This window comes from Raphanus sativus, chromosome 6 (assembly GCF_000801105.2).
Source record: "Raphanus sativus cultivar WK10039 chromosome 6, ASM80110v3, whole genome shotgun sequence".
Classification (NCBI taxonomy): domain Eukaryota; kingdom Viridiplantae; phylum Streptophyta; class Magnoliopsida; order Brassicales; family Brassicaceae; genus Raphanus; species Raphanus sativus.
The window spans coordinates 31,624,443-31,696,531 of NC_079516.1; the positions used below are offsets into that span (position 1 = coordinate 31,624,443).

General features: G+C 45.9%; 1 protein-coding gene and 2 non-coding genes across 3 annotated transcripts; 2 read left to right on the top strand and 1 right to left on the bottom strand.

Annotated features, from left to right (window-relative positions):
• Positions 1 to 22,301: 22,301 nt before the first annotated feature.
• Positions 22,302 to 25,141, top strand: LOC130495758 (uncharacterized). The gene is made up of 3 exons (XM_056987256.1): positions 22,302 to 22,432; positions 23,587 to 23,861; positions 23,973 to 25,141. Exons 1-3 carry the CDS (start codon positions 22,302 to 22,304, stop codon positions 25,139 to 25,141), a joined length of 1,575 nt encoding a protein of 524 aa, XP_056843236.1.
• LOC130497185 (small nucleolar RNA R71) lies at positions 24,188 to 24,294 on the bottom strand. The gene has a single exon (XR_008936196.1). It is a non-coding gene; the product is annotated as a small nucleolar RNA R71 (small nucleolar RNA).
• A 42,737-nt stretch (positions 25,142 to 67,878) lies between the features above and the next one.
• LOC130497231 (small nucleolar RNA R71) lies at positions 67,879 to 67,985 on the top strand. The gene has a single exon (XR_008936240.1). It is a non-coding gene; the product is annotated as a small nucleolar RNA R71 (small nucleolar RNA).
• The last annotated feature ends 4,104 nt before the right edge of the window (positions 67,986 to 72,089 follow it).

The window sequence follows — 72,089 nt, forward strand, 5'->3', positions numbered from 1 at the left end:
ATGAGGGGAGAAAGGGATCAGAGAAGACTACCTGTGTGTTCAGATACTTGTTTGAGTTGAATCCATGTGTCCTTTGATCGATACTCCCAAGGTAAAGCCTGCACTTTATTTTATGTTAAGAAATGAGGTTAGTAGAGGGGAATGTCAGATGAGATTTGCTAAGTTGTTGACTAGATGAGTTTGGTTGCTAAGCTAGGATAAGGCATAATGAACTTCTGTGATTAGGATGTCTAGACATGAATTGCAACCCATAGAGTGATGACTTCATTATTTTGAATCTTTGAGTTCATGCGGTTTTTCAAACCTTTTCCAAAGACTACTGTTTTTGCTTGAGGACAAGCAAAGGAGTAAGTCTGGGGGAGTTGATATACATGAATTTTACCCGTTTTTAACCATGGTATACTAGTATTTTATTATATATTTAATCTGTCTTCTAGCCTATTAGGTATGTTTTCAGGTTCAGGAGCATTCTGTGAGAAAGTGATGTTTTTGGAGCATTTTGGAGTGCAAGGGATGATACACCCGAGTTGACCATTCAAGACTAAGTCGGAAGTCAACATTGCGATTATAATCGATCGATACTAATCATGAGTTGTCGATCGATATAGCTGAGAAGATCGCGTACTAGAAGATTATAATCGATCGATACACATCCAGTGTTGTCGATCGATATCGATGACGAAATGGTTTAGCCGACTACTTCACCAAGACTTCACCAAATTACGGGATTGCCCCTGACGAGTTTTTAACCTAATGGAAATGCTTAAATATTCCTGCTAAGTTTTTTTTGACGGCAACCTTCGAAAGAAGCAAGCTTTGACAACCCTCAAGAGAAAAGCAGAGAGTGTGAGAGAGAGACTAGAGTTTTATTTGTTTTGAGAGATTGGAGAGATTTCTCATCTCCTTTTGTATTTCTACTTTATTCTATCTATGCAATTCTTTCATCTATCTATTGTTATGAATTGATTAGCTATGTCTGAGTAGTCTACTTGTTAGGTCTAGGGTTCAAATAGGTTTGTGGGATTAGCCCAAACTATAAATTGCTAAGTTGTGGTACTCATCAAATGGATTGCACCCTATGCTTGTTTTAGATTAGCTAACTAGAACATAGATCACTAGGATCCTTGATTATCTTGAATTATCCATTTGAGCTTGCTTGTCTCCCGTTGAGAAGAGCGACAGCTCCTCCTTGAGACCTTGTGTTCATATTCAGCTCGCGCCTAGGCAGATCTAGAAGCCGTCGATCGATATCCCAACAGGGTGCATCCATCAGTGCTGCGAAATGTGTATCGCTCGATATCTCAAAAGGATATCGACCGACTCTTTTTCTGCGCCAATATTACGACAGTTGAGGCCAGAGATCTAGATTATTTAACCAGTGATACTTCACTTGAGTTAAGCGGCTGAGATCTATAGTATCATGCAAGCAACTTGTTAAAGCATTTATAGAGATTATAATCTCCTTTCCTGAATAGAAACCCTATGTCTAGCACTCTTTATCACATGGAGAGGAGACTCAACGGGACCTGTGATAACCATTGACTACACTGTTAACGAACGAGTTAACAGGCCTATGTAGAACTACTCGCCATATGAAGGGCAATATACGTGCTCTGCAGTACCAAGGACAGTGCTCACAGTCGATCGACACAGTAGATTCTGAGTCGACCGACAGACCCCTCAGCGAAATGACCGACGCGCATCTCGTCGCATCGATCGACACCGAGTCTTAAGGATATCGAGATCAGTTTATTCTTGACAGGATCGATGCATTACAGAGTGAGCTGAAGGAATTGTCCGTACATACCTACCAGACCATCGACAGGAATGTTGGCAACATCGTAATCAGCCAGCTGAACGTGCCGGCTTTTGGAAAGCTGGCTTGGCGTTGTGATTTTGAGTTACGAGTTAGGGATGGACCTTAGCCCTGCTGACTTCGAAGGGTTGTGGAACTCCAAGACGACGAGCATCAATGGAGTATACTCCATGAAGGCGAGGACCAATTTTTCGGTAATCAATGGAGTCACCTCGCACGCCAAGGATTACGTTGACCGTTTCTTTTTCGTGAGGATAGATGGAGAGTCTGTTGAGGAAGGCTTTCTCCACCTATTCCCGACGGACTGGTTGTACCAACGAGGTAAGATTGTCGCATCCCCTTTCTTAGAATCCGAAAAGCGAGTACTGAACGTGTTGTGTTTTTTTTTTTTTTTTTTGTTCAGAGAACAGGTGTCTCGCGCATGTTCCTTCCGATCTTTCGACCAAGAGAGACATTTTTAGGACAATGCCTTGTTCCTGGAATTCCTTTACTCTTGACCGGATTCGAGGGGCGGTCGCGCTTCACCGATCGCGAGGCGGTACGCGGCCCTGTGTCAATGATGGATCCTACGTTTTTGCCCCTGCAAGGCGGAGACGGAGATCTCGGAAGGATAAAGGGATTGCTTTCGAGGCCTCGTCGGGAGATGATGAGCTGCCGAGATACGATCCTGACTTCACTACAAGAGAATCAGGGTGTTCCTCCCCCGGTGATTTCTTTGATGAACTCCCTCCGGCGTTTTCCCCGTGACGAGTCTTTGGACAACGAGGAGAGGGACAAGGTGACTGCGGAGGGTGCTCGCTTGGTCAACGAGGTTGTTTTCGAAACTTGAATAAATCCCTTTTCTTTTTATTTGACCTCGACTTTTTTGCAGGCCGTGAGAGTGTGGAATGCATCGATCGATGGAAGTTTCCGTACTGCCCGGCTGGCCCGTTTCAAAGCGGAGGAAACGGAAAGGAATTCGCCAAGTATCGGTTGAGGTGGAGGAGCAAAAACGCCGGCAAGCCTAGGTCCAGGCTCGAGCCCTCGTTCGTGCGGAAACGAGCGGGCGGAGAAGAGCTGCCGCCGAGCTGAACCGAAGGGCCGAAAATTTCTCTACCGAATTCGAAGCGTACAAAGAGGCTCAGGACTTTGTAGGCGATTTTCGCGAGTGTCGTGGTTCGGTCGGTACTCTACACAAGATGCAGCGTAAGGGGTTCTCTCTTTCGGCGAACTTGCCACGATGGACGGCTCGATGAGAATATGCGCTAACGCCGAATCCTTTGTTCCTCCGATCGAAGGGAGAATTCGAGAGTTGTGGAATCCTATCCAAGTCTCGGAAGATACGAAGATGTAAGCGCGGGTTTGAACGCAGGCGACGAGGGTGAGAGGTCGACCAGCCCGACTCCTCGTTTGGAATATCTCTAACCGATTGTTATGCATTTGATTATAATTTGTGATAGGCCAAGTGTGGCTGTTTGTATGTATGTGTTGCGACCCTTAGGGGTCGCGTGACTTTGTGTTTTCTCGGGATTGGCCGTTGGTGGCTTTTGAATCCCTGCTATGAATGCTTTTATGAATTCTGCGTTTTGGTTTATACTTTCGTCAAGTGTAGAGGGTTTGTAGCGAACGTTAGGTTTGTAAGCGATAAGAGGCAAATTTTTGGAATCTCGTATTCTGGATACTTATGCCTATGAGATGTCTTAGATACCAGCAAGGCCGGGTTTAGGGCAAGACCTAGGTCTACTTTCGGACTGAAGCTGTGCGATGACAAATCGGCTTTCGTTTTGCTGTTTGCGATTTCGACCTGACTCGTACCGTTTTAGAATCTGCGAAGTGCTTATCGGCTTATATGATTCGTTTGGATACGAGTCGAGCTACTTCCTTTACGAAGAGCTAACCAAAATTTGGATTTTTTGTATAGCGCGCTATGGTATCCTTGTCGGATGCAAGAGGACTTCGTTAGAAGCCAGACTACGAATTTGATTGAGTGAAACGTTTCTATGTTTTTCCGTCGGGGCCAATCGACGGAAATGAACTTTAGAGTCGCGGACAGACTGTTTGACAGAGTTTTTAGAGTCGCGGATGGACTGTTTGGAGGAGAATGGAGAATCAGACTTTTCGGGAACTAACGACGTCTCGCGTTCCCAAAGATATGATTTTCGTTTTCCGTAATGTTTATGCGTTGAGTAAAGCATTTGAATTAAAGACTTTATAATGTAGAGTACATGTGAAAAGTATTTTTGCGGGAGTACAAGGATGTTTGTCCCTATCTTCCCCCCCCCCCCCTTTTTTGGTGAGGGGGATAGCTGAACTCGTCGGGTTGCGACGAGCTGCCTACGTACCTCTTGCGAGGATCAAGCCATCTCGTAGTTCTGTTTCTATCGCGGTTGCTATTACTCCACGATTTCCGGCGCCTTGACTGTTTCAGCTAAGTCGGCGGTCGCGTTGGGAGTTAGGTCATCCGTTTTTTCGGCGATGGACTCGAGGATTTTCCCGTTATCCTGAGTTGTGGCCTGTTCGGACAAATCCGAGTTGTTCTTTGCTGAGTTCTCGGAGATACTCAGATTCTTCTTAGTTCGCTTCGGGTTAGCTACTGGGCGTTCCGATTGCTGCGCAATTTATGTTCGGCCAGGAAGCAGAGTCGCGACTGTTTTTGGCTTCCCCAGATTACCGATGTTCCAGTCGGTGTTGGAAACTTGACGCTGAGATGGTAAGTGGACGGGACTGCCTTCATGGCGTTTATCCAAGGAGTTCCCATTATGGAGTTATAGATAGCCGGGTTATCCACTACCGCGAATTCGACGATCTTCGTGACTTCTTTAGCCATGACCGGGAGTCTGATTTTTCCGAGGGTCATGGACGTGACGCCCGAGAATCCAGTCAATGGTCTTGGTTCTGGGATGACTTCTCCGAGGGGTATGTTCATCCTCTGCAGAGTGTCGCGGAACATGATGTTGACCGTGCTTCCTGTGTCGATGAGGATGCGGCCGACTTCGAGATCCTGAATCACCAATCGATGACCAGAGGATCGTAGTGGGGTTTATCGAGTCCGGCCATATCCTGTTCCTCGCAGATGATTGCGTGATTGGGAACGTCGTCCTCTGGACACCATCCGGGGCTTGTTCGGCCCTCCGTCCGTAGGCTTTGATCGACGAAACGGAGTCCTGGTAAAAATGCGATCCTCCGATGATCATGTTGACCCTTTGGCGGTTGTTGTTGTTTCCTTCGCCGTCTTGTCTCCGTCCGCGTTTTTCGCCCGGCTGAATTCCAGGAGCGTTATTCTCGGGGTTGGCTCCGACGGTCTTCGGCGGACGGTCAGAATCTAGGAGCAGGTCTTTCACGTTCCTGACCGTTGCTAGTTCGCCGCAAGCAGCTTCGTAATGAGTCTAGCGCCGAGGACTTTGCAGTTGGCGGTGGAGTGACCTCTCGTCTGATGGAACTCGCAGCTGGAATTGTCCTTGTACGAGTTCCGCGTCCAAGTGTTTCCGGCGGTCCTTCCTTGTTCGGAATTGACGGCGTAGTTATGTTCGCCTTGGACGTCTTCCCCTTCGTGATGGACGTACTTGTCTTTACGAGAGGTTTTTTCTTGCCGGACGCTTTCTGCGGTCTATGCTTTTGCGCTAGGACTTTCATCTCTTCTCCCATGATGATGAAATCCGTCGCCTTGTGGAGAGTGTCCTGGATGGTGCGTGGCCTCTCCAAAGAAATCCACTTTCGGAATTTCGATTTGTACCAGAGGTTTTTTCTCAGGGCGTCGATGGCGACTCTGTCGCTGAGGCCTGTTATCCTGGACATCACGAGTTTGAACCTCCTTATGTAGTCGCGGAGCGGTTCATCTTCCTTTTGAATTAGACTCCAAAGGTCTACGTCGGAAGTTTCCCTGTCCATGAACATGGAGAATTGCTTCAGAAAAGCGGAAGCAAGCTGGTGGAAACTTCCGATGGAGTTTCTTTCAAGTGTGAGAACCACTCGAGCGCAGCACCTCTGAGTTTCTCGACGAATAGGAGACAGCAGCCGACGTCCTTTTCCCGCTCCGGAAGTTTAGACCTTGCCATCGCAATCTGGAAGGACTGCAGATGTGCCTTTGGATCTGTGGTTCCGTCGTAGGTGGGAAGCTTTATTTTCCCGGGATCTGAGACTCGTGCGTCCGTGATTCGAGAGGTGAACGGAGTCTTTCTTGATTCTTCGAGGAGCAGGTCGATCTCGGGGGCAGTGCTGGTTGCGTGGTGAATCTGCGATTTTACCGCTTTCACCTCGGCTGCAGTTTTGGGATGTACTCGCGCAAATCATGGATCTCGTTGGCGCCGTTCGCGCTCCTTTGTCTACGTTGGCTGCGATAGGCCCGAGTCTGGTCTTCAGCCAACCTTTCTTGCTCTGACCAGTAGAGGTCTTCTTCCTCTTCTGTCATGGGTTTTCGAAGGCTGCCGCCAGTCGAGCTGACTGACTTCGGGTCCTTCTGTGGTGGATGTCGGCGTCTTCGTCGGACGGATCCGATTGATCGCTGATATCCAGATTGATTCTTTCGACGTCGTCTCCTTCGTTGTCCTTGCGGGAGGTGGGAGGTTATCCGTCGTTTTCTTCTGCTGCCCGTCGGAGTGGTATCGTCAGGGATGAGTTCCGGGGATTTTCTCGGGCATCTTTTTCTTGGTCTCCGGCAGTTCCGAAGTCGAGCCTCCTGACACGCCTCACCTTGGTGGATCCGCGCGGGAGTTTGCTTTTCGCTGTTAAGGTGTTGACCTGTTTAGCGAGTGAAGTCATTAGCTTTCTCTTGTTCTTCCGACAATTTCTGGGCGGTGGCGAACAGTTCCTTCACCTGGTCCAGCATCGCGGTGTTTGCCTCGCAGTGACCGTCGATATTTCGGCAGGAGTCTTCTCAGCGTTGGCATCGGCGGTTGGTCCGTCGTGCGTTTGCTTGTCTTTTCCGCGTTAAGACATGCTTAACTGGGCGTGCGTAGTTGTGAGAAAGATAAATCCGTGTATCCCCCTCCTTCTAGCGCCAAACTGTGGGAACCGAAATTCGCACTGTCGATTTTAGTTAAGTTTAAACGTAGGAAAACTAAGTTGACCTAGTTTTCCCCGAGGATCCCGGCTATCTGCTGGGCCACGCACGACGAAGTTAATACGAGTTTAGTTTGGGAAAAATGCGTAAAATAAAGAGAGCAAAAGAAAGAATCTTATTTTCCGAATTCGCGGAGAGCGTTTTGAACAACAGGTCGAGATCTCGGCAAGAGCTGTCGTCGATCGTAGTTAAACCTAGATCTAACCTAGTTGAGTCGCAGCTCGCTAAAAAGGAAATAAAAGCCTAAGTTCTAAGTTGCTCTAGAGTGGTTTCTTTCTTCTGATTTCGGATCCCCCTTCCTCTGCTCCTAGCCTTGCTTATATACTCCCATATGACAATCTATTCCTGATGGGCTGAGTCTGCCGCGAGCTGGGCTTTTCCATTTTCGTCGGCCTTCGTGTTTATCGGGAAAGTTGACATTTATCCTTTCGGAAATTTGACAATTATCCTTTCGGAAGTTTAACATTTATCTTGTTATGTGAAGATAATTGTAAACTGTCGTATCTATCTTTTAGAAAATCGTAAATGGGGCCGTATCGGGTTTTGGTCCCTTTCGGGCCGTCTTCCGGACTCCGTTGTTTTCTACGATTTCTTTGAAAGAATGCTCCTACTTGGATGTCGAGTCTTTCGGAAGATCTTCGATCCATTGCTGAGGCGAATGGTGTTTTAAGATAACCATCACCGTTTTATACGAAGTCTCCCTGTCCGTTGACGTCTTACAGGTTCTTCGAAATCTTGGAGCAGGAAAAGGAGTTTTGTTTTGCGGGATCTCGGAAATTCGCAAAACACGGATTTCTGGCGATCCGGGGGCCTAGAACTTACGCACGAAGACTAGCCGCCCGGCGACACGGCCAGCACGGGCTAGCCGCCGGGCGGCCACGGCCAGCACAGGGGGCTAGCCGCCCGGCGCCACGGCCAGCACGGTCGCTAGCCGCCCGGCGGCCACGGCCAGCACGGGCGCTAGCCGCGGCGCCACGGGCCAGCACGGCGCTAGCCGCCCGGCGGCCACGGCCAGCACGGGCGCTAGCCGCCCGGCGGCCACGGCCAGCACGGCGCTGCCGCCCGGCGACCACGGCCAGCACGGGCGCTAGCCGCCGGCGGCCACGGCCAGCCACAGGGGCTAGCCGCCCGCGGCCACGGCCGCGACCGGAGTCGGCTGCTCGGTTCCTTCGGCTTGTGCGTGTTTTTGGCGTTCTTTTTAGTTTTCCGTAGGTTTTTCCTTGTGTAGAAAATGTTTTATAGCCGTTGATTTCGAGATGATTAATCTCGAACTTAATATTTTTCCAGGTTTCTCGATTAACAATTAGTCTCTCGAGGTTGCTCTAAATATCTTTCATGTTTTTCCGAGACTTTCGGACATCGATTTCGTCTTGACCGATTTTGACCCCAACAGTTAGCCCCCAGCTAGCTAGGAGCCGTAGGGTTTGTAGGTCTAGCTATAAAGACTGTGAATTCTTTACCATTCTTATTTCACCCAAGAATCTTAAGTTAATCTCTCTCTTGCAAATTCTCTCTCTACCTTTAAGAAAAGAATGACTTCAAGATCAAAATCCTCGAGGAGGCAGTCTCACTCATCTTCGGATAGTTTCCATGCCGAGGAGGAAGTTCCGAAAACCGAGTTCCAGAGGTTGACAGGAGCGCGTATTGCGAAGCCATCTTCGGTTCTGATGCTCCCCTTCCCGTGATCCCGATTCCCCGGCGACCCTTGAGGACGCGTAAGGAAACTGACTCGCCGAGCGAAGTATCCCCTGAATATCTCGGAACTCTTCGAGAGTTTTATGAGGTTCCGAAGGGAGTCATGTTTCGCATTCCTCGTGGGAATGAGAGTTCGGAGCATCCTCCGAAGGGTTACTTTACTTGCTATGAGGAGTTCCTGACGCAATGCCGACTGTGGTTCCCAATCCCTGGGGTCATTGTTCAGGCTCTTGACCGTTTCGGAATCGTAATCAGCCAGCTGAACATGCCGGCTTTGGAAAGCTGGCTTGGCGTTGTGATTTTGAGTTACGAGTTAGGGATGGACCTTAGCCTGCTGACTTCGAAGTGTTGTGGAACTCCAAGACGACGAGCATCAAAGGAGTATACTCCATGAAGGCGAGGACCAATTTTTCGGTAATCAATGGAGTCACCTCGCACGCCAAGGATTACGTTTGACCGTTTCTTTTCGTGAGGATAGATGGAGAGTCTGTTGAGGAAGGCTTTCTCCACCTATTCCCGACGGACTGGTTGTACCAACGAGGTAAGATTGTCGCATCCCTTTCTTAGAATCCGAAAAGCGAGTACTGAACGTGTGTGTTTCTTTTTTTTTTTTTTTTTTTTGTTCAGAGAACAGGTGTCTCGCGCATGTTCCTTCCGATCTTTCGACCAAGAGAGACATTTTTAGGACAATGCCTTGTTCCTGGAATTCCTTTACTCTTGACCGGATTCGAGGGCGGTCGCGCTTCACCGATCGCGAGGCGGTACGCGGCCCTGTGTCAATGATGGATCCTACGTTTTTGCCCCTGCAAGGCGGAGACGGAGATCTCGGAAGGCCACGGCCAGCACGGGGGCTAGCCGCCCGGCGGCCACGGCCAGCACGGGCGCTAGCCGCCCGGCGGCCACGGCCAGCACAGGGGCTAGCCGCCCGGCGGCCACGGCCGCGACCGGAGTCGGCTGCTCGGTTCTTCGGCTGTGCGTGTTTTTTGCGTTCTTTTTAGTTTTCCGTAGGTTTTTCCTTGTGTAGAAAATGTTTCTAGCCGTTGATTTCGAGATGATTAATCTCGAACTTAATATTTTTCCAAGGTTTCTCGATTAACAATTAGTCTCTCGAGGTTGCTCTAATATCTTTCATGTTTTTCCGAGACTTTCGGACATCGATTTCGTCTTGACCGATTTTGACCCCAACACCAACCTTGCCTAGGATTGATTAGTAGGTTTTATTTAATTGGTTCCCTAGCTCCTCGTGATTCGATCCCTAAGTACTACAGCTGTACCTCTTATTTGAGAGAGTAAGCTCTACTGGGTAATTTGAGCACTATCAAATACTGGGGTCGCAGGAATCACTCCTACCCCTCTGCCTCTCAAGAAATCATTTCAATCTTTTATAACATAAACTTAGATCTCGAGACGCTGAAGAGAGAGAAGGAAGGGAACCAGAAACACACAGGCTTTTTACCTTCCAGACTTGTAGGAGGATTCTGATCCAGTGATTTCCAAGCCCCAAGACAAGCAAATAAGTCAGTATTAGTGTTGGAGGTCAGCTTTGGTTCCTTCAAACAATCTTAGCTAGTGAATATATGTGACAGGTTGATCCACTTTAGCATCTTTAGTACTATCTGCAATCAGTAATCTAGAATGGTGCTAAAGAGTGGTCAGACAATCAAATATAAATCTATATCAATGTTCCTATTTAATACTTATACGAAAAATAATTTTGAAAAACAATTTGAATAAAACCCATAATAAAAAACACATATTAGTAAACTCCCCCCCAGACTTAAATTACACTGTCCTAGTGTAACACAGCCGGTAGTGAGGTAAGTAAAATAAATCATAATTAATAAATATAACAAGTTAGAATGAATAAACCTGATCAACAAGGTGTCGATCGATTCGTAGTGGTGTACGTCGATCGTTAGTAATGGTCGTATGGTGTCGAGCGATATGAATGGTGAATGTCGGTCGATGGAATCATCATTCTACTTGGATCTAATAAAAACTGCAAAATAAATCCGAAAAAAATAAAAGCAAAAATGAAAAATAAAATAAAGTAAAGAAAAATAAAAGAAAACCTAATAGTGGGTTTCCTCCCACTCAGCGCTTTGTTATAGTCATTTAGCTTGACTGTGGTAGGTGAGTGACTCATGGGGTGCAGAAATTGCTGATTGCCAGACAGCAATCATCAATCTTGTGTCTCATACTATTGAACCATGTGGCGACGAAGCTTCTTGTGGCATCATCCGCTCGTAGTTGTTTCGTATATATCGTGAGGATTGTATCTTGGAGTTTCCTCACAGAATTCTCAATGTATTCGATGTTGCCAACCTTCCTGTCGATGGCCTGGTAGGTATGTACGGACAATTCCTTCAGCTCACTCTGTAATGCATCGATCCTGTCAAGAATAAACTGATCTCGATATGCTTAAGACTCGGTGTCGATCGATGCGACGAGATGCGCGTCGGTCATTTCGCTGAGGGGTCTGTCGGTCGACTTAGAATCTACTGTGTCGATCGACTGTGAGCACTGTCCTTGGTACTGCAGAGCACGTATATTGCCCTTCATATGGCGTGTAGTTCTGCATAGGCTGTTAACTCGTTCGTTAACAGTGTAGTCAATGGTATCACAGGTCCCGTTGAGTCTCCTCTCCATAGCATCCATAGCCTCGTACAGCTCATGTTTAAGTTCATCAACTTCTGCTGTAGTGCATGCTCTTCTCGCTGGTGGTGGTTCGATGTCGATCGATATTGGTCTAGGCCTGTCGATCGATGTTGCGTTTCTGTCACGAAGACCAAGATGATCTTGAATGATGCTCATGTCTTGTTGTAGCTCGTTCAGCTGCTGTGACAGTGTGTTCTGGAATCGCAGGATATGTGAACTGAGATTTTCATGCTTCTTCACGTATGCTTTCATCCTATCTTCCAGTTCTGCGAACCTTGTGTCGATCGACGGTGAAGATTGTGCGTCGATCGATGAAAAAGTAGCATTCTTAGCTTGTTCTTTCTTGCGAATTGATGCTAGCTCTTTCTGTAGAAGATCGATTCTCTTGCTTAACCATTCGACATTGTTGTTGAGAGGGCTGTAGACGTCTCCAATCCGTGTATTGATGTAAGCAACCTCCCATGCATCTTTCTTAGGTGATGAACATTCTGGTCGGTCCATGGATGTAGTCTAGCCAATGTCGATCGATGGTACTCGTACTCTGTCGGTCGATACTGGTGGCGTAACCTCTTTCTCAAGCATGGTCAATATGTTTCCAAGCTCCACTCTTATCTCAGCCATATCATTCTGGAAGTCCTTGTAACTGACATCCAAAGGCTGGAAAGTGTCTTCCACCAATGTGTGCATGTTTGCCTCAAGGTGTGCCTGAGCTCTCCATACATCAGTCACCATATCATCTATCTCCTCTCTACTGTAGGGTACTGGTGGTGGTATGTATGCATGGTAAGGGCGTGTGTGTACTGGAAGGCGTAAGCAACATCTGTGAAAAAGGGATGCTCTATCCAGAATTCTCTTTACTTGCTCCGTGGTAACATGGATGATCTCACCATCAACTCCTCTAGCATAGCCAAACTCATCTCTGTAGACACCATAATCATCCTTAGCTTCCCATTTGAATCTCCTGGATCCATCAGTATTGAAGGCACATCGTCCAAACTCCAATCGTCTGTCGGGCGATCTGACTCTTGGTCTGTCGATCGATCCGGGATATCCGCCGTCGATCGATGGTGTTGAAACGATGTCGATCGATGGTGAATTCCTAGGTTGACCGAAGTGTTGAGGAACTGTATCCTCCCTTGTGTTGGTGTTGTGGTTGTCCTGGACGTGAGCTAGGATGTCTGGATGGCTACGTTGCTGTGTGAACAGGTTTTCTGGTCCATTAGCAACTTGGAGGATGTCTGCTATGTCTTCTCTGGTTATGTGCAGAACTCTTCCATCCATTGCTCTTGCATAGCCATCTGTGTCCCTGAAAATTCCAAATTCATCAGGTGTTAGTGAAACGTTCCTGATATCGTAAGGTTCACGAGATCGAGGTTGAGCTCTATTGAAGGCGTCGATCGACGGTGGTGTGGTGGTGGCGACCGATGGTGCACGTCTAGCTGCACGGTTGGATCGATTGTACATGGTGTTGCAGTCCTCCATTGATAGGTTTCTGAATGCTGGAAGCTGCTGGGTAGAAGGTGAAAAGTTTTGAATTTTCGTGGCTTGAGTTGTCAAACTTTTATACCCATGTGTTGTCTTAATCGGTGAAATTCCGCTTTTGTCCTTCAAGTCGTCCGGGTTAATATCGATCGATATGATACTGGCGATGTCGATCGATGGACGATGTCATTTTGCTGGATGAAGTAGATAATCGATCGATGGTGGGCGTTTGATGTCGATCGATTGTGGGAATCGAATTGAAAATATGTCATTCTCCAAGTAATTTTCCCAAGCTCTCTCTTCCCAATAGTCTGCATCATGTTCTTCACTATGGTCTCCACTGTGGGAAGAGGTGGCTATGTCTACTGCAAAACTCTCATGAAATCCGCTATCTGCCCAACTCCTTACTGAGTAATCATCTTCCATTCGGCTGGGTGGGATGGCGAAATTCGGGTAGCAATGATCTGGTAGATCGAGTTCATCATCTGGTGGGTCTCTGTCGATCGATGATCTATATTTGTTGTCGATCTCCTCTGACTTGCAAGTGTCGATCGATGATGTTAAAATGCTGTCGATCGATCCCGAGTACTTTGTCTCATACTCAACTTCACAATGACAAACTGCTATGATACCAGTATCATCTTCCTTTACCACTGATTTGGCTGGTGGTTTTCCAAGCTTGACAGGGTCGTAGTGGATCTCTGGATCTATCATAGTCAAGCACATCCTGTTGGTGTTCATGTCACATTTGGCTCCTACTGTAGAGGAAGAGTTCCAATTTAGGTTGATGTCTAGGACATGAAAATCCACAGGGACGATAGCATTACCAATATGTACCTCCATGTCTCTGATGAAGCCTCTAGAGTTTTTCTGAGAGTAATCTACGAAGGTAAATATCTCTGGTGGAGCTCTACTTGCAGGCCCAGATGGTCTGCTATGACCTTTGGTAAGATGCTCACTGATGAACCATTGTCACATAGTGCATGAGGAAATTCAATCCCTTGTACCACACAGGGTATTGCAAACTTCCCAGGATCACTCTTCTTCTGCAAAGTAATCTTTTTCTTCATATCTTCTCTGATATTGTCAAACCTTCTCCTAATGTCAGTTTCAGTCTCCCTTGTTTCTCTAAAGAACATCCACAATCTGTTTGTGAAGTAAACCTCCTCAAAAGGTTTCTCTGGTGGGATTCTGATAACTCTCTTAGTGAAACCATCAATCTCCTTTTCATTAGCTTCCCTCTTAAGGTTCTTAGGAATCTTCTCCTTCCTACTCCTTAACCTTCTTCCTTCAGTTCCCTCTGATGTAGGTGTAGTGTCTGAAGGGTTACCAGTGATCTCTGTAAGGTTAGCTTGTAGTTTCGGTGTGGGTCTGAGTGCATTGATTCGGTTGCTGTCTATCGATGGTAGTTGCACTCGGTACGTGAGAGGTGCGTGTCGATCGATAGGTGGAGAAAAGGGTCGATCGATACGTTTCTCGTCTTTGTGTCGATCGATGAGTGGCTCGTCTCGTCGGTTGATATCTTCGTAGGTGTGGGTGGGTGGGTATGGATGAGAAGCCGTGAATTCAGCATGTGTCAATATCCTAACCGCGTTTCAATCTGCAATCGTATCCGGAAATGACATCGTTAATGTCGATCGATGTGGACTAGTTGGTGTCGATCGACACCATTGTGATCCACAGAGACTTAGTGAACTTCCCACTTCAAAGTCTCCTTCTTGTAGCTTCTCTTGTTTCACCACTTGCTAGAAATCATCATCTATGATAGCTTTCACATGGTGTTTCCTATTTCCTTAGAAGTTCCAATCCTCCTGATAGAGTCTTCAGTTTGGACAATATGTGTCTCAAGTTTCTTAACTTGAGTGCAAATGGTGTCTATCCTTGTGGTCAGATTGTTGAAGACAGAATCAATCTTCACATTGAAGTCTACTGTGAGCTTCTGCTGACCTTCCAGAACTCTATCAATCATGGCATCAAACGTACTCTCCTGGGTGGGTGGCGGTGGGTTTGGGTAAGCTGAGTTGCCGTAGTTCCTTGTGTTGGTGAAGGGTTTTTTATACTGTGAACTCTGGTTGTAGTTACTCTTCTGACCACTGCCAAAAAAGTTTCTGTTTCCACTCTGGTTTCCATATCTCTGAAATCCAGTACCTCCAATGTAGTTCACATCTTCCTCTGTATCATCTTCTCTAGCCTCTCCTTCTTCAGCTGAGCAGACTAGCTGCCCCAGAAATGCATGTAAAGCATCTATCTTGGCTCTGACTTCATTCATCTGGTCTTCCCCGATGGCTGCAACCGATTTCTTCTTGTCAGAGTCAGTGTTCTTGGTGCTGCTGCTGTTGCTAGGTTCTCAATAAGTCTCACAGCCTCTATTGGATTCCTAGTGTTGAAGTTCCCCTCACTAGCAGTATCAAGAGCCATCTGATACCTCAAGGCGATACATCTGTAGAAAGTTCTTAGCAACTGCACTTCATTGAATCATGGTGTGGACAGTCTCGTTGGAAGAACTTAAATCTAACCCACGCGTCTTTAAAAGTCTCACTAGGCTTTTGCACGAAAGTGGCGATTTTGCACGAAAGTCCTCAGGGACTCCATCCATACGAATAGCAGCGATAAGATCCTCGAACCTCTCCAGATGGTCCATAGGATGCTCGTGTGATAGCCCAGAATAAGGTATCTAAGACACGAGAGAGTAGTACTGAGGCTTGAGCTCGAAGTTCGGCTTCTGAATCTCTGGAAGTCGAATAGCTGATATGTTGGTGTAGTATTCGTCTGGACGGTTATAGTCTGCCAACGATCGTGTTTGAGCTTCTCTTGTAGCCTCAGCTTCAGGCTCAGGGATTATGTTTCCCTGTGCATCTAGCTTCTGACCTGTTGCATTACGCAGATGACCATCTTGGTCATACAGGTTTCCATTCTCGCCCTGCGTGAGAATAACAATCGCGACCATGCTTCGCGGAGTAGTGTCGATCGATATACGGTTAGAAGTATCGAACGATGTGGATCGGCGAACGGTATCGGTCCACGGTGTTGTCTGAGTGTCGGTCGACTGTTGAACGTGAGTATCAGTCGACGGTACTGCGGTTCTGTCGATCGATGCGGAGCGTAGGTCTTTGCGGATTGAGCGTTCCAAGTGTGCAGGATCTTCTGAGAATAATAGTTGATTTCCCCTATTGCTTCTGGTACTGCTGGGCATGTACCTGAAAAAACAAGAAAAATTTTAATCAGAAAGGGGGGGTAAAAAACCTAAGATTAATAAGATTAAATCTAATGGCGATCAAAGCTCCCCGGAAACGGCGCCAAATTTGATAGTGCTCAAATTACCCAGTAGAGCTTACTCTCTCAAATAAGAGGTACAGTTGTAGTACTTAGGGATCAAATCACGAGGAGCTAGAGAACCAATTAAATAAAATCTACTAATCAATCCTAGGCAAGGTTGGTTTATATGATGGAAATAAAAGTAACAATTCCTAAAATGAGCAAGGTAATTGCTCTAACTAACAATATGATGGGTTGTTTAAATGTGATAAAGAGTGCTAGACATAGGGTTTCTATTCAGGAAAGGAGATTATAATCTCTATAAATGCTTTAACAAGTTGCTTGCATGGTTCTATAGATCTCAGCCGCTTAACTCAAGTGAAGTATCACTGGTTAAATAATCTAGATCTCCGGCCTCAACTGTCGTAATGTTGGCGCGGAAAAAGAGTCGGCCGATATCCTTTTGAGATATCGAGCGATACACCTTTCGCAGCGCCGATCGATTCACCTGTAGGGATATCGATTGATGGCTTCTAGATCTGCCTAGGCGCGAGCCGAATATGAACACAAGGTCTCAAGGAGGAGCTGTCGCTCTTCTCAACGGGAGACAAGCAAGCTCAAATGGATAATTCAAGATAATCAAAGATCCTAGTGATCTATGTTCTAGTTAGCTAATTTAAAACAAGCATAGGGTGCAATCCATTTGATGAGTACCACAACTTAGCAATTATAGTTTGGGGCTAATCCCACAAACCTATTTGAACCCTAGATCTAACAAGTAGACTACTCAGACATAGCTAAACAATTAATAACAATAGATAGATGAAAGAATTGCATAGATAGAATAAAGTAGAAATACAAAAGGAGATGATAAATCTCTCCAATCTCTCAAAACAAATAAAACTCTAGTCTCTCTCTCACACTCTCTGCTTTTCTCTTGAGGGTTGTCAAAAGCTTGCTTCTTTCGAAGGTTGCCGTCAAAAAACACTTAGCAGGAATATTTAAGTATTTCCATTAGGTTAAAAACTCGTCAGGGGCAATCTCGTAGTTTGGTGAAGTCTTGGTGAAGTAGTCGGCTAAACCATTTCGTCATCGATATCTATCGACAACAATGGATGTGTTTCGATCGATTATAATCTTCTAGTACGCGGATCTTCTCAGCTATATCGATCGACAACTCATGATTAGTATCGATCGATTATAATCGCAATGTTGACTTCCGACTTAGTCTTGAATGGTCAACTCGGGTGTATCATCCCTTGCACTCCAAAATGCTCCAAAAACATCACTTTCTCACATAATGCTCCTGAACCTGAAAACATACCTAATAGGCTAGAAAACAGATTAAATATATAATAAAATACTAGTATACTATGGTTAAAAACGGGTAAAATCCATGGTATATCAAGTTCCCAACGAGCTTGCTCACGGGCCCGCTGCACGGTCAAAGCTTGATGAGTTATCACTCTCGAAGCTGGTTACGAAGGAAGAGGATCTCCTCGTGCGGAGAAACACGTCGGCGTGGACCAAACAATCTGTTATTTCCTGCATTCCTTAGGGACGAGGAAGTCGCAATTGAGGAGACAAAAGAAGGCGATGTGTAAGATCTTCTCCTCTGAGGATTGGCCGTACAATATTCATTGTACACCGATGATATCGAAGCTCTAGGAATCCCACCTAAAGGTCAGCAGAGCAAAGGGTCAGAACTGCTTTCGTGACTGTTTAAGAGAAAGGAAAGCTGCCTTACCCCAGGTGCGACTGTGGCGCAAAGACATCCGGCTCATCAAAAATAGAATCCAACGGTATCGCCTGGGAATGCCCCTTGCCAGCTTCACCATAACCTCGTCAGCAGGGAATACCGGCCGAAAGATCTCTACAAAAACATTACGTAAGGTGGGATAGCAACGCAAAGGTTATCTGAAAAATAAAAAAAAAAAGAGAAGAGGGGAATACCGACGGATCGCCAAAAGAGACGGTATCGCGTAGCACCATTAACCTTCATGAACACATATCTCCTGTTCCAGAAATCGTTTGAAGGAAAACTCCCCCGGACTCCCCTAGGAGGTTCGTCTACCAAAGGCTCACCATCACGAGACCAGATCTGATAAAAATCTTTCTTGTTCGATAAGGGAAGGAAGGAGTAGAAATACAAAATTTCAGGTAGTCCGAAGAGAATACTGTGAAATTCACCCAACACTTGAATCGCCATCAGGGTACGCCACGTTGCTGGCGTGAACTGCGAAGGAGAGACCCCAAAGTAAGACGCTACTTCCGCGACCAGGGAAGGAATGTCCCCCCTGAAGCCTGCTTCTAAGTACGCCTCGAAGATGGCTATCTCGTCGGTACCTCCATCACGAGCACGTTCAAATTCACCCGCACATCGTAGTTCCACCGAGTCGGGAGGAGAATACTTCCTGCGGATACCTATCAGATCTTCCTGCCTGATGTCCGATATCGGACCATCCTCGCCCTCATCACCAAATGAACAAAAGCGACACTGCCGCAAGGGAACCATGGGAGCGTCTTCAGTATCCACTCTTGAAGTCGCTCCTGGAGTCAGAATAGGCGAGGCGAAGGGATCACCGAACAGGTATCGAGGCCTAGCGTGACCACCGACATGGGAAGCTGGAATCGCTCCGAAGTGGGTCTGGTCGTTCGACATTCTTCTCAAGCAAGGGTGATGGTTCTGACTCGGATCTATGTCATTGAAAGGTGCCAGAACATTCATATATATACCTGGAAGAATTTTCCATTTAACCACCAAAGGGGAAAGGAAAATCGGCAAAAAATGTTCAACAAGAGAAAAAGGAAGGGAGGGAAAAAATCGGAAAATCTCCTATATTTCTTTTCCGGAAAATTTCCAAAAACCGTGCCAAGGAGATCTCGCCGTCAAAGGCTATCGGCATAGCGGCTAGGGTTTCTCCTTGTTTCCTTTTTCACGATAGGGCATTCGTTCTACAGCACGGATTGAACTCCACTAAATTATCTCAATCCTCATCAAGGGTCCCGGCCTGACCCACTACAAGAAGATAAGGTACCCAAGAGATGCTCCATCCAAGGAGAAAACCATCAAGGCTCAAGAAGCACATATTATCCCTTGATTTCCACGAGAAAATCAAGGAATAAGGGGCAAACTATTGGGGAAAAATATCCAGACATAAGTTTTCTCCAGCTTTCGGATAGGTCCTCGACTTCCGGACCCTTGCTCAAGGAGAAACCAGGGACCGACCCCTGCCTTAGGTCCGACGCCCTTGATCGGATCGACCCCTTGAAGCAAAATAGAAGTTTTCCGCCTAAGGAGAAACTTCCATTTTTCCGATTATGGAAGAGTTCCATTACTTGAAGCTGACATCTACAACTATAAAAGGGGAGCCCAAACCCTAGAAGAAGGGATCGACTATTCGAGAGTAGAAGATTAGAGTTTAGGCGACAAAGACTTGGGTTTATACACCCAAACATTGTAGTCCCGATTCAAACACTCAATAACATCTTCTAGTTTACGATTTCTCTTGCTTTCATACAAATTCTCTAGTGTTCCGTAGTACTTAAAGGATCCTACACAAAAGTACCCTAACAATATTGACTCGTCCTTGAGCTTAGATAGTGGGGGATGACGTGATCTTATATGGCCCAGATCAAAATTGGACCGGAGGCAGGAATGAACCCTAGATAGGGGTCGGACCCTGGAAGCAGATTCTGGAACCGGGAAGCCAGAAGCTGGGGAAATATCCTCCGGGGGCAGGAATGGACCGGTCTAGAGAAGGACCCTCTGTTTGGATAGCAGAGGTTTACCCAGCTGGGAATGCTTCTTCGCATGGATTAGCGTCTTCTGCTACATACTAGGACGTGGTTAATCCATTCCTGCTGTTGACCTTCCATACATATTGCTTTGCTCATTTCCTCCTTTCGTAGATGTCGTTTTGTGACTTTTCCTGGCTGCTCTCTGCTCCCACTTGGATGAGCCACTCTTAGTGTTTTCTGGATGTCACTTAACGACCCAACGCTTTGTCTTGGATCCTCCTTGTTATGGGCAAGTCAACGTGATTTGTTGATGCCAGTTGCCCCCTTGGTTAACGCTCAGCTCATTTGCCCCTGCTTTCCTCGTGGTCATGTATTTCTTTAGAGGTTCAAGAAGACATGTGGCCTTTGGAAATCTTTAGAGGCACGTGGCTTTAGCTTCCTTTAGAATCAGAGCCCGTAAGCTGGGATCCGGAACCTGGAAGTTTGGCTTTCTCTTCTGGTTGAGTAGTAGTGGGAAAGGGAGCTCTCTTGCTTCTCTCATTTGGTTCTGAATGAGTAGAGGACGGCCTATAACCATCGTCACGTAGTTTAGGACTCCCCCTCCTTCTAGCGCCGACATATTAGGGTATTTTCTGGTAAGAGGAAGGAGACAAGTAGTCGTAGTGCTTTCTCCTGTTTCAGTGGTCGATGAACTAAGAGATCCTGCTCTTAAGATACTGCCATAAGGGTATGGGCCAGTATGTATTGTCAATGTCTTCATATCAGCAAGGGATATTGGTCGTTAGGCAAGGGCTTCCTGTCTGTGATGAGGCCCGCATGGTCCATAATGAAGGCCGCAAGGTCTTGATGATGTATAGTCGATGGTTTCTGGTTCTGAAGGTTTCTTCTAGGTTCTAAGTCATGGAACCGTGGAAGGTGTTAGGGATTTATAGCTGCATCCTACAATGGGGATTGCCTATGTTCCCCTCGGAAGGGGATCAAGCCATTCGTAGTTCATATATTGGAGGCGTGTAGCCTAGATGGGCACGTGGCCTGGAAGGCGCGGGGCCTTGTGGAGACACGAGGCCTGATAGGCACGTGGCCTTGCGGAGGCGCGGAGCCAGATGGAGGCACGTGGCCTAGAAGGCGCGGGGCCTTGTGGAGACACGGGGCCTGATAGGCACGTGGCCTTGTGGAGGATTGGACCCCGATGGAGGCATGTGGCCTGGTGAGAACGTGGCTCTGTAGTTGGTAGGAGTCATCTATTGTAGAGGACGCATGGTCGGAATAGATGACATGATCGTCGGTATGCTGCAATGAGCATGGAGCTTCGATATACTTCATGGAGCATGGAGTGTCCCTGCCGATGAGCTGGAGATTATAACCTAAACCAATATATAGAGTTACAGACGTGCTGCCATGAACAAGGACGTCTTCTTGTTGGTGATGATTGATATACCATGGATTTCACCCGTTTTCTACCATGGTATACTAGTATTTTATTCTATAACTAATGTGTTTTCTAGCCTGTTAGGTATGTTTTCAGGTTCAGGAGCGTTTCGTGATAAAGTGATGTTTTTGGAGCATTTTGGAGTACAAGAGATAATACACCCGAGTTGACCATTCAAGACCAAGTCGGAAGTCAACATTGTGATAAGAATCGATCGATACTCATCCAGAGTTGTTGATCGATGTAGCAGAGAAAATCCGTGTACTAGAAGATTATAATCGATCGATACACATCTAGTGTTGTCGATCGATATCAAGGACGAAATGGTTTAGCTGACTACTTCACCAAGACTTCACCAAATTACGAGATTGCCCCTGAAGAATTTTAACCTAATGGAAATGCTTAAATATTCCTGCTAAGTGTTTTTGACGGCAAGCTTTGAAGAGTCTAAGAAACACAAGTCTTGAGAGGCAAAGCAGAGAGTGTGAGAGAGAGACTAGAGTTTTATATGTTTTGAGAGATTTGAGAGATTTGTGAACTCCATTTGTTATTCTACTCCTTATCTATGCAATTCATTTATCCATCTATTATTATGAATTGCTTAGCTATGTCTAAGTAGTCTACTTGTTAGGTCTAGGGTTTAAATATGTTTGTGGGATTAGCCCCAAACTATAATTGCTAAGTTGTGATATTCATCAAATAGATTTCACCTTAAGCTTGTTCTAGAGTAGCTAACTAGAGCATAAATCACTAGGATCTTTGATATCTTGAATTATCTGTTTGAACACTAGTATCTCCTTGGAGAAGAGCTAACCGCCCTCCTTGAGATCTAGTGTTCATTATCGGCTCGCGCCTAGGCATATCTAGAAGCCGTCGATCGATATCCCGACAGGTGAATCGATCGCCGAGCGAAATGTGTATTGATATCTTGCATATTTACATGTTTTTAGTCTTCATATCTTGTGCATTTTGATCATATAGCTTAGAACTTAGTGTCTTTAGGATCCATATTGCATATATATGTCCCTATCAGGTGTTGGAGTATACTATGAGGTGATATGAAGTGTTTGAGAGTTTAAAAATCCAAAGAAGATGAAGAATGATGTTCAGCCAAGCAAATACTCACTTTGGACACGACTGGACCGGAATGGTCGAGACCGGAGTGATGAACTCGGGCATGGAAGAAGATGTGGGCGAAGACCGGGAAGGACTGGACCGGGAAGAGTAACCCGGGCGTGCAGGCCTGGACCGGAATGCCTGGACCGGGGAGAGTAGCCCGGGCGTGCAGGCCTGGACCGGAATGCATGGACCGGGGAGAGTAACCCGGGCGTGCAGGCCTGGACCGGAATGCCTGGACCGGGGAGAGTAACCCGGGCGACTGCTGGATCGGTCTGCTCAGACCGGGCCGGTTCGACCCAATTCGACCTTGGGTCATTTAAAACATTATTTTGAAGTTCTAATTAGCCTTATCCAAGGGGCACTCTAGTCTTTTATCCTATGTATCTCTCTTTACCCTAAACCTAAAGTATAAATACTTTGTAATCTCTTAAGAATCACAAAACCTCTTTTGGGTGAAAGTTCTTCCCTTTTGTTCTTGTGTTCTTAAGTGTTTATAATTTCGTTTCTTGCTTTCTTAAACATGATTAAGCTTGGAAACCTCATGGGTTCAAGAGTAATCATGGTGATTAGTGAGTAATCCACTTTTGGATTCATGGGTTAGGGAGATTAAGGGTGATTAGGCTTGATCTAGGGTGTTTAGGTGTAGATCCTTCTTAATCCTTGCTAGTAGAGTGTTTTTAATGCTTCTTTAGAGCTGGCCTCTCTAAAGTTGAGTTCTAGACATTTCCCACCCACAAGGTGTTCGATGAAATGTCTGAACCAACTCTCCTAAGCTTTTAACATACTCTACCAAAGAGATTTGTTGTTAAAGGTGTTAAGATGGCTATTAGACTTGTCATTAATGATTGCTTCCTAAACATTCAACCAAAGAGATTTGATGCTTGAGTTTTGGAAGCGAATGAGCATTCATCTAGAGATAGAGTTTGTTTACTCTTGTGTCTAGGTCTATGGTAGATAGATTGATTGAAAGCTGACACCTTTAGATTAAGTTTGATCACCCAAGGTCTAAATCCCTTATCCCATGAGTTCTTCTTCTCATAATCAAAGAAAGTTTCTATCTTTATTGCTTTTTAGTATTGTTCTTAGCATAAAACCATTCACTCATTAGACTTAGATTAAGTATAGGCTTGTATTCTCTTTGCTTTAAAATGAACTAGGAATGGATTGACATCTGAAGTACTACTTTGATTTGCATAATTGGACCCTTGAAAAGTCCTCTTATCAAATTGGCGCCGTTGCCAATCCTAGTTTGATTTTGACATTGAGATTTGGTCACTTGCTTGAGACTAAGTCATTTTTATTATTGCTGTTTGTGATATTGATTCTCTCGCTGCAAAGCTTGGTGCATTTCAGGTGTATGAACTTGAGGAGCAGAGGTTCATCAAGCCTTGTTCCAAGAGTTGAAGACATAGCTGCACTTGAGAGAGAGTTAGTACGAAAGAGAAGAGAAGAAGAGCAACAGGTTCACTTGCAGAGATTGGGGTTTGATATGGAGAACCTAACTCAACAAGAAGCTGCTCAAGCTGGTATTGGTCAAGGAGGTGCCAACCTTAGACCTCAGCGCCAGCCACAACACCCTCCACGCCAAGCTAGAGCCATCGGGGCCTACGATCAACCTCACATCAATGGTCATAGGTTGGGAATCAGAGCACCTGCTGTGGAGAACAACAACTTTGAGATCAAGTCAGGACTGCTCAACACCATTGAGAACAACAAGTATCCTGGTCTTGCTACTGAAGATCCTTTTGACCACTTGGACAAGTTTGATAGCTACTGTGGTTTGTCCAAGACCAATGGAGTGTCAGAAGATGCTTTGAAGCTCAGGCTCTTCCCTTTCTCTCTGGGAGACAAGGCAAGACAGTGGGAGAAGTCTCTCCCAAGCGACTCTATCACTACTTGGGATGAGTGCAAGGAAGCCTTTCTAGACAAGTTCTTCTCCATCTCCAGGACAGCTAAGATCAGGAATGAGATCTATGGGTTTCAGCAGAGGAACTTAGAAAGTTTCAGTGAAGCATGGGAGATGTTCAAAGGCTACCAAGCTCATTGCCCACACCATGGCTTCTCCAAAGAGAGCTTGTTGAGTACCTTCTACAGGGGAGCTATACCACAGTGCAGAAACAGGCTTGATACTGCTAGCAATGGTTTCTTCTTGGGCAGGACTGAGGAGGAAGCAGAAGAGCTGGTGGAGAACATGGCTAAGAGTGACTCAGTTTATAGTGAGGGGCATGATAGAGCCAACAGAGGTGATGATCACCAGACTAAGAGAGAGCTCAAGTCTTTGCAAGACAAGTTGGACTTTATTCTCTCCACCCAAGCTAAGCAAGAGCAAATGAACTTTGTGGGTGGTCCTAGTCAAGAAGCACCTCCTAAGGTGAATGAAGTAGATGGTTTGGAAGGGCAAGAGGAGTTGTGCTTCATCAATAGCAATAGTACTTGGTACAAAAAGGAACCTAACTTTCAGTACAACAAATACCAGCCTAGGCAAAACACACCTCCTAGTTTTGGGAACAACAACAATCAGTCCACTCAAGCTCAAGGAAACTCTTCTCAAGCTACAGCTACTGATTCAAGTATGGAGTCAATGTTCAAGCAGATAATGGATGCTCAGTCTAGATTAGCAAAGGACATTGGTCATGAGTTCCAAACCGTGCACTCCAAGATTGATACTAGCTATACCGAGCTGAACAACAAGTTCTTACTACTTGCCTCTCGCTTCAACGCTTTGGAGAGTCAGGTCGCCTCTATGCCATCATCTTCCAAGAGCCCAATGGGATCACTACTAGGGAAACCAGATAAGAATCCCAAGGAGTCTTGCAATGTTGTCATCTCTACTACTTCTTCAAAGATTGAGCTGAGTGATCATGAGAAAGAGGTGGATGAGATTGAAAGACTTTTGCATGGAACATAGATTGTAGCAACAGCTGAAGCTCATATGGTGGATAAGGTTATGGAAAGGGTTCAGGTGCAAGTTGAAAGGAAAGTTGAAGCAACAAATCTGCAGAGAGCTGAGTCTAGGGCTGAGAAACAAGTTGAGAGGAGAGCTGACAACAAGCTGAAAGAGGTTAAGCTAGAAGAAGCCACTGAGGTTGAGCTGTCACCATATGAGGTCCCACTCCCATTTCCACAAAGGGTCCTCACCAAAGCTCAGAAGAAGGTTATCTCCAAGTTCAGGAAGGACCTAAGTGATGTTGGCGTCAACCTTCCAGAGATCTCGGGTATGCGTGAGGCTCATGTCCAAATGCTGCTCATCCAGGACATTCTCACTCACAGAGAAGAAGTATCAGAGCTCCTGAACATCTCTACACTACAGCTTGACCCACCAGTCCCTCCAAAGTCTCTTCCTAAGCTTGGACACCAAGGGATGTTCACATTACCTTGCTCCCTTGGTCAGCTCACTCTTAAAGATGCTCTTGTTGATTCTGGTGCCAGTGTGAATGTGATCTCAATGGAGATGGTGAAGAGTATAGGGATTGCGAGTATGGAACCAGACAAGTCTTCACTACAGTTTGGGGATTCATCTTCTACAACCCCACTTGGTATCATTAAAGACTTCCCTTTGAAGATTGGAGCATGCACCATTCCCATTGACCTCACTGTCCTTAACATGGCGACTGGGAAGAGAGTTCCTTTGGTCTTGGGTACACCTTTCCTCACAACAGTTGGAGCTTGCATTGACTTTCCCAACAAGAAGGTCACTCTTATGAATGTGAACAAAGCTGTCTCCTACCCATTACAACCTCCATTGGATGCTGGCTATTGTGGGACAATCACTTTTGGACAAGAAGCTGATAAGAAGCCCCAAGATGAAGTTTTTGTTTGTGAGACAAAAGGTCTCAATGGAGAGACTTCTAAAGAGTTGTGTGTTGAGCACTTGGAAAGTGCTAAAAAAGAGGGGATGAGTGGAGCCTCAAAGGCCACTCATGGCAAGAAGAAGATGCTGCAAGAACCTCATCCTCCACCTCTTGATATGCTCCCACACACTCTCACTCTCCATCCAATGAAGCTCAAGGATGGTGTCATTGAGTACAAGCTCAGGTGTAAGGGCAAGTCAAGGCCATTCTCACATGCAAGAGCCATCCTCAACCCTCAGCTCCAAGATGATCCAGTCAAGCTTCAAGAACTCCTCTCTCAGGTCCTCACCATCACTCTTGAAGGTGGGAAGGACCCTCCTTCTCACTAACCAAAAGAAGGAAAGTCAAGCTAGAGACTTAAAACAAGCTCACTTGGGAGGAAGTCCCATGACTATCCCTGTACATATGTCTTTTGGATTTTCATTTAAAGACCCATGGAAGAAGGAAGGCGACCAGACTCTACTCCTTAGACACCAATACCTCTTCTCACGCTCCATAGAGGTACTCATTCACCTTTCCTTGTATATACCATTTTCATTTGCATTTAGACTTTGTTTTGGTCATCTCTCTCCACTTTTCACACAGAGACTGTGTGAATTAAGTGTGGGGGAGGTGCAAGTTGCTGATAATCTTGTGTTTTATGTCATAAGCATCCATTTGTAGATAATTATCGCATAGAAAATCCATAAAAACTTAAATTTTTTGAAAAATACAAAAAGAATCATGTAGTTGCATTAGCATTCTTAAGATTGAGTCTAGAAGCATGCATATAGGTTGCATTCATGCATAAGGGGATGATTTTACCTTGTAAAGATGCTCATGCTAAGTTCTCATTTTGGCAACCTTTGTAATCATGACAATTAGATTGAGCATTCTCTTGATAGCTTGTAGACTTTGTGCCTTGAATTCTCTTCTTGAAACTCATTGGATTGTTTGAAACTCTCTCTTTGAAGATTGCTCCTGTCTTATTTAAACTCAATGTCTCTTGCTTATGGTCCTTTGTGTGCTGAGTCATGGCTTATACACACTTGAATTGTCTCATCCTTTTTGACCGATCTTTTTGACAATTTCAAGTGGTACTCCATACCTTGAACCCAAGCTTTCTTTCAAGCCATCATTGATTGTTGAGTGAGGCCTTTTTAGAAAGCTTTGCATGTGCATAATGTTGAGAGTATCGGGATCGACAATGCTTAGTCTCCATTCTAGCTAGATTAGACACACCTTTGTCTAGCATTTAGGATTGGGTGGTGAGTGTTGTTAAGTTTGACTTTGGGAGTATGGTTTGGTCAACAAAGAAAAGTTTAGACTTTTAGAACTCTAGAGTTAAATCTAAGTCTCAAGGCATAGCAAAGTATGATCTTTAGCTCTTGTATTGAATGTCTTGGCCCTCAAATAAAAAAAAAGCAAATAAAAAAAAGAAATGAAAAAAAAATGAAAAAGGGGGCTAGCAAAGTTTAGAAAAAGCTAAGAAGTGTTCAAAAGTGTAAAAATCCCTTGATTGACTTCATTAAGAAAGAGTTCTAGTTGAGAAAATGTCTTGAGTTCTTTGGGAAATCTTTGGGTGAGTGTTGAGAGTTGGGTTTTGGCATTTGATGTTTAAATTTGAGCTTATATATATGTGGGAAAGGGTAGGACAATGGAGATTGAGCATTGTATGCATGAGTTGATTTCCTTTCTAAGATATATTATGTGCATTACCAAAGCTACTTTGATTTGAGAGTGAACCACCTTTAAAGATTGCTTTGAACTACTTATTTCACCTTGAACTGAAGCATTTTCTTACCAAACCAAATGACTTGGACCTTTTGACCATATGCAAGATTTTCTATTGAGTTTGCTTAAAGATTGTTAGAGAGTTGTTGGATTTGTGGTTTGTGGAATCATGATGATGAGTGTAGAGATCAAAAGAGTTGAATAGGCCTAGAAAAGTTAGAGAAGAATGAAAGTTTTGCCCTAGCTAGTTGTTATGATTATGCAAGGTTGTTAGGATGGGAGCTAAGAAGAGCATTTTTTTTTGGTTATGAAATCCCTCTTTTCAAACCTCTCCTCCTTAGTTCTTGAAAGTTTACTTGAGGACAAGTAAAGGACTAGTGTGGGGGAGTTGATATCTTGCACATTTACATGTTTTTAGCCTTCATATCTTGTGCATTTTGATCATATAGCTTAGAACTTAGTGTCTTTAGGATCCATATTGCATACATATGTCCCTATCAGGTGTTGGAGTATACTATGAGGTGATATGAAGTGTTTGAGAGTTTAAAAATCCAAAGAAGATGAAGAATTATGTTCAGCCAAGCAAATACTCACTTTGGACACGACTGGACCAGAATGGTCGAGACCGGAGTGATGAACTCGGGCATGGAAGAATCTGTGGGCGAAGACCGGGCGTGCAGGCCTGGACCGGAATGCCTTGACCGGGGAGAGTAACCCGGCCGTGCAGGCCTGGACCGGAATGCATGGACCGGGGAGAGTAACCCGGGCGTGCAGGCCTGGACTGGAATGCCTGGACCGGGGAGAGTAACCCGGGCGACTGCTGGACCGGTCTGCTCAGACCGGGCCGGTTCGACCCAATTCGACCTTGGGTCATTTTAAACACTATTTTGAAGTTCTAATTAGCCTTATCCAAGGGGCCCTATAGTATTTTATTCTATGTATCTCTCTTTACCCTAAACCTAAAGTATAAATACTTTGTAATCTCCATTTTGGAGAGATTATCTTATTTTCTCTTAAGAATCACAAAACCTCTTTTGGGTGAAAGTTCTTCGCTTTTATTCTTGTGTTCTTAAGTGTTTATAATTTCATTTCTTGCTTTCTTAAACATGATTAAGCTTGGAAACCTCATGGGTTCAAGAGTAATCATGGTGATTAGTGAGTAATCCACTTTTGGATTCATGGGTTAGGGAGATTAAGGGTGATTAGGCTTGATCTAGGGTGTTTAGGTGTAGATCCTTTTTAATCCTTGCTAGTAGAGTGTTTTTAATGCTTCTTTAGAGCTGGCCTCTCTAAAGTTGAGTTCTAGACATTTCCCACCCACAAGGTGTTCGATGAAATGTCTGAACCAACTCTCCTACGCTTTTAACATACTCTACCAAAGAGATTTGTTGTTAAAGGTGTTAAGATGGCTATTAGACTTGTCATTAATGATTGCTTCCTAAACATTCAACCAAAGAGATTTGATGCTTGAGTTTTGGAAGCGAATGAGCATTCATCTAGATATAGAGTTTGTTTACTCTTGTGTCTAGGTCTAAGGTTGATAGATTGATTGAAAGCTGACACCTTTAAATTAAGTTTGATCACCCAAGGTCTAAATCCCTTATCCCATGAGTTCTTCTTCTCATAATCAAAGAAAGTTTCTATCTTTATTGCTGTTTAGTATTGTTCTTAGCATAAAACCATTCACTCAATTATTAGACTTAGATTAAGTATAGGCTTGTATTCTCTTTGCTTTAAAATGAACTAGGAATGGATTGACATCTGAAGTACTACTTTGATTTGCATAATTGGACCCTTGAAAAGTCCTCTTATCATGTATCGCTCGATATCTCTAAAGGATATCGATCGACTCCTTTTCTGTGTCAACATACGACAGTTGAGGCCAGAGATCTAGATTATTTAACCAGTGAGACATCACTGAGAGTTAAGCGACTGAGTTCTATAGTATCATGCAAGCAACTTGATAGGCATTTATAGATATTATAATCTCCATTCCTGAATAAAAGCCCTAAGTCTAGCACTCTTCATTATCACTTAAACAACCATCATATTGTTAGTTAGAGCAACTACCTTGCTCACTTTAGGAATTGCTGTTTACATTTCATCATTAAAACCAACTTCACCTAGGATTGATTAATTAATTAGATTTAATTGGTTCCCTAACTCCTCGTGTTTCGATCCCTAAATACTACAGATGTACCTCTTATTTGAGAGAGTAAGCTCTACAGGGTAATTTTAGCACTATCAAATTTGGCGCCATTGTCGGGGAGCTTTGATCGCCATTAGATTTAGTTTTATTAATCTTAGGTTTTTCTTTTTACCCCCTTTCTGATTAAATTTTTCTTGTCTTCTCTGGTACATGTCCAGCAGTACCAGAAGCAACAGGGGAAATCAACTACTATTCTCAGAAGATCCTGCACACTTGGAACGTTCAATCCGCAAAGACCTACGCTCCGCATCGATCGACAGAACCGCAGTACCGTCGATTGATATTCACGTTCAACCGTCGACCGACACTCAGACAGCACCGTCGACTGATACCGTTCGCCGATCCACATCGTTTGACACTACTCACCGTACATCGATCGATACTAACCCGCGAGGCATGGTTGCAATTGTTATTCTCACGCAGAGTGAGAATGGAAACATGTATGACCAAGATGATCATCTGTGTAATGCAACAGGTCGGAAGCTAAATGCACAGGGAAACATAATCCTTGAGCCTAAAGCTGAGGCTACAGGAGAAGCTCAAACACGATCGTTGGCAGACTACAATCTTCTTGATGAATACTACACCAGCAGATCAGCTATTCGACTTCCAGAGATTCAGAAGCCGAACTTCGAGCTCAACCCTCAGTACTACTCTCTCGTGTCTCAGATACCTTACTCTGGGTTATCACACGAGCATCCTATGGACCAGCTGGAGAGGTTCGAGGATCTTATAGCTGCTATTCGTATGGATGGAGTCCCTGAGGACTACCTACTCTGTAAGCTCTTAAAATACTCACTGATTGGAGAAGCTTCACACTGGCTCAAGCAGCTACCTACAGGATCACTGACATCCTGGGCCGACATCAAAAACGCCTTCCTGCGTAATTTCTTTGATGAGGCACGCGCTGAAGACTTAAGGAGCAAAATCGCCACTTTCGCGCAAAAGCTTGGTGAGACTTTTAAAGACGCGTGGATCAGATTTAAGTTCTTCCAGCGAGACTGTCCACACCATGGATTCAATGAAGTGCAGCTGCTAAGCACTTTATACAGAGGTATCGCCTTGAGGTAACTGATGGCTCTTGATACTGATAGCGAGGGAAACTTCAACACCCGGAATCCAATAGAGGCTGTGAGACTTATTGCGAACCTAGCCGACAGCAGCAGCACAAAGAACACTGACTCTGACAAGAAGAAATTGGTTGCAGCCATCGGGGAGAACGAGATGAATGAAGTAAGAGCCAAGATAGATGGTTTACATGCATTTCTGGGGCAACCAGTCTGCTCAGCTGAAGAAGAAGAGGCTAGAGAAGATGATACAGAGGAAGATGTGAACTACATTGGAAGTACTGGATTTCAGAAGTATGGAAACCAGAGTGGAAACATAAACTTTTTTGGCAGTGGTCAGAAGTGTAACTACAACCAGAGTTCACAGTATCAGAAACCCTTCACCAAAACCAGGAACAACGGCAACTCAGATAACCAAAACCCACCACCACCCACCCAGGAGAGTAAGTTTGAAGCGATGATTGATAGAGTTCTTGAAGGACAGCAGCAGTAGATTTCAATGGAAAGATTGACTCTGTCTTCAACAATCTGAACACAAGGATAGACACCATTTGTACTCAAGTTAGGAAGCTTGAGACACAGATTGTCCAAAGTGAAGACTCTATCAGGAGAATTGGAACTTCTAAGGAAGTAGGAGAAGGAAGCATGAAACACCACGTGAATGCCATATTAGATGATGATTTCTGGCAAGTGGTGAAGCATGAGAAGCTACAAGAAGGAGACTTTGAAGTGGAAAGTTCACTAAGTCTCGGAGGATCACAATGGTGTCGATCGACAACATCTCTACACCATTGATACACTAAAAATAAATCCTTGCTACTGCCAAGTTAACAGTTGCAATTGTAGTATTTGAGATTCAAATCCAGAGGACCAGTCTACACTCTAGTTCTATGAGTTCCTAAATCAAGCTAAGAAGAAGATAATAATTTGGTTTAAAAAGTGACGTAGAGAACAAGTAAAAAGCACAAGTGATGAATTCAAGTTAAAAGGAGTTAATCTAGGATGAATGCGAGTGATCTCAATCACGACCGAGCAGCTATTCAGGTTCGATGCAGTTCTATCTAGAACTCAGAGGACAGGCTAGAGCAACACACTGTCGTGTAGTTGATCCTTTCACCGATCAGACCCAGCTCCTAAGATGTTGCTTGGTCTGAGATCTGATGGTGAACCTTAATGATTGACTCCGATTTGTTCACAATGCACCTTAACATCTACTTTCGTGTGGCTAAGGATGCAGTGCTCATTCAAACAAGATCTAGCAACCTATTACACTTTTGATGCACAGATTTACTTAGGATCAAACGCTAGATGATCAGTTTAGCGCAGGCATGAAACAATGAATGAATGAAGATTTACTAAATGATAACCTATCTATGGTAAGTCGCGAATGCACTCTATCACCCTAGATCAACAGTCGACTACTCAATCATGATGCAGTGAAGAAAAACAGATGAAACTGAACTGATAACGGATCTGAAGAGATAGATGATCTCTAAATGGGTGGAAGCTGAAGCACTAGCCAAGATAACGGATCTCCAAATCAGGAAATTCCTATGGACTAACGTGATCACACGCTTTGGAACTCCCCATGGGATCGTCACAGACAACGGACCCCAATTTACAAGCTACAACTTCCGAAAGTTCTGCAAGGACTGGAACATCAAGCTCTCCTATTGAGCACCACGATACCCTCAATCTAACGGTCAAGTCGAATCCAATAATAAGACAGTGGTGAACATGCCCAAGAAGCGCCTAGAAGACGGGCACGGGCGATGGGCAGAAGAGTTACACGGAGTACTCTGGGCTTATCGGACAACCCCGAAGACGGCTACCCAGGAGACTCCCTTCTCCTTTGTCTATGGTGCTGATGCGGTGATACCTACAGAGGTGCACGTAAGGACCACGGTTTCTGAATTCCTTTCCCAGGAGGAGAATAACGAGCTAATGTCCCTGAGTCTAAACCTACTCGACGAAAAGAGGGAGGCGGTCCGCCTTAGAAATGCGTCTTACCAGTTGAAAGTCGCCAAGAGCTACAACAAAAAGGTCAGATCCAGAACCTTCCAGAAAGGGGACTCGGTCCTAAGGCGAGTCTATGACCACACAAGGGATAAATCAGCCAGAAAACTCGCTCCTGGATGGGAAGGTCCCTATAAGGTAATAGAGGTGCAAGGGGCAGGAGCCTATAGGCTGGAAGACAGCGACGGCAAGGCCCAACCCAACTGCTGGAATGCCTTGCACCTCACATTCTATCACTTCTAAAGTAAGATCCCCCGATCAAGCTTTATATACTACTACTATTATTATTATATATTTAAGTACACTGGTTTCCTACTCCTATGTATGCGATAACGTCTCCGGACTAAACTTATAAAATACATTATTAGTTATGGCTAAAGGGGTTATAGGAACTCCAATGTACTTAAAGGGGCATACTAGTTAGGTCAGGTCTTAAGGGATCTTAGACCTCAGCAAACCCTATATACAATAGTGAGATTACTCATATGGGTGTACGACATATAAGGAACGGGTCTGATCAACCCTATTACATTGTCTGCACCTCGGGCCCTGCGTAAAGACTATTAAGTCCAAAAGTTACGTGGGGACCACCGTACTAGTGCTACCCAAACTCTGTGTTAAAGACACTACGAGCTAAATACACGCAGGGGGCATGAATTACACTGCAAAGTACTGTAAGCAGCTGCTGACGGCTGATATGCAGGGAGAAAATTTGCGAAAATACCGGTTAGCACCAAAATTTAATACTTATCCAGACGTGGAAAGTAGTGCGTCTGGTGTGAAGTCGCTCCGTGGGGAAGGCCTGTTGGGCCCGAATATGACCCGATAACTGAATAGTGAATAATAAAAGACGATAACAGGCCACGACAGGCCCATCACGAATTCAATATGTGAAAGGAGCTAAGCTGGAGCCGGAGGCTGAGAGCGAAGGACTTTTACCAAAGAGGTCACGGTGAAGAGGAAGCTCACATCGTAACAGAAGGAGCGCAGGACCCGGTCAAAGGGAAGCTGTTGCGGATTCCTCAATAAACGGAGAAGATCTCGGGAACCAGTTGGTGACGATCAAGCGGGACCTGAGGCTATTTAAAGAGAAAGCAAATCAAGAAAGAAGATCGATTCAACCCATATTCCACTCGATACTCTGAAAACATTCTTATTAGTGTAACATTCTTATAATCTTTGTATTCATCAAAGATCATCTCTTGTAAACGTTCTTTTACCAGAAATCATTAATACAAATCATCATTCATTCTACAAGTTCTTACGGGATTCAACCCACGATTATCTTTCCCTAATCATTTCCTAAACTATAACCTGACCTAAAAATCAGGAGGTGAGTTTAATCCCTCACAATTGGCGCCGTCTGTGGGGAAGAAACAATCGAATCCCTTACTCTAACTTGAGGATGAATCCTACCGATCAGACAACAAATCCGTCTGACCTTAACCTCCCGATTCAGAGCGATGGCTCACCGAACGATGGAGGCTCTATTCTCGTAACCGCGGAGCCTCGACGTGGCTACCACCGATCTGGGCAACAGCCTCCGGCTAGCGCTCGAACGAGCCAGACTGCAACCGGAGCTAGTAACCCGAGATCATCAAGTGGAACCGCCCCCGGACTTCCAATCACCGAGAATCCTCAGCAGCAAGCCATTCCGAATCAAACGGAGGCTCAGCTCTCTGAGATTCGTCAGATGATGATGCAATTAGTAGACAAAGCTCAGGAAAGTGAGCGTACAATGCATCAGCTAGCTGTTCGTCAGCAACGATTCGAAGAGATAACTAGATCTCTAAACGCAACAACCCAACCACCGCAACGTCAAGCTCCGGGGGTCACTTTCCGAGATCGATTGACCGATCCCTCATTCCCCCGAGGACGTTTAGACTTTTCCCCTGACAGCACTGTTCCGGAAGGACGCGGATCTGCTTTCCAGACACCTCATACTGGGATAGCTCCCGTGTTTAACCCACCTATCACCAGTGCTATGGGAAGTAACATAGCGACAACCAGCTCCACACCCAGTCAGATTGCTGACCGGAGCACTCGCTTACCTCCCCCGCCGCCTGATTTTAGGTCTGGAGCAGGAGTATCCTTCCCATTCGGGGGCAGAACATCAGCTTCGGTTTATCTAACCAGAAGCTCAACCCCGAGTGCGGATGGGTATCAAAGGGTAGATTCCGATAACCCAAGAGCTGATGAGCGAATTAGCCCACCAACTGCATGGGAAGATGAACCAACACGATTCCGTCAGGAACCTGCCCGTCGGGTACCTAATAGCGACCCAAATGTCCTTCCTTTAGAGGGACCTGAAGCTATCCGCATGTATATGGAACGAACTCACGCAGCTCTCCAAAAATTGGGAGCTCAAGTCCATAAGGCAACGAGTTCAGCTCCCGAAATCGATAGCTTGATTGAAGAAACCCGAGGGACTCCATTCACTGACAGAATTGCCAGTTCTTACATAAGGGATACCCGAAAAATCAGAATTCCCGAGTATGATGGGACCTCTGACCCAAAGGCCTATTTGAGAGCCTTCCGATTAGCTATCGTGAAAGCCCACTTCACACAGGAAGAATGTGAAGCAGGTTACTGCAGGACATTCACCGAAAACTTGGTCGGAACAGCCCTTGAGTGGTTCTCTGGTCTCGAACCAGCCTCGATAGATAGTTTCGATCAATTAACTAGTGCCTTCATGAAGCAGTACTCGACCCATATCCTGAAGCAAGCCTCTGAGGCCAACCTTTGGAAGATCAGACAAGGAATGGGGGACTCACTACGAGTCTACATCGAGAAATTCAGGGCAGTAAGAACTAAGCTCTCGAATCCTAACGACCTAGTCGCCATCGAGACCCTTAGGAGAGGTCTGTGGTATAAATCGGAGTTCTGGTCGGAGCTAACACTTAATACTCCTCCAACTATCGATGATGCTCTTCATAAAGCAACCAGGTACATTACTCTGGAGGAGGAGACAGCTGCACTGGATAAACTCCACAAGAAACCTCAGAATCACTCGAAAGGTGAGTCCTCTGAGGCAAAGGGACCTCATAAAAAGGGGAACCTCCGAAACAATCAAACTCAGGGAGAACATTCCTATGCAATCGAGGAGGACAAGGAAGAGAAACCTGTCGCCGCAGCAAACAAAACTCCCTGGTCAAAAGGCTTTGATAAAAACAAACGTTGCTCTTATCATGATCGAGAAGGGCACTCAACTGAGGAATGTTGGGACCTCCAACGACAACTGGCAGCTAAATTCGCAGCCGAAGAAATAAAGGGCGTGGACCTTAAAAAGCCACCACCTTATCAGAAAAGAGGTCCCAGAGACAACTCTCCAAAGCGCGAGAGGTCACCTGAGAAGGAGACCGATTCACCACCTCCAGCTCCCAAGAAAAGAGTCAACATGATTCTTGGAAAACCGTCCCCTCAATCGAGCCCCGACTCGAGGGTGGACTGTATCCTTGGAGGATCAGATATATGTCAAGATTCCGTCAATTCCATTAAGAATCACGTACGGAAGGCTGCGTCTAACACTGGACCTAAGCCTCCTAACTCCGAGTCCAATACTAAGATTTCTTTCTGGGAAAGCGAGACCTCAAACCTTGACAGACCTCACGATGATGCGTTGATTGTCACCCTGAATATCGCAGGATACGAGGTCCCTAAACTCATGATAGACACAGAAAGCTCTGTTGACCTTATTTTCTACAACACCCTAAAAGGGATGGAAATAGACGACTACGAAATTATTGGCCAAAAAGCTAATCTCGTAGGCTTCTCCGGAGAGACAGCTACCTCATTGGGGACTATCAAGCTCCCAATCATAGCTGGCGGAATAATGAAAATGACCAACTTAGTAGTCATCGACAGACCTTCCCCGTTCCACGCAATCTTGGGAAGACCCTGGATTCACAAAATGAAGGCAGTAGCCTCGACCTATCATCAATGTGTGAAGTTCCCAACACCTGAAGGGATAACTACCGTACACGGTAGCCAGAAGATATCCAGGATCTGCTACTTGGGAGGATTCGAAATCCTCAAAAAGTCCCCCCAATAGCAATTACAGATCCAGGAGGGTCGCGAAATGCAACAAAATATTTGAGGTCCTCCCAAGAACCTCACCAAAAAAGTTTGCATTGACGACTCAAATCCCGAAAGACAGGTGAGCATCGGATCTGATCTACCTCTTGAGACAAAAAAGGAGCTCATTGACTTCCTGAAAAGCAATGTCAAAACCTTTGCATGGTCCACCAATGACATGAAAGGCATAGATCCGAACTTCACCACCCATAAACTAAAAGTAGACCCCACTTTCAAACCGATCAAACAAAAGCGTCGCAAGCTAGGCCTCGAAAAGGCTCAAGCTGTTAACGACGAAGTTGACCGACTTACGAAAGCTGGATCCATTCGAGAGGTACACTACCCTGACTGGTTAGCTAACACGGTAGTTGTAAAGAAGAAAAACGGGAAATGGAGAATCTGTGTAGACTTCACCGACCTAAACAAGGCTTGTCCAAAAGACAGCTTCCCGTTACCTCACATCGACCGCCTGGTTGAAGCAACAGCTGGCCATCGACTCCTATCCTTCATGGATGCCTTCTCAGGATACAACCAAATCATGATGGATCCTGAGGACCAGGAGAAAACTGCATTCATAACCGAACGAGGAACCTATTGTTACAAGGTTATGCCATTCGGATTAAAGAACGCAGGAGCTACCTATCATAGGTTAGTAAATAAGATGTTTGCTGGGCAACTTGGAAAAACCATGGAGGTCTATATTGACGATATACTAGTCAAATCCTCAACTGGAGAAGACCATATCTCCCACTTAAGGGAATGCTTCGATATCCTTAATAAGTACGATATGAAGCTCAATCCCACTAAATGTACCTTCGGGGTACCCTCAGGCGAGTTCCTAAGCTACCTCGTAACCGAAAGAGGCATTGAAGCCAACCCGCAGCAGATAGCAACCTTCCTAGAAATGCCGTCACCTAAGACAACCAGAGAGGTACAGAGATTGACTGGACGAATCGCAGCATTAAATCGATTCATATCCAAGTCCACCGATAAGTGCCTCCCATTCTACAAGCTTCTAAGAAATAATAAGAAGTTCTTATGGGACGAGAAATGTGAGGAAGCCTTCAAACAATTGAAATCTTACCTCTCCAAACCTCCGATCCTATCCAAACCTGTAGTAGGAGAGCCACTGTACATGTACCTCGCCGTATCGACTGCTGCAGTTAGCGGCGTGCTGGTACGAGAGGAACAAAACGAACAAAGACCTGTCTATTACACCAGCAAGAGTTTGATAGACGCCGAAACAAGGTACCCTGCAATGGAAAAATTAGCGCTGGCAGTCGTAACAGCTGCCAGAAAATTACGACCTTACTTCCAATCGCACTCAATCGTCGTAATGACCTCACAACCATTACGAATGATATTGCACAGCCCTAGCCAGTCAGGGCGATTGGCCAAATGGGCCATAGAGCTCAGTGAATACGACATCGAGTATAGACCTCGAGCAGCAGCGAAGGCTCAGGTCCTTGCCGACTTTATCATTGAGCTAGCATCCGAGCAATTAGACTTCGAAATGGAATCTCCGAAGTGGAGCCTGTATGTCGACGGAGCCTCATCAAAACAGGGCTCCGGTGTCGGTCTAAGGCTGACTTCTTCAGCAGGGGAAACCATCGAGCAGTCCTATAGGCTCGAATTCAGCGCCTCAAACAACGAAGCTGAATATGAAGCACTAATCGCAGGATTGAAACTCGCCATAAGCCTCGGAATTCGAGAGCTAAACGCTTATAGTGATTCACAGCTAGTAGCTAGCCAGTTTCACGGAGAATACGAAACGAGGGACGAAAGAATGGGGGCATATCTCGAAGTCGTCCAGAACCTCACTAGGCAGTTTGAAAAATTCGAGCTAACAAGGATCCCACGAGGAGAGAACTCCTCAGCAGATGCATTGGCTGCTTTAGCCTCCACATCAGACCCCCTCGTAAAACGAATCATACCCGTAGAAGGAATCGAAAAACCAAGCATCGACATAGCTACTAAAGCTGAGATAGACAGCAAGCTAAAAGAGCAACCCGAAGGTACCTGCCCTGAAACGGTAGCTACCCAAGTTTTCACGACATTCTGGTTCCCAAAAGCCAAAATACGTAGCTCTAAAAAGCATACCTCCGGGAACACAATCCAAAACACGGAAGGTATTCCCCGAAATTCAGACTCCTTGGAGCCTAATCTCACGAATACCTCTGGGGGCACCAACTCAGACCCATTCGTCTGCAGAGTTAAAACCAGAAGCCGTTCAGCCCTCAAAAATTCCTCTGGGAGCACCATCCAGACCCCGGAGAGTAATGAAGAAATTGGAGGTATTCCTCGGAATTTAGACCCCCTGGAGCCCAATCCTACGAATACCTCCGGGGGCACCACGACACCAGGTCCCGAACAGGAACCTCCCTCGTCTCTTCATAACAAAGTTGTAGGGAGAGAGGATTGGAGAATTCCAATCATGCAATACATCCTGGAAGGAAAGAGTCCACCCAATAAATGGGAGGCTCGGAAGCTCAAAGCATTAAGCGCGAGATACTGCATAATCGAGTCTGTCCTCCACAAACGAAGCGTTTCCGGACCTTACCTAAAATGTGTCCATGGCCTCGTTGCTATGAGACTCATGAAGGAAATGCACGACGGCTCCTGCGGGAACCACTCTGGAGGAAGAGCTCTGGCCATCAGAATCAAAAGACAGGGCTATTTCTGGCCTACCATTATTGCAGACTGCGAGGTCTACTCCTCTTCATGCGACAAGTGCCAGAGGCATGCACCGATTATACACCAACCTGCGGAGAAGCTATCCAACATATCTGCCCCTTACCCATTTATGAGGTGGTCCATAGACATCGTAGGACCACTAGTAGCGTCAGGAAGTGGAAAGAAGAAGCTACGCTTCCTCTTAGTCCTAACAGACTACTTCACGAAATGGATAGAGGCTGAAGCTTTCCAACAGGTAACCAGAGTCGAGGTCGAACGATTCGTGTGGAAAGAAATCGTGTGTAGACACGGCATCCCATATGAAATCGTAACCGACAATGGAGGACAGTTAATATCCCACGACTTCAAAATATTTTGTGACAAATGGAATATTCGCCTGACTTTCTCAACACCTCGACGACCTCAAGGAAACGGCCAGGCTGAGGCTGCTAATAAATTAGTATTAGCAAACCTCAAGAAACGCCTCGGAACCCAGAAGGAACTCTGGTCAGAAAAGTTACTTGAAGTACTTTGGGCATGTCGAACCACCCCACGAAAGGCTACAGAAGAAACCCCTTTCTCCTTAGCCTACGGGATGGAAGCTGTCGTCCCAGCTGAAACCATTGCTGGTAGCCTCCGCCGGGAACTCTGTACATCCGATCCCGCAGCTAATGATCAGCTCCTAACAGACAGCCTCGATCTAATCGAAGAAAGACGAGACCGAGCTCTGATTCGCATTCAAAACTATCAGCAAGCAATGGTACGACAGTACAACTCCAAAGTCAGGCCCCGACAGTTCGCTGTAGGTGACCTAGTACTTAGGAAAGTTTTCGAAGGCACCAATGAACCAGATGCTGGAAAATTAGGAACCAACTGGGAAGGTCCATATCAGATCATCCATGTGGTACGACCTGGCGTTTACAAGCTCCGAAAGGTGCGAACCGGGGTACCTGAAATCAGATCGTGGAACGCCACGAATCTTAAGAGATATTATCATTAGGTACCTAAAATTCCCGAACTACGTTGGGCTTGATCCCTTGACTGGGTACGTAGGCAACTCCGTCATGAGTGCAGCCCCAACCTCATTTCAACACTTAGTTCACCACAACCAAAGGGGGAATATGTCTGATTAAAATCACATAGCTCAAGCAGCAAGTGTATAACCATTATAATACAGCAATTGTATGACTATTATGATACCAAGTATCCAATTATAAATAAAGCAATTATCCTCGATGTCTCAATTCTTTAACAACACAGGTCCCTACAAACACGGACCTAGGGTCCTAAAACCCTTTGGATCAGCTCAGGTCTCCATGAACCTGAACCTAAAGGTCTCAAAATCCTTCAAACAAAGTCAAGCTTGATAAGCTTAAACCTAATGTCTTAAAATCCTTAGAAATTACCAAGGTCTTAAAATCCTTCAAACAAAGTCAGGTCTCCAATGACCTCAACCTAAGGTCTTAAAATCCTTAGAAACCATCAAGGTCTTAAAATCCTTCGAACAAGGTCAGGTCACCTCGGACCTAAACCTAGAATCTCAAAATCCTCAACAAAATACAAAGGTCTTAAAGCCCTTATCAAATTTTGAAAGGTCTTAAAATCCTAAGCAAGTTCCAATGGGTCTTGAAATCCCGTAAACAAATTTAGGTTCCCGAGAACCCCCACCTAAGGTACCTGAGTTAAACTCAGGTTCCTAAAAACCTTAAGCTAATCTCGATACTTCAGGAACCCCTCTTAAGGGGCCAAAAACGATCCAAGTCTCCGAGACTTATTATGAAATCAGAGATCTAATTCGGCGGATTCACTAAACCTCTTAATTAGTAACCGAAGCACATTCCCTATCAAAACTCTTGACCAAATTCGAGTTGATCAAAAAACACGATTAAGTCAAATCGAAAAAAGCTTGACACGAAACTGAAAACCAAGTTTTGATAGATAAAAGGTTTAAAGGCCTCCTCAGGCCAACAAAGGTTCAAAAAAACTTAACGTAAACAAAGGTTTAAAAGCCTCCTCAGGCTATAAGTCTTAGAACTAAAAGAAACAAAAGCCCATTGGGCATCCTAGAAACACATATAAGAGCCTCAGCTCTTAAACCTCCTTGTCATCCGAGCTCTTCTCAGCTCCCTTGCCAACCGGATCATCCTCCTAATCAGGAACCTCTTCCTCCATCTCCTTGTCGCCATCTCCCGGGGCGGCTTCGACTGGGGCTGAGCAAGAACTCATCAATCCCAAATTAGAACTGAACTCTCCAGAAAAGGAGAGATTAAACATATTAACCTCAAAAGTACCTGAGCTCTCAGAGAGTTGAGGAAGAGGGAGCTTGCTGATCGAAAAGTCCGAGACCTGAGCCTTCTCATACGCAGAAACAGCTTCTGGCATCATAGCCACCAAACGAGCGTACTCATCCTCAGCACTCTTAATCTCGCCGTCCAGCATGTCTTTCAGGAGCTCAGTGTTGGCTTGAATCTCTTGAGCATGAACCAAGGGATCAACTTCATCTTTCTTCTTGGAGAACTTCTCCTTGACAGCAACCAGAACTTTGTTATAGGCATCAGCTACCTCCCTCTTTCCTTTCTTGACGGCTAGCTTGACCTCAGCTTCTTTGTTCTTCTGGATGCTCTGAGATGAAGCAATCAGCTCTTTGACTTGGTACTCGGCTATCTTCCGAGCAGAATCCAACTCCCCAATCTTCATAGTCTTCACCTGGATGTCAATCAACTGGCTCTCGATCGTCCCTTGCTGAGCATCAGCCTTGGAGCCAAGTCTCTTGACCTCAGCTTGGAGTTCCGAGATCAGAGCCCGAGTCTGATTGAGCTCAGTCTTGGTAGCCTTGACCAGATCTGTGACCTGAGCTAATTCCTCAGCGCTGGGGGCATTGTGCACGGAGTCCTCGAACTTGAACTGAGCCATGTTAATAGCGCCAGCCAGCTACAAAAACAAAAACAACGATTTAGTGAACATCTTCCAAAAGGAATTAAGCTAAAAAGTTGAAATAGAATTCATACCTGACCCATGTGATGGGCAATATCAACGTACTCATCCTTGTTCGTGAGATTGGAGTTCGAGGGGAGGGAACACCCGGTTCTCTTCATATGCCGCATCAGAGTAGCCAAACCCCACGAATCATCCAAAACCGATCCGGGCTTCGAATGAGCAAAGTTCCAGCCAACGGTTCCCCCTCTAGAAGAGGAGGAGGAAGACCTCGAAGGTCTGTCAACTTGGTCAGTTCGGGACCTCTTGCTCCTCGGAGGCTCAAATTCTAGAGGATCCCTCGCCATTTGAGGATTAGCTTCCGTCACCGGAACCTCGGAGGGGAGACCAACTTCCTGAACTCTGGTCTCCGAAGGACCAACGTCTTTAGCAGGAGCGGAGCCTCCCTCATCGAGGACTTCCTTCACGGAGTCAAGAAAGGATCCTCCTTGGGTCTTATCGCTTCCTCGAGAGGAGCTGGCAGCCTTGGTCGATCTACCCCTGGAACGGAACGAAGGCTGAATAAGCATCTTCTGTGACTGGGTCTTTTCAGAGGTACTGGCTCCAGACGAGACTTCAAGTACCGAATCACCGTCGGAAACTGAATCATGAAAAGAATTCGTTAATCTCACAAGAAAAGATTCGAATAATGAAAGCTAGAAATCAATAATGGAAGGTTACCTTCTAAACCAGCAACCGTCACTGAATCAGGAAAAGATGAATTGTATCGATCAGGGAACCTGGCCGATCCGACTCTCGTGGTGGTGTAAGCTGCCCAGTTATTGGGGCTGTGCTGCAGCTTTCTATGGAGAGCTCTGGTAAGTTTACCGGACAACTTGATAGGATCCTCAATCTCTGCGAAAGAATCAAAAGCAATTAGCACATCACAATAAGCAAAATAAATATGCAAACGTCCCTAAAATCCTATCCAGAGATGTCAGACCAAGAGGTCCTGAGGTATCGGCCTACAGGAACCGTCGAAGGGTCAATCTTGACATAAAAGTACTTCTTCCGCCAGTCATCATCACTGGCCGTAAACTTGAAGACGCCTAGCCCTGGACGACCGGGGAGGTAGTAGGTACCGCTTCCACAATCCTTGGAAGTACTCTCCTTTATCGAGAAGAGACTCATCAGCTCGGTCAAACCCACAATAACTCCTTCCTCCTTGGCCCTAGTGATGAATCCGTTTATCACTCGGATAACCGAGGGACAAAGTTGGGGAAGGGCCAGATGATAGTGATCCAGGAGGTCTAGCAAGAGGGTGGGGAGAGGGAACCTAAGATGGCACTTAGAGATGTACTTCTCATGAACACAGAACCAACCCTCCGGAACGGTTTCAGGGGTTTCGTCCTCGTTACAAGCCCTAGCTAGGTCACTCTTGCCGTGGGCTGGAACAATAAGATTGGCGACGTCTTGGCTCTTTAAGAGCGACGGAAAGTGAGGTCCGGAGGAGGCGCTCTTGCCACCTTTCTTCTTCATCCTCTTGACTCTTGCCCCGATCGAGTCTTTGACCTTCATAAGACGAGCACCAGAAGTGGAGATTTGAATTGCGCCGGAGCTTTCTTTTTTACTCATTGTAAGTAAAGGGAAAAGAGAAGAGAGGTGAAAAGGGAAGAATCGGGTTGAGATGAGCAAGAATGGATTCTCTAGAGAACTTAGGGATGAAGATCGAATTCGAAACAGAGATATAAAAAAAAAAAGAAAAAACGTGCAGTAAAATAAAGGAAGAGGGAGAAGTTACCTTGGAAACCGTCGGAGGCGTGGAGGAAGTGGAGAGACATGTAGTTAATACTCGCAGCTTTATATCCCATCATGTCTCGAAAATCGGAAACTACATTTCAAACTCCTCTTAATCTAAACCGTCGATTTGATCGAAGGGAATTTACAGCCGTTCGATCAGATAGGAATATACATGGTTGAGATAGCTAGTAATCATGATCTGAACAAGAAAATCTAGGTTGGGCGGCTAGGTCTAGCTCCCGCGAATAACGAAACCTAATCTCGAGAGCTGGGGACAACTGTTGGGCCCGAATATGGCCAGATAGCTGAATAGTGAATAATAAAAGACGATAACAGGCCACGACAGGCCCATTACGAATTCAATATGTGAAAGGAGCTAAGCTGGAGCCGGAGGCTGAGAGCTAAGGACTTTTACCAAAGAGGTCACAGTGAAGAGGAAGCTCACATCGTAACAGAAGGAGCGCAGGACCCGGTCAAAGGGAAGCTGTTGCGGATTCCTCAATAAACAGAGAAGATCTCGGGAACCAGTTGGTGACGATCAAGCGGGACCTGAGGCTATTTAAAGAGAAAGCAAATCAAGAAAGAAGATCGATTCAACCCATATTCCACTCGATACTCTGAAAACATTCTTATTATTGTAACATTCTTATAATCTTTGTATTCATCAAAGATCATCTCTTGTAAACGTTCTTTTACCAGAAATCATTAATACAAATCATCATTCATTCTACAAGTTCTTACGGGATTCACCCCACGATTATCTTTCCCTAATCCTTTCCTAAACTATAACATGACCTAAAAATCAGGAGGTGAGTTTAATCCCTCACAAGGCCCACGCCAGACCACAGTAAGTCTGAGCGTGACCTTTTCTGCAGAAAGGTAGAGTGCAGCATTGAGATTCACGAGAGTGGCATATACCTCAGGGTGGCAGAGTGCGGTTTCTCAATAACAGATCGGTAGTGGTTCCCCCATGGGGAGCAGAATACGATCACAAAACTCCCATAACGCATACGGCCTCAGTGTCTATGACGAACCTCAGGGTTCAGTACGGCCTCAGGGTCTATATAGTAACCTCCGGGTTTAGTACGGCCTCCGGGTCTATAAAAGAACCTCAGGGTTCAATGCAGCCTCCGGGTCTGTAAGGAATCTCCGGATTCTAGATCACCTAAGGGTCGATCAAGGGCCTACGGGTCTAACTGATCTTCGGATCTAGTAAGAACCTCAGGGTTCAAGGATCTTCGAATCCTAATACCAACATTCGGGTTTGTCAAGAACCTCAAGGTTCAAAAGCATCAACCTCCGGGTTCGATCCATAGGGTTTAATCACTGTCCCCGGATCTAGAGATTAAACCCCAACGCTCAGAAACCTCAGAGTTCAATGAGCAAACCTTCTGGTTCAATAAAACGGCCTTCGGGCCTAGGTAAGGGACCTCAGGGTTCAAGACCTTAAGAACTTCCGGGGTCTAGAGCTCAAGAACCTTAGGGTTCAAACCAAGCTAGAACTCTAGGGTTCCAGGCTAGGATCTTTCATTCCAAATCTAAAACTCAGGTTTTTAATAATGGATTACAAGATCTAACAATTTTCTAATCATTTCAGGATCCAGTCCCTAGACATTGATATCCATTCAAGGGGTCAACCCCTACAAGGATCCAAACCTAATAAGGAGTCAGCTCCCACATAGGGTCCATGTGAGGGATTAAACTCACCTCCTGATTTTAGGTCAGGTTTATAGTTTAGAAAAGGATTAGGAAAAGATAATCGTGGGCTGAATCCCGTAAGAACTTGTAGAATGAATGATGATTTTATTAATGATTTTTGGTAAGAAATGTTTACAAGTGATGTTTATAATGTTTACAACGAAAGAATTAAATGATTGAGAGCTTGTATGTAAAAATGGGTTCCAATCCCTTTTTCTTGATTGATTTTCTCTTTAAATAGCCCCAGGTTCCGTCAGTTGCTACCAACAGGTTCCCGAGATCTCCTCCGTGATTTGAGGGATTTGTAACAGCTTCCCTTTGACCGGGTCCTGCGCCTATTTATTTGTCCACGAGCTACCTCTTTGACCGGGTCCTGCGCCTGTTTACTTGTCAACGAGCTGCCTCTTTTCCTTGACCTCTCTGATGAACATCTCCAGCTCACAGCCTCCGGATCTGACTTAGCTGTTTTGAAGATTGAATTCATGATGGGCTTTTTTCGGCCCGTTATCATTTCTCATTGTCTATCACTAGCTAGGGGGTCATATTTGGGCCCAACAGTTGCCCCCAGCTTTCGAGATAAGATTCCTTATCTCGGAAGCTAGACCAAGCCGCCGAGCATCAATCTTTTTGTTGAGATCTCGAGCAACAGTTATCTTTATTGAAGATTTCCTTTGCTTAATCTGATGGCTACGATTGCGTATGAAAAGGCACAAGTATCCGACTTCTCGGCCAGCAAGCTTCCCATTCCTCAATTCTCAGAGAGTTCAGGTACTTTCGAGATTAACATGTTTAATCTATCCTTTTCCGGAGAGTATGGTTCTAACTTAGGTTTGGTGGGTTCTTACTCAGCCCCAGTCGAAGCCGCCTCTGGAGGTAGCGACAAGGAGATGGAGGAGGAGGCTCCTGAGGAGGAAGATCCAGCTGGTAAGGGAGCTGAGAAGAGCTCAGATGACAAGGAAGTTTAGGAGCTGAGGCTCTTTCATGTTTTCTTAGGATTTCCGCCCAATGGGCTTTGATTTCTTTTGTTTTAAGACTTATAGCCTGAGGAGGCTTTTAAACCTTTGTTTCTGTTAAGGTCTCTTGAACCTTTGTCGGCCTGAGGAGGCCTTTAAACCTTTTATCTATCAAGACTTGGTTTTCAGTTTTATTTTAAGTTTTTTTCGATTTGACTTAGTCATTTTTGGATGAACTCGAATTTGGTTTAGAGTTTCGATAGAGACTATGCTTTGGTTACTAATTAAGAGGTTTAGTGAATCCTCCGAATTAGGTCCCTGATTTAGCGGTAAGTCTTGGAGACTTGGATCGTTTTTGGCCCCTTAAGAGGGGTTCCTGGAGTATCGAGGTTAGCTTAAGGTTTTTAGGAACCTGAGTTCAACTCGGACACCTTAGGTGGGGGTTCTTGGGAACCTGAATTCGTTTGTGGGATTTTAAGACCCGTTGAGACTTGCTTAGGATTTTAAGACCAATTGAGATTTGATAAGGATTTTAAGACCTTTGAAATTTGATGAGGATTTTAAGACCTTGGAGATTTGATAAGGATTTTAAGACCTTGGAGATTTGATAAGGATTTTAAGACCTTGGAGATTTGATAAGGATTTTAAGACCTTAGGTCCAGGTTCGTTGAGACCTGAGTTTGTTGGAAGGATTTTAAGACCTTCGAGATTACTAAGGATTTTAAGACCTTAGGTTCAGGTTGACGGAGACCTGAATTTGTTTGAAGGGTTTTAAGACCTTAGGTTCAGGTTCATTGAGACCTGAATTTGTTCGAAGGATTTTAAGACCTTAGGTTCAGGTTCATTGAGACCTGAATTTGTTAAAAAGTCAAGGTATCGAAGATAATTGTTTTGATGATAATAGGATACATGGTATCACAATAATCTTACAATCGATGTTTGGGCTATATGTTCTCAAACATATGCCCCCTTTCGCCATGGTGTAAATAGTGTTAAAATGAGATTGGGGTTGCACTCATAACACAATTGCCTACGTACCCAGTCAAGGGGTCAAGCCTAACGTAATTCGAGGAATTTAAGTACCTAATGATAGTATTTCTTCTGATTTGTGGCATCGCACGATCTGATTTCGGGTACTCCGGTTCGTACCTTCAGGAGCTTATAGACGCCAGGTCGTACCACGTGGATAATCCGGTAAGGACCTTCCCAATTGGTCTCTAGTTTCCCAGCATCTGGTTTCTTGGTTCCTTCGAAAACCTTCCTAAGTACTAGGTCACCTACAACGAATTGTCGAGACCTGACTTTGGAATTGTAATGTCGGGCCATTGCTTGCTGATAGTTTTAAATGCGAAGCAAGACTCGGTCTCATCGTTCCTCGATTAAGTCGAGGCTATCTGATAAGAGCTAGTCATTAGCTTCGGGATCAGACGTACAGAGCTCCCATCAGAGTCTCCCAGTGGAGGTTTCCGCCGGAACGACAGTTTTCATCTCGTAAGCTAAAGAGAAAGGGGTTTCCTCTGTAGCCTTTCTTGGGGTGGTTCGACATGCCCAAAGTACTTCATGTATCTTTTCAGACCAGGTTTTCTTGTTGGTTCTGAGGCATTTCTTGAGGTTTGCTAATATTGACTTATTAGCAGCCTTCATCTGACCGTTACCTTGAGGTCGTCGAGGTGTTGAGAAGGTAAGGCGGATATTCCAGTTGTCGCAAAATGCTTTGAAGTCGCGAGAAATGAACTGTCCTCCAATGTCGGTTACGATCTCATACGGGACGTCGTGGCGGCAGACAATGTCTTTCCACACAAATCCTTCGACTTCGAATCTAGTTATCTGTTGGAAAGCTTCAGCCTCTATCCACTTTGTGAAGTAGTCTGTCAAGACCAAGAGGAAGCGTAGGTTCTGCCTTCCCCTTCCTGACGTATGAGTGGTCCTACAATGTCCATGGACCACCTCATGAACGGAGCGGATATTGAGGATAGTTTTTCCGCATGCTGATGTATAATCGGTGCATGCCTTTGGCATTTATCACATGAAGAGGAGTAAACCTCGCAGTCAGCGATCATGGTGGGCCATAAATAGCCCTGTCTTTTGATTCGGATAGCTAGAGCTCTGCCCCCAGAGTGGTTTCCACAGGAGCCGTCGTGCATTTCTTTCATAAGATTGATAGCATCGAGGCCATGGACGCATTTTAGGTAAGGTCCGGAAATGCTTCGTTTATGGAGGGCTGACTCGATTATGCAAAATCTTGCGCTTAATGCTTTGAGTTTTCGGGCCTCCCACTTATTGGGGGGGGGGATCTTACCCTCCAAGATGTACTTCATGATTGGTATTCTCCAATCCTCTCTCCCAATGATTTTGTCATGAAGAGATGAGGGCGGTTCTTGTTCAGGTCCCTGAGTGTCGTGACCTGATGTCTTATTGCCCCCGGAGATATTGATCGGATTAGGCTCAAGGAGTCTGAATTCTGAGGAATATCTCCAGTTCTGGTGTTGTTCTCCGGAGTCTAGGTCATTTCTTCGGATGCGCTTTCAAAAGCAGAACGACTCCTGGTCCTGGCTGCATAGACAGGTGAATCCGAGGTCTGGATCTTGCCCCCGGAGGTATGCTTTTTAAAGCTACGAATTCTGGTTTTTGGGAACCAGTACGTTGTAAGAACTAGGGTTGCTACCGTCTGGGGGTAGCTACCTTCCGTTTGCTCTTTCGGCTTGCTATCGATCTCAGCTTTGGTAGCTATGTCGATACTTGGCTTTTCGATTCCCTCTACGGGAATGATCCGTTTTACGAGGGGATCTGATGTTGACGCTAGAGCAGCCAGCGCGTCTGCTGAGGAGTTCTCTCCTCGTGGGATCCTCGTTAGTTCAAATCTATTGAACTGCTTAGTGAGGTTCCGGACAACTTCTAGGTATGCCCCCATTCTTTCGTCCCTTGTTTCATACTCGCCGTGGAATTGGCTAGCTACTAGCTGTGAATCACTATAAGCGTTCAGCTCTCGAATTCCGAGGCTTAGGGCGAGTTTTAATCCTGCAATTAATGCTTCGTATTCAGCCTCGTTATTAGAAGTGCTGAATCCGAGCCTGTAGGATTGTTGGATGGTTTCTCCAGCTGAGGAGGTCAGCCTTAGACCGACGCCGGAACCTTGTCTTGGCGAGGCTCGTCAATGTACAGACTCCACTTCGGAGCTTCCGTTTCCAAGTCTAGTTGTTCGGAAGCTAGCTCAATTATGAAATCGGCAAGGACCTGAGCTTTTGCTGTTGCTCGAGGTCTATTCTCGATATCGTATTCACTGAGCTCTATTGCCCATTTAGCTAATCGTCATGATTGGCTAGGGCTGTGCAAAATTGTTCGCAATGGTTGTGAAGTCATTACGACGATTGAGTGCGATTGGAAATAAGGTCACAATTTTCTGGCAGCTGTTACGACAGCTAGAGCTAGTTTTTCCATAGTAGGGTATCTAGTTTCGGCGTCTATCAGACTCTTGCTGGTATAATAGACAGGTCTTTGTTCGTTTTGCTCTTCTTGTACCAGCACACCACTAACTGCAGCGGTTGATACGGCGAGGTAAAGATATAGCGGTTTTCCCATACTGGTTTAACCAGGATCGGAGGTTCGGAGAAGTAAGCTTTCAATTGTTTGAAGGTTTCCTCGCACTTTTCGTCCCATAAGAACTTCTTATTATTTTTTAGAAGTTTATAGAATGGGAGGCACTTATCGGTGGACCTGGATATGAATCGATTTAATGCTGCGATTCGTCCAGTCAATCTCTGTACCTCTCTGGTTGTCTTAGGTGACGGCATTTACAGAAAGGTAGCTATCTGTTTCGGGTTGGCTTCCATGCCTCTTTCGGTTACGAGGTAGCCCAGAAACTCGCTTGAAGGTACCCCGAAGGTGCGCTTAGCAGGGTTGAGCTTCATATCGTATTTGTTGAGGATATCGAAGCATTCCTTAGGTGAGAAATGTGGTTTTCTCCAATTGAGGATTTGACTAGCATATCATCAATATAGACCTCCATGGTTTTCCCGAGCTGGCCAGCGAACATTTTATTCACTAGCCTTTGATAGGTAGCTGCTGCATTTTTTAAATCGAATGGCATGACCTTATAGCAATAGGTCCCTCATTCAGTTATGAATGCGGTTTTCTCTTGATCGTCGAGATCCATCATGATTTGATTGTACCCTGAAAAGGCATCCATGAAGGACAGGAGCTGGTGGCCAGCAGTGGCCTCGACCAAACGATCGATGTGAGGTAACGGGAAGCTGTCTTTGGGACAAGCTTTATTTAGGTCGGTGAAATCTACGCAGATTCTCCATTTCCCGTTCTTCTTTTTTACAACTACTGGATTAGCTAGCCAGTCTGGGTAATGGACCTCACGAATGGACCAAGCTTTCGTAAGTCGGTCAACCTCGTCGTTAACAGCTTGAGCCTTTTCTAGGCCTAGCTTGCGACGCTTTTGTTTGATCGGTTTGAAAGTGGGGTCTACATTAAGCTTGTGAGTAGTAACGTCGGCGTTTATACCCTTCATGTCACTGGTGGTCCATGCAAAGGTTCCGACGTTGCTTTTTAGAAAGTCGATGAGCTCCTTCTTAGTCTCGAGAGGTAGCTCGAATCCGATACTCACTTGCTTTTAGGATTTGAGTCGTCGATACTAACTTGCTCGGTGAGGTTCTTAGGGGGACCTCGAATATTCTGTTGTATCTCACGACCCTCCTGGATCTGTAATTGCTATTGGGGTGATTCTTTGAGAATTTCGAATCCTCCCTGGTAACAGATCCTGGAGATCTTTTGGTTACCATGCACGGTAGATCTCCCTTCAGGTGTCGGGAATTTCACACATTGGTGATAAGTTGAAGCTACTGTTTCATCTTATGGATCCAAGGTCTTCCTAGGATCGCGTGAAACGGGGAAGGTCTGTCGATGACTACGAAATTCATCATTTTCATGATTCCGCCAGCTATAGTTAGGAGCTTAATAGTTCCCAATGAGGTAGCTGTTTCTTCGGAAAAGCCTATGAGGCTAGCTTTCTGGTCGACGATTTCGTACCCATCTATTTCAGGAGACCTTTCTCGTTTCAGGAGACCTTTCTCGTTTCGGTGAGGTATCTCTGGGACCTCTTTTCGGGTAGGGCTGTGGTTTCTTGAGGTCCAAGCCCTTTATTTCTCTGGCAGCAAATTTAACTGCCAGTTGTCGTTGGAGGTCCCAACATTTCTCGGTTGCGTGCCCTTTCCGATCATGGTAAGAGCAATGTTTGTTCTCATCATGTCCTTTTTACCAAGGGGTTTTATTTGCTGCGGCGACAGGTTTTCCTTCCTTATCTTCCTAGATTGCATAGGAGTGTTCCCCCTGGGTCTGATTATTTCGAGAGTTCCTCTTTTTATGAGGTCCTCTTGCTTCCGAGGTTTCGTTTTTCGAATGACTGGGATTTTTTGTGGAGTTTATCCAGTGCAGCTGTTTCCTCTTCCAGGTTAACATATTTGGAGGCTCTATGAAGAGCATCGTCGATAGTTGGGGGATGATTGAGCGTTAGCTCCGACCAAAGTTCTGATTTATACCAGAGACCTCTCCTGAGAGCCTCGATGGCAACTAGATCATTGGGGTTCGAGAGCTTAGTTCTTACTTCTCTGAATTTTTTGATGTAGGCTCGTAGCGAGTCTCTCACTCTTTGTTTAATTTTCCAGAGGTCAGCCTCGGATGCTTGCTTTTAGGATGTGAGTCGAGTATTGCTTCATGAAGGCATTACTTAACTGGTCGAAACTGTCTATCGAATTTGGTTCAAGACCAGAGAACCATTTGAGGGCTGTTCCGACCAGGTTTTCGGCGAATGTCCTGCAATAACCTGCATCACATTCTTCTTTCGTGAAGTGAGCCTTCACGATAGCTAGCCGGAAGGCTCTTAGGTAGGCCTTCGGGTCCAAGGTCCCGTTGTATTCGGGGATCTTAATTTTTCGGGTATCTCTTACGTAAGAGCTGGCAATTCTGTCAGTGAAAGGACTTCCACAGGTATCCTCAATCAAGCTCTCGATTTCGGGAGCTGAGCTCGTTGCCTTGTGGACTTGAGCTCCCAATTTTTGGAGAGCTGCGTGAGTTCGCTCCATATATCTGCGAACAGCCTCAGGTCCCTCTAAAGGAAGGACAGTCGGGTCATCATTAGGTACCTGACGGACAGGTCCCTGATGAAATCGTGTTCGATCATTCTCCCAGTCGCTTGGTGGGCTGTCTTACCCACCAGCCCTTGGGTTATTTTGACGAGTCGGGTTTGTGTGGCGAGCTGAAGGATCAGCATCCGTCCTTTCATCCGGGTTCGTGTTTAGGTTTCTGGCCTGAAACGCCGGAGCTAATGTTCTGCCCCCGGACGGATTGGATACTCCTTCTCCCAACCTAATGCTAGGTGGTGGAGGAGGTAAGCGAGCACTTCGACCAGTAACCTGATCGGATAAAGAGCTAGTTGATGCTAGGTTGCTTCCCATAGCGCTGGTGAGGGGTGGACTAAACACAGGCGATGTCCTATCACGAGGCGTTTGGAAAGCAGGTCCCTGTTCTCCTGAACCGGTGTTATCAAGAGAAAAGTCTAGATGTCCTCGAGGGAACGAGGGGTCAGTTATTCGATCCCGGAAGGTAACTCCCGAGCCCTGACGTTGCGGTGGTTGGGTTGTTGCGGTTAGAGATCTAGTGACCTCTTCGAATCGTTGCTGCCGAGCGGCTAGCTGTTGCATTGTACGCTCACCTTCTTGAGCTTTTTCTACCAGCTGCATCATCATGCGACAGATCTCAGAGAGCTAAGCCTTCGTCTGGTTCGGAGCAGGTTGGTGCTGAGGGGTAACGAGGGCTGGGAGCCCTGGATCGATCCCACTGGAGGTTCTCGTGTTGGCTGCTCCAGCACTGTTCATCGAGATACTGTTCATCGAGATACTGTTCATCGAGATACTGTTCATCCGAGTACTGTTCATCCGAGTACTGTTCATCCGAGTACTGTTCACCCGAGTACTGTTCATCCGAGTACTGTTCATCGAGATACTGTTCATCGAGATACTGTTCATCGAGATACTGTTCATCGAGATACTGTTCTTCCAGTACTGTTCATCCGAGTACTGTTCATCGGGATACTGTTCATCGGTTAGATGAATTTGTTGTCTGATCGACTGGATTCATCCTTAAGTTGGAGTAAGGGATTCCATTGTTTCTTCTCCACAGACGGCGCCAATTGTGAGGGATTAAACTCACCTCCTGATTTTAGGTCAGGTTTATAGTTTAGAAAAGGATTAGGAAAAGATAATCGTGGGCTGAATCCCGTAAGAACTTGTAGAATGAATGATGATTTTATTAATGATTTTTGGTAAGAAATGTTTACAAGTGATGTTTATAATGTTTACAACGAAAGAATTAAATGATTGAGAGCTTGTATGTAAAAATGGGTTCCAATCCCTTTTTCTTGATTGATTTTCTCTTTAAATAGCCCCAGGTTCCGTCAGTTGCTACCAACAGGTTCCCGAGATCCCCTCCGTGATTTGAGGGATTTGTAACAGCTTCCCTTTGACCGGGTCCTGCGCCTATTTATTTGTCCACGAGCTACCTCTTTGACCGGGTCCTGCGCCTGTTTACTTGTCAACGAGCTGCCTCTTTTCCTTGACCTCTCTGATGAACATCTCCAGCTCACAGCCTCCGGATCTGACTTAGCTGTTTTGAAGATTGAATTCATGATGGGCCTTTTTCGGCCCGTTATCATTTCTCATTGTCTATCACTAGCTAGGGGGTCATATTTGGGCCCAACAGTCCATCCCTCTCGTATTATTAGCCCTTTCAAGGATCCACCCCTTACAACACGTCTACAAGCCTATCTAGACGGCCCCCGTATTCTAAATATACGAAATGTGTTCAGCAAGGGCTGTACCCCCGAGGTATTGATCCCACAAGAGGATCCCGATCCTAGACCCTAAAACTCCGCCCAGGAGATCGTGCTCAAAGGTCTTACGAACCATTCCGAACGAAAGACGAACAAAGTGAAAGGCAACAAAAGCAAAGGATATTATTCAACAATAAAATTCAAGGGACAAGAAAAGCATATCAAAAACATTTTCTTAGCAAGGACGGACCGCCCAAGGCCGTTATTACAAAAGTTCGGATATCTTCTAAGACCTGCCGCGCCTAGATGAAGGAATAGCTGGTTCATCTTCAAAGGAGGGAGGTTCAGTACCCTCGAGTTCCGCTTCAGCCAAAACCACCGTCTTGTACTGAGAGAAATCCTTGTGCAAGTTCCATTTCTGGGCCTGCCCTTTGAGCCACTCTCTCATTACTTCCCAACGGGCGATGATCCTTGCACCGTTCACAGCCATGGTCATCATATTTTTTGAAGTCTCCGCCTCCGTTCAAAGTTTAACGATAGTCTCCTCCAGCTCCTGCTTCTCTCGGCTCAATTGAAGCGATTCAGCTGAAGCAATTTCTACTGAACCCTCGATGGGCCGAACCTTTGCTTGAAGATCCCTCAGCTCCAGTTCCTTCGCAACACGCCTACTCTTCTCCTTAGACAATTGATGGTATAATTCTGAAACCTCATCTCGATTCATTGATGAACCCTCCTCCAATATTCGGTCCTTCAGATGATGCAAATCAGAACGGACCTGCGTAGGAAAACAAGTCTCATAAACTGCGGACTCATAATACAAGGTCCTATCCATATCTCACCTGAAGGAGTTTGCCCTGAACCTGCTGAATAATCCCAGAGGAGTCCTTGTCCGAGGGAAGAGCCTGCATCCTCGCGAATACGTTGGCATTCAAATCAGCCAGCACGTCAGACAACCCTCCGGATGAGTATCCAGTCAGCGACGGTCGCTGTGAACGCGTGCTTACACCTTCCCTAGGCCTGCCGCCTCGTGATGGAGAGGAATCGCCATCCCTCATTATCATCCTACGCTTGTTACCAACAGTCGCGGCTCCATCATCCAAAGCATTCCTGCTGGATGAGTCCCTTCTTGCCGATATGGCATCCGTGGCCTTCTTAAAAGCCACCATCGGATCTTCAGGATCTCCTTCCCTTTTTTCTTCTGAAAATAGATATTCCGCGAGTTATTATGTGAGAGAGGGATACCTGTAGGTCACAAAGAAATAACTTACCCCATAGCTTGCTACGGCGCAGGACCTCCAGACTGAGAAGATGGGTCACGCGGCGTTGCTCAAGGGGAAGCTTCCGTACCTGAAGAACATTGCGTTCGCCCTCGACGGGAGCTGAGTTAGTTCCCTCTAAAAAAAAGAGGGGGAATGCAAATAATATAGATTCCATCATCGAAACCCGTGAGAAAGAGCGTCTACTAAAACCACTTACCTACGAAGTTCCACCGATAATGGGATCCTGGGAGAGTCATAAAAACATATCTCTCTGGCCATTTCTTCACAAAAGCCAATCCATTTCGATCAGTCTTGGGAAGCTCCTCGACTATGGGAAGCCCCGATCTCGGACGGAGATGAAAACGCCCATCGTGCCCATTGATCGGAGCCAGATGATAAGCAAAAAGTACTTCATTAACTCCGAAAGCCAGATCTTCTTCATCTCCAAGGTTTTGGATAGCTATGAGGATGCGCCAAGCTCGAGGATTAAGCTGAGATGGAGAAATATGGAAGTAGCTGCAGAGACTCGATATCAACGATGGTATGTCACCTCTGAAGCCCGATTCAAAGAAAGCCTCATAGATAGCAATCTCCTCGAGCATACCACCGGAAGCCCGCTCTGACAGTCTGGGAACGCAAAGAACGACAGAAGAAGAAGCGAATACCTTTTTCACCAATCGCATAACTCGTCCTCCCTAACCGTTGATGCGGGACTCACTTGCGGAGATCCTGAAGAAACAAACGACATGGGAGCTGGGCTCAAAGGATTTCCCACGTCTGTGTCATGGCGTGACGGTGGGCTGCTGGATCCGGATGACAAGGAGTTCGCTCTCTTCTCCAATTCGTTCATTTCTGCCATTAAAAAGCTTCGGGAGTTGGCACGAGAAATGGCAAGATTCGGGATTAAGGAGACGTTACACGAAGATGAGAGTATATATATACAAAAAGATAGAGAGCCGTTGGGAGTTCTTCTCGGAAAATCCGCCGATCCGGAATCTCGGAGTTCCCAAGACTGGGCTCGGGAAATTCAAATTCAAACGAACCCCGCTACCCAGATCTCTTGGAGTAAAGACGCGATCCTCGAAAGGAAAGTGAGATCCAAGAATGAAGATTATAGTAGTTATGGACGATCCGAAGGATCTTTTAGCAATTGGGTCGAGAAAATTAAAAGCCGTCTTGAATCATAGTTTCCAGTTAAGGTCCCGGACTGACCCACTGCGAGAAGAAAAGATACCCAAGAGAAAACTACTAAGGCTCTGGAAATACATGTTATCCCTTGTTTTCCACGAGCAAATCAATGAATAAGGGGCAAACTGTTGGGGAAAAAATATCCAGATATAAGTTTTCTCCAGCTTCCGGATAGGTCCTCGACTTCTAGAAGTTTCATTATCTCTTTCTTTACAACATCTTTCAGATTTGGGTTTAACCTCCTCTGATGTTCTACAGAAGTCATCGATTCATCTTCCAGGTGTATTCTATGCATGCACAGATCAGGTTAAATGCCAGGTATGTCAGCTAGAGAATAACATAATGCCTTACGATATTTTCTCAGTTCACACAAAAGCAGAGTAGTCTCGGCATTGTTCAGGTCAGCATTCACAATGACAGGGTATGTAGAATTGGGTCCAAGAAATGCATACCTGAGTCCCTTAGGAAGGGATTTGAGCTCTACCTTTGGAGCTTTCAGCTCGCTCCATGAGTCATCGGTCTGAGCTGCCGGAACAGACGGGTTCTGAGGCGCGGTTGTTCCAGCCGATTTGATGGACTCGCTGTTCTCCCCCATACTTAGATTTGCCACCATCCTTTCAATACTCCTGGCTGAATCCAGGAACTTGGCATAGGCATCAGCATCAACACTCTCTAAGCTCTGCTCGGCTTCAGCTCTGACTAAGGCGAGTTGAAGAGGATCATCGGTGAGAATCTCCTCAATCATTCCCTCATGCGGCTCTAGCGGATCACCATCTTCTTGGACAGTGAAGGTTTGTCCATCCAACATCGGCTTCTTGAGCATCTGGTTCATCTCAAACTTCATCACAATATCTCCAAGATGGAGATCAATCTTTCCTTGTCGGACATCAATGATAGCTCCAACAGTGCATAGGAATGGTCTGCCCAGGATCAGGGGATCCTTTGACTCCTCCTCGAGTTCCAGAACAACAAAATCGGCAGGGACCAGTGTGTTCCCAACCAAAACTTGAAGATCTTCAAGGATCCCAACTGGAGACTTCACAGATCGATCAGCAAACACTAGGGACATCCTGGTAGGCTTGAAGTCCGTGTATCCAAGGCGCTTAGCCACATAATAGGGCAGGAGGTTTATGCTTGACCCTAGATCGACCAGTGAGCATGAGAAAACCGTTCTCCCAATCTGAACCGAGAGGACAAATTTTCCCGGATCACCCAGTTTCTTGATCCTTTTGTTCTGGAGCACTGCACTGCACTCCTTAGAGACAATCATGAACTCGCTGTCATCAGATATCTTCCCAGAGATAAGTCCCTTCACAAAGCTACGCATGGATGGTATCATCTGGATCGCACTCATCAGAGGAAGCTTGACAGTTAGGTCTTCCAGCATCTTCCTGCACTTCATCTCCTCCTTATCCTTCCGTGTAACCTTAGCCGAAACAGGGTAGGGTACTTTTGGTACATACTGACGAGCAGGGGAAGGTGCTGCAGTCGGTGGAACAACCCCAGCGGGTCGCTCTGCATCAGTCGGAACAGTCTCAGTAGGTTGTTCTGCCTCTTCCTCATCTGTGGGTACAGCTTCAGGCGGTTGATCCGACTCCTTCTGCTTCCCTTTCTCGGCCGATGTGAATCTTCTGGGGTCCAGATCAGGCAGTTGCTTTCCACTCCTTAGACCCACTGCATTGCACTCCTTAGGGTTCTTATCTGTTTTTCCAGGGAGAGTTCCTTGCTGTCTCTTCACACTCTCAGCAGTCTGAGCAATCTGAATATCCATCTGTCTCATATGGCTTAAGACATTGTCATACTTGGCACTCAGGTCATTGAACATATGATTCATCCTGGTATTGATGTCGTTGGTGACCTGGTTAAGTCTTTTCCCTGGATCTGCTGACCTTGGAGCAGTTGGCTCATCATATTTGTGAGGCTCTTCATATCATCATGCGGAGCAGTCTGAGCCGGTTGTGCAGCCTGCTGATTAACCGGCTGTTTCTGGCTGTGGAACTGGGCATTCTGAGATGGGCTGAGGACAAAGGTTCTTCCCTGATAGCCATAAGGCCTTTGGTATCCACTGTTCTGACCCTGATTGCCTTGAGCATTATCGTCTGGTTTAGGGTTGTTGAACAGGTGGGGATTGTTCCTCACGTAAGGGTTTGGGGGATAGTTCTTGAACTGCCATCCTTGCCCATTCACATAGCTCACTTCATGCTGATCCTCAGCCGACTGATCTGCCTCTGATGTACTGTTGGGGTCAAAATCGGTCAAGACGAAATCGATGTCCGAAAGTCTCGGAAAAACATGAAAAATGTTAGAGCAACCTCGAGAGACTAATTGTTAATCGAGAAACCTTAGAAAAATATTAAGTTCGAGATTCATCGTCTCGAAATCAACTGCTAGAAACATTTTCTACACAAGGAAAAACCTATGGAAAACTAAAAACGCAAAAACAAGCACACGCCGAAGGAACCGAGCAGCCAAATCCGGACGTGGCCGTGGCCGCCGGGCGGCTAGCCCCGTTCTGGCCGTGGCTGCCGGCGGCTAGCGCCCGTGCTGGCCGTGGTCGCCGGGCGGCTAGCCCCGTGCCGGCTCGGATCGTCGGACGGCTAGTCTTCGTGCGTAAGTTCTAGACCTCCGGGTCGCCAGAAATCCGTGTTTTGCGACTTTCCGAGATCCCGCAAACAAAACTCCTTTTCCTGCTCCAAGATTTCCAAGAACCCATAAGACGTCAACGGACAGGAAGACTTCGTATAAAACGGTGATGGTTATCTTAAAACACCATTCGCCTCAGCGATGGATCGAAGATCTTCCGAAAGACTCGACATCCAAGTAGGAGCATTCTTTCAAAGAAATCATAGAAAACAGCGGAAGTCCGGAAGACGGCCCGAAAGGGACCAAACCCGATCGGACGACCCGTTTACGATTTTAGTAGATAGATGCGACGGTTTGCAATTATCTTCACATAACAAGATAAATGTTAAAACTTCCGAAAAGATAAATGTCAACTTTCCCGAAAAGATAAATGTCAACTTTCCCGATAAACACGAAAGCCGACGAAAATGGAAAAAGTCCAGCTCGCGGCAGACTCAGCCCATCAAGAATAGACCGTCATATGGGAGTATATAAGCAAGGCTAGGAGCAGAGGAAGGGGGATCCGAAATCAGAAGAAAGAAACCACTCCAGAGCAATTTAGAACTTAGGCGTTTATTTCCTTTATTAGCGAGCTGCGACTCAACTAGGTTAGATCTAGGTTTTGAGACTAGCGACGATCGACAGCTCTTGCGGCCGAGATCTCACCTGTTGTCCAAACGCTCTCCGCAGATTCGGAAATAAGATTCTTTCTTTTTGCTCTCTTTATTTTACGCATTTATTCCCAAACTAGACTCGTATTAACTTTGTCGTGCGTGGCCCAACAGATAGCCGGGATCCTCGGGGAAAACTAGGTCAACTTAGTTTTCCTATGTTTAAACTTAACTAAAATCGACAGTGCGAATTTCGGTTCCCACAGTTTGGCGCTAGAAGGAGGTTGATACACGGATTTATCTTTCTCGCAACTACGCACGCCCAGTTAAGCATGTCTGCTAACGTGGAAAAAGACAAGCAAACGCACGACGGACAAGCCGTCGATGCCAACGCTGAGAAGACTCCTGCCGGAAACGTATCGACGGTCACTGCCGAGGCAAACACCGCGATGCTGGACCAGATGAAGGAACTGTTCGCCACCGCCCAGAAACGGTCGGAAGAACAAGAGAAAGTAATGGCTTCACTCGCTAAACAGGTCGATACCTTAACAGCGAAAAGCAAACTCCCGCGCGGATCCACCAAGGTGAGGCGTGTCAGGAGGCTTGACTTCGGAACTTCCGGAGACCAAGAAAAAGATGCTACTAGAAAATCCCCGGAACTCATCCCTGATGATACCACTCCGACGGGGCAGAAGAAAACGACGGATAACCTCCCACCTCCCGTAAGGGACAACGAAGGAGACGACGTCGAAAGAATCAATCTAGATATCAGCGATCAATCGGATCCGTCCGACGAAGACGCCGACATCCACCACAGAAGGACCCGTAGTCAGTCAGCTCGACTGGCGGCAGCCTTCGAAAAACCCATGACAGAAGAGGAAGAAGACCTCTACTGGTCAGAGCAAGAAAGGTTGGCTGAAGACCAGACTCGGGCCTATCGCAGCCAACGTAGAAAAAGGAGCGCGAACGGCGCCAATGAGATCCATGATTTGCGCGAGTACATCGCAAAAACTGCAGCCGAGGTTAAAGCGGTAAAATCGCAGATTCACCACGCAACCAGCACTGCCCCCGAGATCGACCTGCTCCTCGAGGAATAGAGAAAGACTCCCTTCACCTCTCGAATCACGGATGCACGAGTCTCAGATCCCGGAAAAATAAAGCTTCCCACCTACGACGGAACCACAGATCCGAAGGCACATCTGCAGTCCTTCCAGATTGCGATGGCGAGGTCTAAACTTCCGGAGCGGGAAAAGGACGTCGGCTGCTGTCTCCTATTCGCCGAGAACCTCAGAGGTGCTGTGCTCGAGTGGTTCTCGCACTTGAAAAGAAATTCCATCGGAAGTTTCCACCAGCTTGCTTCAGCTTTTCTGAAGCAATTCTCCATGTTCATGGACAGGGAAACTTCCGACGTAGACCTTTGGAGTCTGATTCAAAAGGAAGACGAACCACTCCGCGACTACATAAGAAGGTTCAAACTCATGATGTCCAGGGTAACAGGCCTCAGCGACAGAGTCGCCATCGACGCTCTGAGAAAAAACCTCTGGTACAAATCGAAATTCCGAAAGTGGATTTCTCTGGAAAGGCCACGCACCATCCAGGACACTCTCCACAAGGCGACGGATTTCATCATCATGGAAGAAGATATGAAAGTCCTAGCGCAAAAGCATGGACCGCCGAAAGCGTCCGGCAAGAAGAAAACCTCTCGTAACGACAAGTACGTCCATCACAAAGGGGAAGACGTCCAAGGCGAACATAACTACGCCGTTAATTCCGAACAAGGAAGGACCGCCGGAAACACTTGGACGCGGAACTCGTACAAGGACAATTCCAGCTGCGAGTTCCATCAGACGAGAGGTCACTCCACCGCCAACTGCAAAGTCCTCGGCGCTAGACTCATTACGAAGCTGCTTGACGGCAAACTAGCAACGGTCAAGAGCGTGAAAGACCTGCTCCTAGATTCTGACCGTTCGCCGAAGACCGACGGAGCCAATCCCGAGAATAACGCTCCTGGAACTCAATCGGGCGAAAAACGCGAACGGAGACAAGACGGCGAAGGAAACAACAACAACCGCCAAAGGGTCAACATGATCATCGGAGGATCGCATTTTTTACCAGGACTCCGTTTCGTCGATCAAAGCCTATGGACGGAGGGCCGAAACAAGCCCCGGATGGTGTCCAGAGGACGACGCTCCCAAACACGCAATCATCTTCGAGGAACAGGATACGGCCGGACTCGATAAACCCCACTACGATCCTCTGGTCATCGACTTGGTGATTCAGGATCTCGAAGTCGGCCGCATCCTCATCGACACAGGAAGCACGGTCAACATCATGTTCCGCGACACCCTGCAGAGGATGAACATACCCCTCGGAGAAGTCATCCCAGAACCAAGACCATTGACTGCGTTCTCGGGCGTCACGTCCATGACCCTCGAAAAAATCAGACTCCCGGTCATGGCTAAAGAGGTCACGAAGATCGTCGAATTCGCGGTAGTGGATAACCCGGCTATCTATAACGCCATAATGGGAACTCCTTGGATAAATGCCATGAAGGCAGTCCCGTCCACTTACCATCTCGGCGTCAAGTTTCCAACACCGACTGGAACGGCGGTAATCTGGGGAAGCCAAAAACAGTCGCGACTCTGCTTCCTAGCCGAACATAAACTGCGCAGCAATCGGAACGCCCCAGTAGCTAACCCGAAGCGAACTAAGAAGAATCTGAGTATCTCCGAGAACTCAGCAAAGGACAACTCGGATTTGTCCGAACAGGCCACAACTCAGGATAGCGGAAAAATCCTCGAGTCCATCGCCGAAAAAATGGATGACCTAACTCCCAACGCGACCGCCGACTTAGCTGAAACAGTCAAGGCGCCAGAAATCGTGGAGTAATAGCAACCGTGATAGAAACAGAACTACGAGATGGCTTGATCCTCGCAAGAGGTACGTAGGCAGCTCGTCGCAACTGGACGAGTTCAGCTATCCCCCTCACCAAAAAGGGGGGGGGGGGGAAGGTGGGGACAAACATCCTTGTACTCCCGCAAAAATACTTTTCACATGTACTCTACATTATAAATTATAAATTCTTTTGATTCAAATGTTTACTCAACGCATAAACATTACGGAAAACGAAAATCATATCTTTGAGGAACGTGAGACGTCGTTAGTACTCGAAAAGTCTTGATTCTCCATTCTCCTCCAAACAGTCCATCCGCGACTCTAAAAAACTCTACCAAACAGTCCATCCGTGACTCTATAATTCATTTCCGTCGATTGGCCCCGACGGAAAAACATAGAAACGTTTCACTCAATCAAATTCGTAGTCTGGCTTCTAACGGAGTCCTCTTGCATCCGACAAGGATATCATAGCGCGCTATACAAAAAAATCCAAATTTTGGTTAGCTCTTCGTAAAGGAAGTAGCTCGACTCATACCCAAACGAATCATATAAGCCGATAAGCACTTCGCATATTCTAAACGGTACGAGTCAGGTCGAAATCGCAAACAGGCAAAACGAAAGCCGATTTGTCATCGCACAGCTTCAGTCCGAAAGTAGACCTAGGTCTTGCCCTAAACCGGCCTTGCCGGTATCTAAGACATCTCATAGGCATAAGTATCCAGAATACGAGATTCCAAAATTTGCCTCTTATCGCTTACAAACCTAACGTTCGCTACAAAGTAACCTACGAATCTAGCGACAAAAAAAAGAGATTGAATACGAAGTGACTACACGTATTCAAACCCTCTACACTTGACGAAAGTATAAATTAAAACGTAGAATTCATAAAAAGCATTCATAACAGGGATTCAAAAGCCACCAACGGCCGATCCCGAGAAACACAAAGTTACGCGACCTCCTAAGGGTCGCAACACATACATACAAACGGCCACACTTGGCCTATCACAAATTATAATCGAATGCATAACAATCGGTTAGAGATATTCCGAACGAGGAGTCGGGCTGGTCGACCTCTTCACCCCCGTCGCCTGCATTCGAACCTGCGCCTGCGTCCGCCGTATCTTCCGAAACTTGGATAGGATTCCACAACTCTCGAATTCTCCCTTCGATCGGAGGAACAAAGGATTCGGCGTTACGGAAACTCCCATCGATCGATGCATTCCACACTCTCACGGCCTGCAAAGAAGCCAAGGTCAAATAAAAAGAAAAGGGGATTTACTCAAGTTTCAAAAACAAACCTCGTTGACAAAGCGAGCACCCTCCGCAGTCACCTTGTTCCTCTCCTCGTTGTCCAAAGACTCGTCACGGGAAAACGCCGGAGGGAGTTCATCAAAGAAGTCACCCGGGAGGAACATCCTGATTCTCTGTAGCGAAGCCAGGATCGTATCTCGCAGCTCGCCATCCCCCGACGAGGTCTCGAAAGCGATTCCTTTATCCTTCCGAGGTCTCCGCCTCTGCCTTGAAGGGGCAAAAACGTAGGATCTATCATTGACACAGGGCCGCGTACCGCCTCGCGATCGGTGAAGCGCGACCGCCCCTCGAATCCGGTCAAGAGTAAAGGAGTTCCAGGAACAAGGCCTTGTCCTAAAAATGTCTCTCTTGGTCGAAAGATCGGAAGGAACATGCGCAAGACACCTGTTCTCTGAACCAAAAAAAAAAAAAAAAACACACGCGTTCAGTACTCGCCTTTCGGATTCTAGGAAAAGGGATGCGACAATCTTACCTCGTTGATACAACCAGTCCGTCGGGAATAGGTGGAGAAAGCCTTCCTCGACAGACTCTCCATTTATCCTCACGAAAAAGAAACGATCAACGTGATCCTTGGCGTGCGAGGTGACTCCATGGATTACCGAAAAATTAGTCCTCGCCTTCATGGAGTATACTCCATTGATGCTCGTCGTCTTGGAGTTCCACAACCCTTCAAAGTCAGCAGGGCTAAGGTCCATCCCTAACTCGTAACTCAAAATCACAACGCCAAGCCAGCTCTCCAAAGCCGGGACGTTCAACTGGCTGATTGAGATTCCAAAACGGTCGAGGGCCTGAACAATGACCCCAGGGATTGGGAACCACAGTCGGCATTGCGTCAAGAACGCCTCGTAACAAGTAAAGTAACCCTCCGGAGGATGCTCCGAACTCTCATTCCCACGGGGAATGCGAAACATGACTCCCTTCGGAACCTCATAAAACTCTGGAAGAATTCCGAGATATTCAGGGGATACTTCGCTCGGCGAGTCGATTTCCTTACGCGTCCTCAGAGGTCGCGGGGAATCGGGATCACGGGAAGGGGAGCATCAGAACCAAAGACAGCGTCGCAATAAGCGTTCCTGTCAATCTCTGAACCTCGGGTTTCGGAACTTCATCCTCGGCATGAAAAACTATCCGAAGACGAGTGAGACCGCCTCCTCGAGGATTTTGATCTTGAAGTCATTCTTTTCTTAAAGGTAGAGAGAGAATTTGCAAGAGAGAGATTAACTTGAGATTCTTGGGTGAAATAAGAATGGTAAGAATTTACAAGTCTTTATAGGCAAGGATTTGACTATTCACCCCGACCTTCGACACGATTTCGTCTCCATACTTTCCTCACGAACCATACCGCAAGCTAGGACCTACAAAACTTACGGCTCCTAGCTAGCTGGGGGGCTAACTGTTGGGGTCAAAATCGGTCAAGACGAAATCGATGTCCGAAAGTCTCGGAAAAACATGAAAAATGTTAGAGCAACCTCGAGAGACTAATTGTTAATCGAGAAACCTTAGAAAAATATAAGTTCGAGATTCATCGTCTCGAAATCAACAGCTAGAAACATTTCTACACAAGGAAAAACCTACGGAAAACTAAAAACGCAAAAACACGCACACGCCGAAGGAACCGAGCAGCCGACTCCGGACGTGGCCGTGGCCGCCGGGCGGCTAGCCTCGTGCTGGCCGTGGCCGCGGCGGCTAGCGCACGTGCTGGCCGTGGTCGCCGGGCGGCTAGCCCCGTGCCGGCTCGGATCGTCGGACGGCTAGTCTTCGTGCGTAAGTTCTAGACCTCCGGGTCGCCAGAAATCCGTGTTTTGCGACTTTCCGAGATCCCGCAAACAAAACTCCTTTTCCTGCTCCAAGATTTCCAATAACCCATAAGACGTCAACGGACAGGAAGACTTCGTATAAAACGGTGATGGTTATCTTAAAACACCATTCGCCTCAGCAATGGATCGAAGATCTTCCGAAAGACTCGACATCCAAGTAGGAGCATTCTTTCAAAGAAATTGTAGAAAACAACGGAAGTCCGGAAGACGGCCCGAAAGGGACCAAACCCGATCGGACGACCCGTTTACGATTTTAGTAGATAGATGCGACGGTTTGCAATTATCTTCACATAACAAGATAAATGTTAAACTTCTGAAAAGATAAATGTCAACTTTCCCGAAAAGATAAATGTCAACTTTCCCGATAAACACGAAAGCCGACGAAAATGGAAAAAGTCCAGCTCGCGGCAGACTCAGCCCATCAAGAATAGCCCGTCATATGGGAGTATATAAGCAAGGCTAGGAGCAGAGGAAGGGGGATCCGAAATCAGAAGAAAGAAACCACTCCAGAGCAATTTAGAACTTAGGCGTTTATTTCCTTTTTTAGCGAGCTGCGACTCAACTAGGTTAGATCTAGGTTTTGAGACTAGCGACGATCGACAGCTCTTGCGGCCGAGATCTCGACCTGTTGTCCAAACGCTCTCCGCAGATTCGGAAATAAGATTCTTTCTTTTTGCTCTCTTTATTTTACGCATTTATTCCCAAACTAGACTCGTATTAACTTTGTCGTGCGTGGCCCAGCAGATAGCCGGGATCCTCGGGGAAAACTAGGTCAACTTAGTTTTCCTACGTTTAAACTTAACTAAAATCGACAGTGCGAATTTCGGTTCCCACATGTACCTTCCGCGTTGCTTTATCCTGAGGGGATTCTTCCATGATGAAGACCTGGTTCTGATTGCTCTTAATCAGCTGATCAACCTTGGCAGAGTGCTCATTAATCTTGCTGTTATCAACGCTGTTCACCTTCTGAGTGCGATCAGTCTCGCGGTTATTATCAGTTGAGCTTGAAGCCATGTTCTCAATCAATGCGAAGGCACCTTGAGTGGACTGGGTCATGAAATCTCCATTACTGGTTGAGTTCAGAGCGTTCCTGTACTCCCATCCTACTCCATCGTAGAACACTCCCAGAAGGTAGTCTTCCTCAAAACCGTGATGTGGGCACTCTCTGCGGTAGACATTGAATCGCTCCAATGCATCACATAACGGCTCGTTTACTAGCTGTTTAAAGGTCGCGATCTTCTGTCTCAGAGCTGCCGTCTTCGATTTCGTGTAGAAGTGACTCAAGAAAGCATATCGGACTTGTTCCCAAGTGGTGAGTGATCCAGTAGGTAGGGAATCTAGCCAGCGAGAAGCTTTCCCATCAAGAGAGAAAGGGAACATAGTACACTTGATGTAATCGGGTGGTACTCCATTCGCTTTAGTGAAACCACACATCTTCAAAGTGCTCGATCTGGTCCATCGGTATCTCAGCAGGAAGTCCATTGAAGATCTTCCTTTGCACTAGACTTATCAAGGATGGCTTGATCTAAAAGTCTTGCCTAGTGTACGGTGGAGGGTTGATGGCAGATCGCGTAGCAGGCAGATTAAGCAGTAAGTTTCTCTGGCCGATCTGAACAACCTCCTCTGGTTGGTTCTGCTGATTCGCAGCATTCAGAGCAGCTTGCTCGGCAGCAGCTTGCTGCGCTTGGATCGTTTGCTGCATCTGCTGTTGCATGTGTGCAAACGCAGCAGTGAGATCATCCAGGTGATCACCCATATTGGTGTTCGTAGATCTCGGCTGTTGACGGTTCTGTCGTTCCAATCTCGCTAGTTCTTCGTTGGTAAGCTGATGCAATGGTCCTTGTGCGTTGCTCCGAGTATGTCTACTGGTCATGCACCTGGATCATCAGCTGAAACAAAGAAATAAACACGAGTTAGATATCTTAGACTAGATATGAAACCGAAAATTAGAGTTAAAAAATCTGGTCCCCGTCGCAACGGCGCCAAAACTTGATACACTAAAAATGAATCCTTGCTACTGCCAAATTAACAGTTGCAATTATAGTATTTGAGATTCAAATCCAGAGGACCAGTCTACACTCTAGTTCTATGAGTTCCTAAATCAAGCTAAGAAGAAGATAATGATTTGGTTTAGAAAGTGACGTAGAGAACAAGTAAAAAGCATAAGTGATGAATTCAAGTTAAAAGAATTTAATCTAGGATGAATGCGAGTGATCTCAATCACGACCGAGCAGCTATCCAGGTTCGATGCAGTTCTATCTAGAACTCGGAGAACAGGCTAGAGCAACAAACTGTCGTGTAGTTGATCCTTTCACTGATCAGACCCAGCTCCTAAGATGTCGCTTGGTCTGAGATCTGATGGTGAACCTTAATGATTGACTCTGATTTGTTCACAATGCACCTTAACATCTACTTTCGTGTGGCTAAGGATGTAGTGCTCATTCATACAAGATGTAGCAACCTATTACACTTTTGATGCACAGATTTACTTAGGATCAAATGCTAGATGATCAGTTTAGCGTAGGCATGAAACAATGAATGAATGAAGATTTACTAAATGATAACCTATCTATGCTCAGCCGCGAATGCACTCTATCACCCTAGATCAACAGTCGACTACTCAATCATGATGCAGTGAAGAACAACAGATAAAACTGAAATACTCATGATCAGATTAAGAAGAATAAAACTAAGGTTCAGGTTGTTCTTCGAATGGAAGAGGCGAGCCGTCGCCCTTACAAAAAGCTTGAATACAAAAGTATGAAACTTGTCTTGCAAAAAACTAGCGTAAAAATAATAAAATGACAGATGGCGTTTTATATGGAGGCGCCAATGAGTAGAAAACAGATTAGGGCAACCTCGCTTTAATTCCCGAAATAGAAGTTTCCATATTCGTCGGGAACAATCTCCGGATCACTCCGTCTGCTTGTTCCGCTTGAGATAGAACAGTCTCGGGAGTGTTCTACTTGAGTGTTCTCCGCAGGATTGCTCCAAAAGGACATCTTTTCTTCATGCACCTTCTCTTCTCTCTTCTACCAACTTCAGACCTGTAAAAGGTCAAAAAGGACTAGACTGACACGAATTAGTAACTTGAAACAAATGAAAACATATATACAATGATGTGAAAAAAACCGTATATCAACCATCGATCGACACCAACGATGTCATTTCCAGATACGACTGCAGATTGCAACGCGGTTAGGATCTTGACACATGCTGAATTCACGGCTTTGCATCCTCATCCACCCACCCTCACCTACGAAGATATCGACCGACGAGACGAGCCACTCATCGATCGACACAAAGATGAGACACGCATCGATCGACCCTTTTCTCCACCTATCGATCGACGCGCATCTCTCACTTACCGAGTGCAACTACCATCGATTGACAGCAACCGAATCAATGCACTCCGACCCACACCGAAACCACAAGCTAGCCCTGCAGAAACTACTAGTAACCCTTCAGACACTACACCAACATCAGAGGGAACTGAAGGAAGAAGGTTAAGGAGTAGGAATGAGAAAACTCCTAAGAACCTTAAGAGGGAAGTTAATGAGAAGGAGATTGATGGTTTCACTAAGAGAGTTATCAGAATCTCACTAGAGAAGCCCTTTGAGGAGGTCTACTTCACAAGTAGATTGTGGATGTTCTTCAGAGAAACAAGGGAGACTGAAAATGACATTAGAAGAAGGTTTGACAATGTCAGAGAAGATATGAGGAAAAGGATTACTTTGAAGAAGAAGAGTGATCCTGAGAAGTTTGCAATACCCTGTGTAGTACAAGGGATTGAGTTTCCTCATGCACTATGTGACACTGGTTCATCAGTCAGCATCTTACCAAAGGTCATGGCAGACCATCTAGGTCTGAAAGTAGAGCCTTCACCAGAGATCTTTACATTTGTGGACTACACTCAGAAAAACTCTGGAGGCTTGATCAGAGACCTAGAAGTATAGATAGGTAATGCTATTGTCCCTGTGGATTTTCATGTCCTATACATCAAGCTAAATTGGAACTCTTTCCTCTTACTTGGAAGAGCATTTATGGCTACAGTAGGAGCTATATGTGACATGAACACCAACATGATGTGCTTGACTATGATAGATCCAGATATCCACTACGACCCTGTTAAAGTTGGCAAACCACCAACCATAACCGTGGTAAAAGAAGATGATCTTGGTATCATTGCAGTTTGTCATTGTGAAGTCGAGTATGAGACAGAGTACTCGGGATCGATCGACAACATCTCTACATCATCGATCGACACCAGCGAGTCAGAAGAGATCGACACCAACCATGGACCATCGATCGACAGAAGCTCACCAGATGATGAACTCGATCTACCAGATCATTGCTACCCAAATTTCGCCATTCCACCCAACAGAAAAGAAGATGATTACTCAGTAAGAAGTTGGGCAGATAGCGGATTTCATGAAAGTTTTGCAGTAGATATAGCCAGATCTTCCCACAGTGGAAACCACATTGAGGAATATGATGAAGACTATCGGGAAGAAAAAGCTTGGGAAAACTACATGGAGATTGATAGATTTGCAAATCGTTTCCCGAAATCGATCGACATCCACCGTCCATTATCGATCGATTATCTACTTCATCCAGCAAAACGACATCGTCCATCGATCGACATCGCCAGCATCACATCGATCAATATTGACCCAGACGACTTAAAGGACAAAATTGGAATTTCACCGATTAGGGCAACACATGGGTATATAAGGTTGACAACATTAGCCACGACATTTCAAACTTCAACAACTTTTACCCAGCAGCTTCCAGCAACTAGCAACTTAACCATGGAAGACTGCAACACCAAGAACAATCGATCCAACCCTGCAGCTAGACGATCACCATCGATCGCCACCATCACTGCACCATCGATTGATGCCCTAACCAGAGCTCAATCTCGTTTCATTATCCATATGATATCAGGAATGTTTCACTAACACCTAATGAATTTGATATTTTCAAGGACACAGATGGCTTTGCAAGAGCAATGGATGGAAGAGTTCTGCACATAACCAGAGAAGATATAGCAGACATCCTTCAAGTTGCCAATGGACCAGAGAACCTGTTCACACAGCAACGTGGCCATCTAGACATCCTAGCTCACGTCGAGGACAACCACCACATCACCATGAGAGAGGATACAGTTCCTCAAAGTTTCGGTCAACCTAGGAGTTCACCATCGATCGATATCGATTCACTACCATCGATCGACGGCGAGTTACCCAGATCGATCGACAGAGCAAGAGTCTGATGGCCCGACAGAAGATTAGAGTTTGGGCGACGTGCCTTTGATTCCAATGGATCTAGAAGATTCAAATGGGAAGCGAATTA

Bases quoted from the DNA above. Each gene is read 5' to 3' on its own strand.
- LOC130495758 (XM_056987256.1), top strand. From the start codon at position 22,302: ATGTGGGCGAAGACCGGGAAGGACTGGACCGGGAAGAGTAACCCGGGC. The intron at 22,433-23,586 runs GTAACCCGGGCG...GGTGCATTTCAG, and splicing joins GAATGCATGGACCGGGGAGA to GTGTATGAACTTGAGGAGCA. The intron at 23,862-23,972 runs GTCATAGGTTGG...TTGCTACTGAAG, and splicing joins CGATCAACCTCACATCAATG to ATCCTTTTGACCACTTGGAC.